The sequence below is a fragment of the Diabrotica virgifera genome, chromosome 3 (assembly GCF_917563875.1).
Source record: "Diabrotica virgifera virgifera chromosome 3, PGI_DIABVI_V3a".
Taxonomy (NCBI): domain Eukaryota; kingdom Metazoa; phylum Arthropoda; class Insecta; order Coleoptera; family Chrysomelidae; genus Diabrotica; species Diabrotica virgifera.
Genome location: NC_065445.1, coordinates 241,940,557 through 242,012,645, shown reverse-complemented (window position 1 = coordinate 242,012,645; position 72,089 = coordinate 241,940,557). Strand labels below are relative to the sequence as shown.

At 33.6% G+C, this 72,089-nt stretch overlaps 1 protein-coding gene across 1 annotated transcript; it reads left to right on the top strand.

Moving 5' to 3' along the window:
• Positions 1 to 15,809: 15,809 nt before the first annotated feature.
• LOC114325858 (dynein regulatory complex subunit 3-like) lies at positions 15,810 to 44,384 on the top strand. The gene is made up of 6 exons (XM_028273990.1): positions 15,810 to 16,062; positions 22,845 to 23,179; positions 26,620 to 26,873; positions 29,845 to 30,146; positions 32,017 to 32,277; positions 44,031 to 44,384. Exons 1-6 carry the CDS (start codon positions 15,871 to 15,873, stop codon positions 44,325 to 44,327), a joined length of 1,641 nt encoding a protein of 546 aa, XP_028129791.1. The 5' UTR covers positions 15,810 to 15,870; the 3' UTR covers positions 44,328 to 44,384.
• The last annotated feature ends 27,705 nt before the right edge of the window (positions 44,385 to 72,089 follow it).

Here is a 72,089-nt window from a genome sequence, read left to right as displayed (position 1 = left end):
TCAAGAAGGATTTATACATGGAAAGCACCCGATGTAAATGAATACATACCCCAGGTAAAATCATAAGAAACCAATTTGATTTTATTGACATCAACAAAAGGTTTAGAAATTCTGTCACCTCAACAAAAACATATCCAGGCGCAGACGTCTTCTTAGATCATAGTCTATTATTAGTTGCAAATATCAACATACGACTCAAAATAATTCATAAGAAAATGAGGCCCAAGATAGATATACAAAACTATTGAAAAAAAAATAACATCCAGGAAAAAGTAAAAACAGAGATTAATAAGAATTTTGCGAAAATAGTTAAAGACGCTCCTAGTGACACAGAAGAACAATGGAACGAAATGAAGACATCTATTACCACACTTTCGGATGAATATCTGTAACAGGGTGTTACATACTATTGCTGTTATAATTATATTATTTGCCAGTTTTATACTAAATTCACAATCAAGATGCACTAAAAGTAAACAAACCAAGACACATTAACCGTTACAAGAAGCATTCATGAATCATGATTTATAATGTATATGCTCTGCAAATCCCTAATGATGATTTACAAAGTTTATTCATTGTAAATCATGATTTAGGAGTGTTTCTTGTAACATTTAACGTGTCTTGGTTTGTTTACTTCTAATGCATCTTGATTGTGAATTTAGTATAAGACTGGCAAATAATATAATTATAACAGCATTAGCATGTAATACCCTGTATATATTCATTGTTGTTATTGTACCATATTTTTTAATCTGGCTACACCTTTCCCTGGTTTATTATGAAGTTCTGTATTGTCTCCGTGAAGGGTGCACCATTTTCTTTAATCTCTAGTAAAATATTCGTTTCTAATATAGCTTGCCTTGATAAACTATATGTATATTCTATGCAAAATCCAAATTTATTTTCAAAGAGTGGTCCCAGAATTCTAAATATTTAAACTGAGCCGAAAAACGACCAAACCCGCATCTATGCAGAAAACAATAAAGAACATTTCAGGCATTTCCTTTGGCCTCGACGGAAAAATTTGTAATATTTTTTACAATAACTACCTGTATGAAGTTAAGCGAAAAGGATAATAAAAAATGCTACCCTTAGCAACATCGAAAAGAGACCTCAGCCCTTTGTGAATTTAAATTCTTGAAATTCGCTGCAACCCTTTTTGTCGTGTCAAAGAACATACGGGTGGATCAACTCTTCAAGAACTCTACAATTACATGGGCGTAACAGGAAATCTTTTTGAATGTAACTAATTAAAAATAAATAGGTAGAATGAATGCTTATGCCACAAAAAAAAGATAATGGTTCAATAACGAGTGCAAAGAGACCATACAAAAAAGAAATCAAGAACACAAGAAATATATGGAAAGAATTATCAAAAAAGAAGCGCCATCTACAAAAATGCAACACCCAACCAACAAGCTTATAAAATATGCCATATAACAGACAAAAGAAAATACTTTCTTTCTTTCTTTCTTTCTTTTTTCCCTTCGATTTACCTACCCTATCAGGGTGTCGGATTTGGGCTAGCTATTTTAATGTCCATTCTACCATATCTTTCATTTTTTTTTATTTCCCGTCATTATTTTTATATTCCTTGAGTGATTTTTGTTTAACTTTTACTGTCTCTACTACCTATGTATCCATTTTTTCTTCGTCTGCCTGTTTTTCTTTTTACGATGCTCTTTGCTTCGTAGACTTTTCTTCTTGTAATTCTGTTGGGTTATAGATTCCCATATTTTATTCGTTATTGGTTCTTGTTTGACCATTCTCCTAATAGTCTCGTTGCTTAATCCATCCCATTTTGTCTTTTCGGCTATCCTTCTTAGGTGTCTCATTCCCATTGAATTTATCCTGCTCTTATGTTTTTCCAGAATTGTCCAGTTTTCACTTGCATAGAGCACAGTCGGTGTCGTTATTGAGTTATATAGCTTTATCCTTGTCTCACGTGTAAGTGTCCCTTTTTCCTGTATTTGGGCTAACACATAGTATAACTTGTTGGATTTCTTTGCTATATTTGTTATATTCCAGTTTACTTTTCCGTCGTTACTAACTACACTTGCCAGCAGGTATTCGTAAATTGTAACTATGTATTTGCACGTTCAATACTCCTGGTATTGAACGTTCGACTTCGTTTTAAATTCCCCAAAAGGAGACTCCACAGAAAAGTCATGTCTCTAAATCCATCAAAAATCAATGACTTCCAACAAAACCTAGAAGATGCTCTTTCTTTAGACCAAGTAGATAATGACCCTGAGAGCACTTGGATCTATCTCAAAGATAAGGTAATCGAGGCTGCAAAAGACTGTGAGGCAGCGGTTTCCACTGGCCGTAAGCCATAGATATTCGATAATACGTGGACTGTGATTCAACGCAGAAAAGAACATAAAACTAGATACGGAACAAACGATGAATACAGAGCGTTATCGAGAGAAATCAGAAAACAGTGCCGCAAAGATAAAGCTGATTACATCTCCCAAATATGTAATCAAGGGACTTATTCCAGAAGATCAAACTCCTTACCAGAGAATTTAAACCTCAAACGTGGTCTGTAATAGATAAGGAAGGTAATTTAAAGACCGATACTGATGAAACATTGGAAACATGGCGAAACTACTGTGGCGAGCTATATAAAAATAACGAGGTATCAGCAGAAAATCAGTGGCCATCTGACTACCCTAAAGAACCTACTGTCTTACTCGCTGAAGTCAAAGATGCAATTAAATCACTAAAGCGAAATAAATCCCCAGGCATTGATTCAATACCATGTGAAATACTACAGTTACTAGGTGACAAAGGATTACATATCATCCATTCTATCTGTGTCGCTGTTTGAAATTCAGGAAAATGGCCATCTGATTGATGTACCTCAATTTATATCCCACTACACAAAAAAGAAACTACTACCAGATGTGAAAACTAACGCACACTGTCACTAATAACACATGCTAGTAAAATTTTGTTGCATATCATCAAAAACAGATTAAAAACCTATCTACATTACCAAATACCTCAGGAACAAGCGGGGTTTGTAAATGGTAAAAGTACAAGGGAACAAATCCTGAACATGAGACAACTCATTGAAAAGTCTAGAGAATTTCAAGTACCTATGATTATATGCTTCGTTGACTACCAAAAGGCATTTGATTGGGTAAGCTGGATAAATCTGTGGTCAATTTCAATAGAAATGGGCGCACCAATGTACCTGGTGACACTTATTAAAAATCTGTACCAGTCTAATATAGCGACAGTACGACTAGATCAGAAGTTCTCAAACCAATTCAAGACCGAGGGGGGTGTTAGACAAGGATGCGTGTTGTCACCTGACTTATTTAACATTTATGGTGAACATGTCATGAGGATGGCTTTAGAAGGATAGGCCGGTGGAGTAACAGTAGCTGGTAGGAAAATCTCCAATTTACGATTTGCTGATGACACTACACTTATAGCAGCAAATGAGCAAGAAATGTTTAATCTTCTGCGAAGAATTGAGTACGAAAGCAAGTAAGTTGGTCTGAAAATCAATAAAGCTAAGACAAAAATAAGGGTGGTCGACAGATTTGACACTATTCAACTGACTAACATATTACAGGAATACCAGATAGTAAACACCTTTGTCTATCTCGGGTCTAGTATAACTAACGATGGTAACTATGAAGCAGAAGTTCGGAGACGTATTGGTATGGCAAAAAATGCGATGAGTCGCCTAACTAAAGTTTGGAAAGACATATCTATCTCTCAAAATATCAAGATGAGACTGGTGAATGCCCTTGTATTCTCAATATTTCTATACGGAGCAGAGACTTACACTCTTCGCGCATGCGAGCCCCAAAAAATTGATGCCTTTGAGATATGGTGCTGGAGAAGAATGCTGCGCATACTTTGGACAGCTCATAGGACAAACGTTTCCATTCTAAACCAACCCAATATTAAAAAGGCTGTCCACAATATGTCTGCAACGAATTCTGCAATTCTTTGGGCACGTGGTTCGCAGAGGTGACGACAGTTTGGAGAGATCAATTGTTCCTGGAAACGTGCCGTAGAGAAGATCAAGAGGACGATCACCAACTAGATGGTCTGACCAAATAAAACATTCAGCTGGAAACTCATTCTGCGAAGCTCTTAGAGTAGCTGAAGATAGAGACCAATGGAGAAACATTGTTAGGAATATTGAAAAAATCACGATCCTCAGTAATGGGGAAACGACAGGAGAGAGAGAGAGAGAGAGAGAGAGAGAGAGAGAGATTTCCAATTCTGAGTTTTTACATTTTATCTTTATTTCATTATTTTTCTTTTCTTCTTTGCCACTGATTATCATTATCTTACCTTTTCTACATTTATTTCAATTTTTAGTTCTTTTATTTCTTCTACCCATATATCCATTAGTTTCTGCATTTTATTCTCGGTACATACTATGTCGTCCTCATACATTAAGGACTCTATTGTTACCGGTTGTAATCTATGGTATCCTATTATTGTCTGTAGTTGGTTGGTAATTACTCTAGAGAGTAGGTATTTCTTATCAATTCGTGCATTACTATTGTGAGTAGCAAAGTATTACGACTATCTCCTTGTTTAATAATTCTTTTCAAATCAAATTCTTCCGATCTTTCCCCTATTATTTGTACTCTTCTTATACTTCTTTGTAAGTATTTTTTATAATTTTTATCAATGTATTTGGTACATTTACTTTCCTCAAGAAAAGAAAATACGAAAGTGGTAATATACAGCAAATAGAAGTTTTTTTCTTGAGACGACCATATTATAAGAGTATCGTATAAATATCTAAGTAATATAAGAGACGGATACAACAAATCTAAAGAGCTAAAGGATCAACAAAGCGACTATAAAGAAAAAATAAGAAAGCTGGAAGAAATAACGGAAAAAGCTATAAAACAAATAGGTCAATAATTAGAAAGTGAAATTACCACAGCAAACAAAAGAATAGAGAAATTGGAGAGAAAGGAAGAGCAAAAGTTTAGTAGTAGGTATAGTGATTAAAAATTAATACAAATTATCAAATAATATTGTGAAAGATTACGAAGAATTTTATGGAAAAAAACAAGTGTCAGTAAATGGAGCAAGAAAAATGGAAGAAAAACTGCTATAATGGAACTTAACTGACTTAAAGGGTGAAAAAAAAACGAAGTAAATACAACGAAAAATAATAGTAAATTGCAAAACAAAAAGGACGAACCAATCTACATAACTGATGACATGTCAAAGGAAGAATTATCCTCAAAGAAATTAGAAGTAAAGTTATGGGAGAGAGATATAATGGAAAAAGTGTTCCAATAAGGATACCAGAAACTAATCATAATTGGAGAAATATTATCATCATCAATCAGCCCACTGCTGGATATAGGCCTCCCCTATTTCCGTCCACTGTCTTGGGCGCTTAGAATCCAATTTGTGGTCATTCTTTTTATATCATCCGTCCATCGCGTGGGTGGTCTTCCTGTACTTCTTTTATCGGCTGTTGGTCCTCACTCGAGCAAATTCTTTGTCCATCTCCCATCTGCCACACGGAGCCAAAAAACTAGCGGCACAACTAAAACAGGATAAAACAAGCTGTTGGACTTTATTCCAACAGTCCTATGTTTTTACCCAACTTGACCGGAAGTAGAACTGGAAGTCGATATTTGAATTCTTCGTGTAACTTTGCGTTGATTTATATACGATTTCACTAATTTGAATCATTTATGCCAAACTTCCGGTCGTGAATATTTAATGGGAAATGACATATGACATATTCAATACGCGATAATTCATTATCACAATATATAAAAAGATATAAAAAAATATTAAAAAAATAATAGAAAAAAAATAATAATTAAAAAAATATATAAAAAAAATATGTACAGTGGAACCTCGATAAGTCGGATTAATCGGGACCGCGGCCTATCCGGGTTGTCGAAGATCCGGGTTAGCCAGACAATATGGTAAAAATTGATAAAGTATCTCTACAAATCTTACAGATAAACTCTATTATAATTGTAAAAACATGAAATGGATATGCACAGTACATCTAAATTACGTAGAGTTATACAGTATTGTTTACTTCTTGGTAAAAAACTCAGTCAAAGTGAAAAAATGTTTGTTTTGTCTGATGAAAATCGGCCCAGGTTACCCGGACTTCCGGGTTATCGGAGGCCGACTTATCGGGGTTACACTGTATGTAAAAATGAATGAGGAACTTACAGTCCATAGTAAAAAGCTTTCAAATTAAGTAGAGGGCTAAAGAAGAATGTTGCTCTTTTTGCTGTGAAAATCTGAGAACATCATTAAAAATAAATACAAAAATAATTATTTATAAGTAGAATTGTTTATTAGAGATTAATATTAGTATTAGTTTTAGTTTTAAGATAAGATACGAAAAAATGACTAACAAAGTAAAAAATCGTAAAGTTGGCGAATGGATTTAATGTCCGCAGTCATATAAACCCAAACAAACAACATCATCACATGTACTATTTCGGAGATTATTATCTGGCACTTCCGATTATCTCTTTTTACGCAGAAGTGATATAAAAACTGGAAGTATATATTTATTCTCGTCTTGCTAAGACACGTCAAGTAATATATCGCTTGTACTATTTCGACGACTTTACTTCCAGCTGTAACTCTGGAACCGGAAATCCGAGGTTAAATTTCTCACCTTGTAATGATATGACGCCACAACGGGCGATAGGTCGGTCGACCAGAGAAGACCGTAGGAGTATCCGAGTTGACGCATCCCCTCTTCATACTACCGCTGGGCGAAACCGAAGGAGAGGGCATCGAGAGCATATTTAAGACGAGCCAGGAGAATGAGAAAATCAGTTGTTGTTAACGTGTTGAATTAGCAATAGCTGGATGGCTAAGATGCGGCGTTCTTTGAGCCGGTACTTTGCCTAGGTGGGCGCCTCAGTAGTGACGTGGCGTCTTACCGGGACCATTACCGCAGTGGGCGGTAGTAACGATGAACGAGTGACTGCGTGTCGCTGTTCAACCTTGCCGCATTGAATTGAAATGCGGTGTCTCCGGGTATGAATGTATGGTTATGTTGATTTAACATAGCGAGAATGTTGTTGTATATTGCCATTTTTTGTTTTTTATGAATCTGTAATGGTAATGGGTAGTCTAACATAATGAAAGAGTATTATAACTCAAAATTTAATATAAGACATTATTAAACAATATTAATGTTAAGTTATAATACTCTTGCATTATGTTAGACTACCCATTACCATTACAGATTCATAAAAAACAAAAAATGGCAATTTTTGGGTTGTGATAGTCTTGCATTGATGGTACGAATATTGTGTTGTTTATCATATCATTTTAATATCACTTTTTTTATCACATTTTTTAATATCACAATTTAATATGTTCGGATGACAGTAATAAGTATAATATCGTTTTTACTTTGCAGAAGATATTTATTTATATTTATTTTATTTTATTTAAACTGTATATAATTATCTTAAATATATTTACTTTATTTTTAACCTGTGTTTTACTAAGACTATGGTCCTGAAAGAACTACCCGTTACAAATGGCGCCCGAGCATAAATACCATATTTGAGTTATATAAGGCCTACGTATATTTTCACTTTTAATACCATCCTTGGGTTAAAAGCTTTCATTCGGTACCTCACTTGTCATTCTATCTGGTCTATTGACAGAGGATTTATGTTTACAAAGTCTCTGGGACGCACAGACGTAGATGATTCAAAGTTTTCACATCTTTTCGAAATGGGTGAAAACATCAACAGATTTGCTTTATTTTTTTAATTTCGGAGATATGTTAGACTCAAAAATTTTGTTGAAATATTCTCATTAATACTTCCTGAATTTTCATAAGCCAATTATTACGTATGTATAATAGTGAGCGGTTTTATCTTCTACGTCATTGGGAAGCTTTTCGTTAATGAAATAGACATTTGGAGAAGTCGAAAAGAGATGGAGAATCCACAGTGTGCGGCTGTCGTTGTATCGGAGGGTCATATTTGTACATAAGCGATACCTATTCATCGACAATACGGGTTTGACTCTCTTTGTCTTTGCTAATTAAAGACGAAGACCAATCGTTCCAACCAGAGGTAACAAAAATCTTTTACATTTATACATTGCAATCATAGCAACCATTGCAGTTTGGGAACTCATAAAATTATCTCATAATTTGGGAACTCATAATATCAGTCTTTCAACAACTCATAAAAAGTTCTTGTTCTTAACTATACAAATGAAGAAAACTTACCAGTAAATTGGAAAAAAGGGTGGACATCCCCAATACAAAAAGGGTAACAAGGAAGATTGCAAGAACTATCGCTGTATTACTATAACCAGCACATTTAACAGATTTTATGGAAAACGTTGGAAACTCTAATAGAAAATGAAGAAGCATCTCTAGACATCGAGCAGCAAGCAGGATTCTGAGCAGGAAAATCCTGCATCGATCCTCACATCTTCACGCTCAACCAGAGCAGTTTGGGTTTATGCGAAGGAGAAAGACAACAGATGCCTTGTGTGCTTTAAGCCAGTGATAGATAAATACATAGAGAAAAAAGGAAGCTACATTTGGAATATATAGATCTTAAGTAGGCGTACGATATACTTCCTAGACAAGAGCTATTGAGATGTATGATAGAGACATGGGTTCCTGAGAAGTACGAAAGGCTCGTGAATGTTATATATTATGAGAGAGCGTACACGGTTGGTTTGCATAAAGGGCCTTCACTGAGTCCATACCTGGTTAATCTCGTTATGTATGTATGCTCTTTGTGCTCTTTGCTGATGACATTGTATTAGTAAAGGGGGACATAAAATTACTTAGAGAAAACTAGAACAAGTAGGAGAATTTAAATATTTTGTCTTATACATAAAAGAAAATAGGATACAAGCTGGTTGAAGATGTGGATGTGGACTAAAACTGCTAGAGTGACTAGGTGACTACAGTCTCAAAAAAGATTCAAGAATAACTACTTCAATGGTTTGGTTACGTTAGACTTGGAGATAAAAACTTTGTGGAATGAAAGATAGAGCTGTTAGAAGTTGATGGAAGAAGAGGTAGAGGAAAACTAAGGAGAAGATTCGATGGAGAGAAATAAATGGAGAATAAGAGTAAATACCCTTCAGCTTAACGATCCCTAAAAAGGGAAAAGCTGAGTAAGACTAGAAGATGGAGCTTACTGTCTGGGCACAGGCTGCTTGGGCTAGTGATATATCCACACTAGTTATTTCAAACAGGGTTAAAGATGCAACTGCCGTCGGAACAATTCAAAAGGATCTTCCCGCAAAAAATGCCATACAATATTATGATTATTATCTGCATGCTCCCTCTAATAATGCTTAGTGGTTGATGTGGATATACAGGGTGTCCAGAAACTCTACTGAGAAACGAAGACAGTAGATTCCTTAGATAATTTTAATTTAAGATAATTTAACCAAATTTACCTAGTCCGAAAATGCTTCCTAAGGGAGCTAGAGCTCTTTGAAGATGGCGTCTTTTAACTAGTTTTTCTCAAATTCCTCTAGAACGCTTCTAGTTAGAAAAACAAAAATTGGTACACATATTTATCTTCTAGAGTTAAATCGATTCCATCTATTGTGAATTTCTAGTACCAGTCATAGGCGTCCGTTTTGGGTAGGGCAACGGTTATTTTATCGCATAACTTTTTTGTCTTTAACTTCTAAGCATTTTTGATACTGGATTATTAAATTATGAAGCATTCTAATATTAAAAGGTACTCTTGCTTCAAGTCGATAGGACACACCGTTTTCTAGAAAAATCGATTTGAAAATTTTTCGTTTCCTGAATTTGAAAAAAAAATTGAAAATTTTTTCAAAAAAAACGGTGTATTTTATTAACTTAAAGCAAGAGTAACTTTTAGTGCTAGAATGCCTCATAATTTAATAATCTAGTGTCAAAATTTCTGAAAAATTAAAGACAAAAATAACCGTTGACCTACCCAAAACGGACGCATATGACCGGTACTAGAAATTCGCAATTAATGAAATCGATTCATCTGCGGAATATAAATAAACGTACCAGTTTTCGTTTTTCTAAATAGTTTTTTTGAAGTTTTTTCGATATTCAAAAAACTAAAAATTTTCAAATTGATTTTTCTAGAAAACGGTGTATCCTATCGACTTAAAGAAAGAGTAACTTTTAGTACTATAATACCTCTATCGAAAATGAAACAAAACATACGGCAATTTTTAAAATTATACAGTTAAATACAGCGTCCATTAGAAACAAACTTGAAAGGTTGGAAATTCTGCTTGACCAAGAATATCCCATTGTCGTCAGTATTGCGGAGCACTGGTGTAAGCAGGATGATCGGTTCTGTATGTGAAATGTGGGTATGAATATCAGATTATCAATGTGTGCCAGTTCGCTGTGGAAATGCATTATGAGTGCAGTGCGGTAAAAATAATGTTTTGTGAAAGAAAAGTGGCAGTCATCAGTATCTACAGGCCTCCCAGTGGAGACTTTTATTTGTTTTTGAAGCAGTTTTCCTATACAATTGAACTCTGTAATAGGTATGTTGACGATATTTTTATTTGTGGTGACTTAAACCTTGATTATTTAGAAAATAGTTTATTTGAAATTCTTTTTAACGATATTCTAATGAGCTACAATCTTAGCATAACCTTTATGGTTCCCACAAGGGTAGTGACAAATTGTTTGAACGAAACTTCTATCAGTAAAATTGATTATATTATATCCAATACAGCTAATATACTTCAATGCAATTCTAATGTTTTTGAAGCGCATTTAAGTGACCATAGAGCAATTAGTTTGGAATTTGTAGTAGACGTTAATAGTAGCTGTACTAAATCCAATGACCAGCCTAATTATAAATATTTTAGAGACTTGTCTGACACCAACCTTAAACAAATTTCTTCTGTGCTATCTGTAACTGATTTTGACGATATTTATTTAACCGATAATGTTGATAAATCATTTGAAAATTTTATAAGTAGTTTAATATATGTGTTAGATTATTGCTGTCCAGTAAAACGGTATAACATCAGTAAGCAGACTTGCAATAAAAAATGGATTACTCCGGAAGTTAAGCAGTCTAGTGTTCATTTAAAAAATGCTTACTGGCTTAATAAAGAACTAAAAGATGTCAATTCTCTTGCAAATTATAACAAAATTAAGAAAAACCACGCGGAACTAATACAAAAATCTAAATTAAAATTCCATGATCAATTGATAAATAATTCAAGTAATAAAAATAAAACTGTATGGAATCTTGTTAACAAGAAAACTGGCAGGAAGTCTATCCAAAAAAACATAGCATTAAATATAGATGGTGAAAGTTGTACTGATTCTAAGCAGTTGTCTGAAGTTTTTGTGATTATTTTGCTACAGTAACCGAAGAGAAACTGTCAAATCATTTTGGGAATTATCGATCTAATAGTTGCACATCTTCTACTATTCTTAAAACAGTTTTTTCTTTAGACCTGTTGTTGGTAATGAGGTAATGAATGTGATCAATAATTTAAAAAATAAATAAAGCGCTGGACTTGACTCTATCTCGATAAGAGTATTAAAGGCTATGTCATCTTATATAATAAACCACATTGCATATTTGATAAATTTATCAATAGGTAAAGGAGTCTTTCCAAGTATTCTAAAAAAAGCAATCGTTATTTCTATTTACAAAAAAGACGATCCGGAAGACATTTCAAATTATAGACCTATTTCCTTATTGTGTGTACTTTCCAAAGTATTTGAGAGAATTGTGTATAACCGTATGTCTGAGATTTTGGGTAGATTTAAAATTGTAAGTGATTGTCAACATGGTTTCCGTACCGGTAGATCAACTCAGTCTGCTGCCTGCAGATTTTGTGAAAGGGTCTACAGATCTTTGGATGCAGGTGAATATGTGGCAGGCCTCTTTTTTGATCTAACCCGTGCCTTTGATTGTCTTGATAGCCGTTTTGTTAGCAATAAACTATATAATATTGGTTTTAGAGGCATATTTTTAGATTGGCTAATCAATTATTTATCAGATATTTGTTGTTTATTAACGATGCATCTAACCAGTTTGATGTTTTTGACCTGACGTTGCTTGCAGATGATACTTCACTTGTGGTCTCAGCACATACCTATGATAAATTGGCATCTATTTGCAATAGTTTTTTAGCTCGATTTAATGACTGGTGTCGATCTAATAACCTAATTTTAAATGTAGACAAAACAAAAGTAATATATTTTAATAACTTAAATTCTGTAAATCCTGTACTACACCTAAGTTTTAACAATGTACTACTGGATTCCTCAAATCATACAAAATTTTTAGGTATCCATCTCGACTCAAAACTAAAATGGTCAGTTCATATATACATGCTCAGTAAGTCCCTTAATAAGTCGTACTATGCATTCTCCCGTATTAAAAATATTATGCCCATCTCTGCGCTGTTAAATGTATACTATAGCCTTGTTTATAGTAGACTTTGTTACAACATAGTTTTATGGGGGAATGCAGTCAACAGTGACAGAATATATTTATAACACAAAAACGTATAATACGAAAAATGTTTGTAATTAGATCTCTTGAGAGCTGTAAGCCCATATTTATTAAGAATAATATTTTAAGTTTTCCATGTATTTATATCTTCAGAATGTTACTATATGCTGTTAATAATATTCATATGTATGACAGAAATTCTAGTTTCCACAATTATTCGACGCGAGGTGGCGACTTGCTGAGTGTACCTGGTCATAGATCGAGTAAATTTGAAATGTCAGTAAAGTATATGAGCATTAGATTGTTTAACGTTTTACCAAAAACATATAGAACAATGAATAAAATATTTCTTTAAAAAATCCATTAAAAGCTTATTGCTTACCAAATGTTATTGTACTGTGGAAGAGTTTGTTTCGGACAGAAATATTACTTAAATATTTATAATATTTATAAATGTATTAATTTTATTGTTTGTTTGTTTGTAAAACTAATGACATGTCCTATACATTGTATGTCTTAAAGGATGAATAAATATTATTATTATTATTATTATTACCTTACCTAATAATCCAGACTCAAAAATTAAAAACAAAAAAGTTATGCAATAATATAACTGTTGCCCTACCCAAAACGGACGCCTATGACCGGTACTAGAAATTTGCAACAGACGGAATCGATTTATCTTTGGAAGATAAATAAGTGTACCAATTTTCGTTTTTCTAAATAGAAGCGTTCTAGAGATATTTAAGAAAATCTATTTACCAGACGCCATCTTCAAATAGCTCTAGCTCCCTTAGGAAGCATTTTCGGACTAGGTGAATTGGGTTAAATTGTCTTAAAATTATCTGAGGAATCTCCTGTCTTCGTTTGTCGGTAGAGTTTCTAGACTTTGGGGGACTGTATTTTTTATTATGCACTGTATTATTTATTCTTGCTGATCAAATTTTTTTTAGCTAAAATAATTAGTATTTGTCAAAAGTGTAACATTTTGAGGTGTGCTGATATCGTATCAGAGATTAGAGATCAGGACGACACAAAAGAAGTTCTTTGAAGCATTAAACACGGCGAGTTGTCGACATCGGATGGACGGAGTCCATCGTGCGGGTTTCGGATATATCGGTGAACCACACTCGCATTACTAATTCCCATCCTTGTCCTTTTGCCGCTCGCCCTCCATGAGCTCCACTTTGTCTTCTATTTCCATTTTCCAATTTGGAATTAATTTTCAATCTACAGAAATCCGGAGATAATAAGTAATACTTATTCATTCAGTAAAAGGGTAGTTTGCTGGCATAAAATTAATTAAGCGTAGTATAGGTTTTACTTTTGAATGTCCCAACCATGGATAATAGAAACAATATAGAAAGGTATTTTATATAAAGGGTGTTTTTAGAGGTATAGAAACATAAGTTGGCAACACTTTTTAAACTGGCGGTCATTTTGACAGCTCTCAAGTGATGGTGGCATTTCAGCATGGCTATACTGACACCTGAACAACACATTCAAATTGCTCAAATTTATTTTTGAAAATAATGGTTCTGTTCGAAATATATATGGCTCAGTACATCCATTTTATGATCACCAAAATCGTCTATCAGATTAATTAATTCTATTAACCATGAAACGTTGTCGCACCACGTTGATCTAAAGGACCCGAATCAGTTTATACGTCATCGTGCGCAATATTGGATATGTGTCCATCCTCTTTATGGAAGATTTTGCGGAAAGATCTTACTTTGTGTGCTTACAATATCTAATTCCTGCAAGAATATAAGCTAACACGATCACCCAGCCAGGCGTAGATTCGGTGAATGGATCCAAAACGAGATTGCTATTGATCCCGATTTTCATAAGTGAATTTTGTTTGGCAACGGAGCTCAACGGGCAACGAAGGAAAAATCTGGGCAAAGAGAAATGTGGGACGTAGGAGAATTTCCTGGTTGCGAAATTTAAGGGAGTGGTATGGGTGCAGTTCAATACAGTTGTTCAGAGCTGCAGCCAACAAAGTTAAGATTGCTGTGATGGTAGCCAACCTCCGATAGGAGACGGTGCTGCAAGAAGAAGAAGAACGGAGATCATTTTTGGTTAAATGGCTATGTTAACCAACAAAACTGCCATATTTGGAGTGAAGAAAATCCTCAAGTGTATGTTGAGACAGCATTACATCTAGAAAAACTAACTATTGCTTGGTACTTCCTCAGAAATGATGGTGGCCAGAACGTTACAGTCAATGTTGACCTATTGACTTTTTCATTTCTCAATTCAACAACCATGATCTGCGAGGCTGTGGTTTCAACAAGATGGCGCAATATGTCACACAATTTGTACCATAATTGATTCTTGAAGGAAATGTTTGGTAACGTTTCGGTACCGTGAATTGAGCTTCAAAATCGTGAAATTTAAAAACGCTAGTGTATTTTCTACGAGGATATGTGAAGTTGCTAGTCTACGCCTATATAAGCTTTAATAAGCTGCTATAATAAGCTTTAAAGGATTATGTAAAGCGAACAGAACCACAGGTTTTCTAAATGAAATAATATGGAGAAATAAAAATACTGGGCAAGAAAAAAAGGGAATGTTTACAAAATAATCATCAGATCAATATTGAAAATTGTAGTAGTAAGACGACCTGACACAGAGAGAATAAAAAGAATGCTAGAGATAGCAGAGATGAAAACTTAGAACAATCGATGGTTAGATAGGATGGGGCATACCTAGAAGTACAAATATGATGGAGATGCAAAATGGAGAATATCAAGAACTGGAATAGAGATGGAAGAACATAATGAAACGATCATAATAAGCTTAATAACAACAATAATAAAATAGTAAAGATGGCCAAAGAGGGTTTCCCAATAGGAAGAGGTTCCCCAGTATTGGAGGCACATTGAGAAACAGACAGAGTCATGTCGACACAAAACGAGGAAGAAGAAGAGAAAGTAGTGAAATATTGTTTGCATTTTCCATGGTAAATTATCGTCTATTCTTTTTCGTTTATTGTATTCAGGACAGAGACAGAGACAGAGCAAGATGGAAAGAGCTGAGGGAGACCTATGTCCAGCAGTGGACGCGTACGGTTGATGATGATGATGTATTCAGGAAAGTGTAAAACAACTCTGATTCGTGAGATCATACCTGGAATACATCATCTACATAATATCTTCTCCATACTATGAGTTTTGAATTTTGTTATAAGTAGTACTTGTTTCAAAATCTTTTATAGTCGAAATTAGCTTAAAAAAATGAAATCTTTATTTTTTTGTTCACTTTCTTAGGTCCGTCTCAAGTTACCGTTACCAGGTATCGTTACCGTAGAAACTAAAATATCGACAAATCGTCCTTATGTCAGTTTCTACTTTCAGTAAACTTAACCCAAAGAGCTTTTATTTTTTTACTCTATCCGATGGCAGTAACCGATCCTTGTAAAACTCGTGAACCTAAAGTGATAGACAACGCATTAATAGAAAAATGCATCGATTTACAGTTCCCCAAAGGAGAAGTTGGTCGATTAATGAGAGCAGACGGAATGCCTATGGACCAAATAGAAGAAATGAGATTTGAGTATATGAATATACTTAAATTAGACCATTTATGGGTAAGGAATTTCTTTTTTGAAAGTAATATTAAGAAACACAAGATGTAGATAATCAAGACATACTAAGTGGGCTGTAGGGTTGTTGAAAAATAATAATTTTATAAAGGTTCTTATGGCATGTTTAGTTTAAGCATTATATTTTTCTATTCTCATACTAGAAAAGGGCGGATCTAGTTTGAGGTGTATGTGAGAGGTGGCATTCGGATTTTTGCAGATAAAGTTAGGTGACAACTTCAATAATTATAATTGACTTATGCTCCTTCTCAAATATGCCCGGAACATTAATAAAAAAATTTAAACATTTAACAATTTCGAAAAATATCGATTTTGTTCTACTTTTATTGCTTATAACTTTAAAACGATTCATTTTGGAACAAAGTCGTAGGAAAAGAAAATAAAATTAATTGAATTTTGTAGAATACACGACTGGTTTAAAATGTCTTAAATTATTACTCTTTCTCCAAAATAGCAATAAATAGAAAATAAGGGGGAAAAAAGACTGTTTATATTCAATGTTTTTCAACCACTTTGGTTGAACTTACAACATTCATAATTCGCTTAGAAAATTTTTATAACATACTTAAGTTGTCCACCAAATTTCATTAAAATTGACGTAATAGATTTTGCATAATAATTTTGCAATCTAATTTTTTTTACTGAACAAAAAGTAGACTATTTAGAAGTTTGCTAATTTTTTTTTTACATATAAAGAGGTTCTCTACCTATCTAATAAACTTTACAGAATTAAAGTCGTATTATTTAAGCGGCCTCAGAACTGTTTTACAGTTATAAATAATGTTTGGCCTATAAACAAATACAGTGAGGACCTTTGAGTTGGAATAAATTCATTTTCTTGAGAATGGGCGAGTCTGGAGATAAATCCCGAAACAGATCGATTTTTATTTTTAAATTATAATTTTTTGGCATAAATGTCATGCTAGTGACGTCATCCATCTGGGTGTGATGACGTAATCTAAATATTAGAATTAATTTAATTCAAATTTTTTTTTAATTCAAACCCTGTATAAATAATTATGGAAATGTTTATATTAGTGAATACAAAATTGAATAGCCTTTCGATTGAGCTATCACACGGCACCCATTCTCATTTAAAAAAATTATCGATTACGTCATCCCAGATGGATGACGTCACTAGTATGATATATATATACCAAAAAATTAGAAATTAAAAATAAAAATCGATCTGTTTCGGGATTTATCTCCAGAGACCCCTATTCTCGAGAAAATAAATTTATGCCAACTCTAACGTCCTCACTGTATTTGTTTATAAGCCAAAAAATTGTTTATAATTTTAAAACAGTCCTGAGGCCGCTTAAATAATCCGATTTTAATTCTGTAAAGTGTATTGGATAGGTAGAGAACCTCTTTATATGTAAAAAAATAGCAAACTTCTAAATGTTCTACTTTTTCTTCAGAAAGTTTTTAAAAATTTGAACTTTTTAAAAAAAATTTAAATTGCAAAATTATTCTGCAAAATCTATCAGGTCAATTTTAGTGAAATTTGGTGAACGATTTAAGTATGTTGTAAGAATTTTCTAAGCGAATTATGAAAGTTCTACGTGCAACCAAAGTGGTTAAAAAACATTGAATAAAAACAGGCTTATTATTTTGCCCCCTTATTTTGCATTTATTGCTATTTTGCAGAAAGGGTAATAATTTAGGACATTTTTAACCAGTCGTTTATAATCCAAAATTTAATTATTTCTATTTTATTTCTCTACGACTTTGTTCCAAAATGAATCGTTTTAAAGTTATAAGCAAAGAAAGTAGAAAAAAAATTGATGTTTTTCGAAATGTTTAAATATTTTAATTTTTTTATAAATGTTCCGAGCATATTATTTGAGAAGGAGCATAAGTCAATTATTATTGTTGAAGTTTTCACCTAACTTTACCTGCAAAAATCCGAATGCCACCTCGCACATCCAAAAATAGACGTTTTTTCACAGATCCGCCCTGGTCATCACTTTAATATATCAATTATTATTTCAATCATCATCATCGATCAGCCAATCGCGTCCACTGCTGGACATAATATACTTCCCTCAGTTTTTTTCATTGTTCTCTATACGGGGCCGCTTGTAGCCAGTTTTACGCTACTCGTTTTATGTCGTCGTTCCATCTAGTCGTTTTTCATCCTCGGCTGCTTTTATAGTTTCTGTACCTCCATTCAATGAGTGGTCTTGTCCGCCGTCTATCTTGTTTTCTGGCTAAGTGCCGTTTCGTATCTGGACCTCGATTTTTGACCCTTTGCTTCGTTATCGAACGTATAGTCCGTTCTCTAACGGTAAAATATTGCAAAACCTCTAAATTTTAAAGAACCGCTTGGATTGACATGAAATTTGGCATACACATAGCTAACAAGTCAAAGAAAAAAAGTGATATTGTGCCGATATGTGCTTTTGCCCTGGGGGTGGTTTTCACCCCCTCTTGGGGGTGAAAAAATATTCGTCCAAAGAAAGTCAGGAAATGGATAAACTGGCTAATTTTAAGTAATTTTTCTTCTATACAGTTTTTTCACTAAGTCAATACTTTTCGAGTTATTTGACAGTGAATATGTTCATTTTTTCAACAAAATAACCACGCTTCTAGACGGTTTTTCGTAAATAAATCAAATAGTTAGTATTTTGTCGAAAAAACTTTTTTAGCAAAAATATAGCCTGTAAAAAATTTAAAAAAATGGTGTATATAATAATATCACGTCTCTACACCTAGTAGAAGCAGAGTTATATCTAATGAAAAATAGGTTTATATTCGTCAAATTCCAAATGGAATACTTTAACGTGAAATAACCAAAAATTAAGCACATTTCGAGGAAAATTTATTACAGCTTATTTAATGTGTTTAAAAAAAGCTTCATTTTTGTTTTATATAAAAAATTTCTAACATCAAAATTAAACAAGTTACGCTCAAAATAAAGTTAGTCCCTTTTGGTTTTGGTAAAAAAATCGAGAAAATCACCCCCTAATTAGTATCTTAAATGAACTTAATAGTTACGACTTTACAAGTTTCTTGACTCGTGTATATATTGTTTATATGATCTGTAAGTTTCATCGGTTCAAAGTCCTTATTATTGAAAGGGCTGTTTTTTTAAAAGGGGTTGAACGAGTCACTGATCACGAATGTATGCAAATTTAGAAACACCAAATCTTAATCAATTTTTGTCTAACAGAAAAACAAAAAAATACATGACATTCAAAAAATCAAATCTGACTTTTTTTGTTTTTCGAGATTTTTGGTATCTCTAACAATTTTTAAGTTATTTTGAAAAAAAGCATATTTTTAAAAATTTTACTTTGAAACCAAATTGTTTCAAAAATAAGCACTTTGACTCGATCAAACTTACAGATCATATAGACACAACATAAGTAAAATAATTTGTGGAGCAGCAACGATTAATTTCATTTAAGTTGCTAATTAGGGGGTAGTCTTCCTGATTTTTTTTTTGCAAAAACAAAAGGGACCAACTTTATTTTGAGCCTAACTTGCTTAAATTTAATGCTAGAAACTTTTCATAAAAACAGAAATAAAGCTTTTTTTTAAACACTTTAAAAAATTTAAAATAGGTTTTCCCCAAAAATTGCTTAATTTTTTGGATATTTCACGTCGAAATATTCTATTTGAAATTTGGTGAATATGAATCTATTTTTCATTGGCCATAACTCTGGTTCTACGAGAGCCAGAGACCTAACGCGTACACCATTTTTTTTATTTTTTTATGTGCTATATTTTTGCTAAGAACATTTTTTTCGACAAAATACCTACTTTTTGAGTTATTTGCGAAAAACCTTCCAAAAATGTGGTTATTTTGTTGAAAAATGAACATATTCACTCACAAATAACTCGAAAAGTGTTGACTTGGCGAAAAAGCTCTATAGAGCAAAAGTTACTTAAAATTAGTCAGTTTACCCATTTCTGGACTTATTTTGGACATATATTTTTTCACCCCCAAGAGGGGGTGAAAGTCACCCCCAGGGCAGAAGCACACATCGGCACAATATCACTTTTTTTCTTTGACATGTAAGCTATACGTATGCCAAATTTCATGTCAAACCAAGCGGTTCTTTAAAATTTAGAGCAAAAACCGTGAAAGAATGGACTAGTACTCGCTTTGTATACTAAACAGATACGAAGCGAATACGTTCGATAACGAAGCGATGGGTCAAAAATCGAGGTCCTGTTTAGTATACGAAGCGAATACGTTCGATAACGAAGCGAAGGGTCAAAAATCGAGGCCCTGTCGAGTTCCACTTAAAAGTCGTGATTCTTTCGATGACGTCTTGAACTCCTGACATTTGCCTGATTTGTTGGTTTGTTATTGTCTCGAAGGCTCACGTTCAGCATGACACGTTCCATGGCTCGCTGTGTAACTCTGAGTTTGTTCGCTGATTTTTGTGTCAATGTTAAAGTCTCTGTTCCGTAAGTTTGTACAGGCAAAACACATTGGTTATAAACCTTTCGCTTGAGACACATGGGAATTGAACTTTTTAAGAATATGGCTTAGTTTGCTAAATTCTGCCCATGTCAGGCCTATTCGCCTCAGTATTTACACAATCATATCAGATAATTGTGTAAATTAAGCTATACAGGTTCTTCTTTAATTAAGCTATACAGAGGGACCGCAGACGTTTGGATACAATTAGCGTCTCTTTGCAAAGACAATGACGTCGACTTTGCAAAGTAACAAGACACTTACTCAACACACACACTACACATTACACCTGAGTTAGTGATAAGTTATACAATTACGTGGCTAAAGGTTCTAGTTCTAACCAAGGACAGAATCAGAGAAAAAAAAAAGATTCTTCTTTTTCTGGTATTATAGTTGAAGCAATAAAGCACGGATCCTCTCCGAAAAAGAAAACGACAAGATGAATCTTAATAATTCCTTTCGCATTCGATTCATTAATGCGCTAGGAAACTTTGTGACCCCGAGCCATAATATAATATTGAAAAACTGCATAAAAAAATGCATTCTTAAAGTGCATCTCAAACGGACAATAAAAAAAATTCAGAACTCGTCAATTATCAGCGGAACTGAGTTCAATTTTGGTACTCTGAGGTTTTTAGGATCGCTGAAAACGAATATGACATCGTAAGTGATCTCCGGAGTACTTGGTGCCAAGGGTACCTACTGTTTACCTCGTCAATAAAATTCATTAAAAAATTAGTCAAAATCGTTACTCGGGGGGTTTTTAGGGTCACTAACGACGAATATGACATAGGAAGTAATCTACGGAGTACCTCGTGCCCAGTGTACCTACTGTTTACTTCGTCTTGTGGAGTTTTCGGCAAAAAATTTATTAAAAAACTAGTCAAACATCATTACTCGGGGGGTTTTTGGGGTCGCTAACGACGAATATGACACCGGAAGTGATCTCAAAAATACCTGGTGCCCAGGGTACCTACTGTTTACCTCGTCTTCGGGAGTTTTCGACCAATTCAATAAAAAATTAGCCAAAAATCTTTATTCAGGCGGTTTTTGAGGTCGCTGATGACGAATATGACATCGGAAGTGATCTCCGGAGTACCTGGTGCCCAGGGTACCTACTGTTTATCTCGTGACTAATGATCTTTGACTAATATATTAATGAATTTTCCGAAAACTTCGGAAGACGAGGTAAACAGTAGGTACCCTGTGCATCAAGTACTCCGGAAATCACTTCCGATGTCATGTTCGTCGTCAGAGACCCCAAAAACGCCCCGAGTAATGAATTTTGACTAATTTTTTAATGAATTTGCCAAAAACTCAAAAAAACGAAGTAAACAGTAGGTACCCTGGGTACCAGGTATTCCGTAGATAATTTCCGATGTCATATTCTTTGTCAGCGACCCAGAAACCCCCGAGACCTATGTTCACTGCTGGACATAGGTCTCCCATCTTTCCATCTGTCTCTGTTTTATGCGGCTTGCATCCAGTTACCGATAACATGCTTTAGATCGTCGGCCCATCTGGTTGGTGGGCGTCCTATGCTTCATAGTGCTTCTTCTCGTGGCCTCCATAGTGCTTCTTCCCGTGGTCGACAATACGTTTTGTCCATCAATTGTCTGACAATTTGGCGACGCGACTTGGCTTGCCCAATTCCAATTGAATTTTTCACAGCGTCTGTTGTTTTTGTTCTACGACGTATTTCTCAGGGAGATACCCAACATCTGGCGCTTCATATCTTGTTCACTATCTTTTTTGTGAGTATTAATGTTTCCGCTGTATAAGTGAGTACAGGTAACACACAATGGTCAAAGATTTTCGTTTTTAGGCACATGGGTAAGTCCGATTTAAATACATAGTTCAGTGTTCAGTTTATCAAACGCTGTTGAGGCTAATCCTATGCGACGTGAGAGCTCGCACGTCTGGTCATCTGATCTCTTCCTCTTCCCAACCGAATTTCATGTCGCAAGTACTTATAAGATGCTTAAAAGCATAATATAGTGGAACCTCGATAAGTCGGATTATTCGGGACCGCGGCCGATCCGGGCTATCGAAAATCCGGGTTATCCGGAGAATATGGTAAAAATTAATAAAATGCATATAAATAATAAACAAATACACATTATAATTGCAAAAACATGAAATACATATGCACAGTACATCTAAATTACGTACAGTTGTATACAGTACTGTTTATTTATTGGTAAAAAAATTCAAAGTGAAAAAATGTTTATTTTGTTTAATGAAAATCGATCCGGGTTAGCCGGACTTCCGCTTTATCGGAGGCAACTTATTGGGGTTCCACTGTACTTACGTAATAATTTTATGTTATTAGGTACTTAAATCATTAGTGAAATTAAAATTAAATAATAACTACATAGAGAAAATCGAAGGCATGGAATCATTAATTCATTTAGAAGAGTTAGATCTGTCTTTTAACAAAATTTCTAAAATAGAAAATCTTGATAATTTGACAAAACTGAAGAAACTAAACCTATTTGATAATTTGATCGAAAAGCTAGAAGGGCTCGATAATTTAAAAAACTTGTCTGTATTCAGTATAGGAAGAAATTTAATTTCAGATAAAAAGGAGATATTTTATTTAAGAAGGTTCAATTTAATGTCTTTGAATATGGCTTATAATCCATGCACGGAGGACAAGAATTTTAGGTAAGATTTATTATTATAAAAAAAAAGATTTCGTGACCTATGTACTTGTAATTTTTTTGAATAATAGTTATTTAATCTTAATCTATTATTCAAAAATATATTCAAGATGATTGTAAGACAATAAATTGTTTCATTTGGAATATTTTTTCTCTCTTTTAGATTGGTACTTCTTACTTTTTTAAATGTTTTTTTCTCACTTTCACTATGTTGAACAGTTCTCGTTCCTTGCCTATTCAATGCAGCACTTCTTCGTTTGAGATATGCGATGTCCATGTAATTTTGATAAATGTAGTTGAATTTAGAGTTATATTCGAAAATCGTATAGCAGTCTTTTGATTTTTTCGCAACATTTTTGGCCTATTCTATTCTCGATCTTATTTCTAGATCAGGATTTAGGCTGCTATCGATCCAACAGACGTATATAGTTTATTCTCATGTCGAATTTCTCACAGAAAGGGTTGGTTTTGTGGATCAGTCGTTGTAGACCTAAGTCGGAATAAGCAATTAACACCGTATCATCGGGGTCTCTGATGCTGTTGATATTTACGCCATTCACATTGACTCCGTCCTTGGAATCCTCTAGTGCCTCTTTAAATAAAAACTCGGAGTAAATAGCAGTGGTGACAAAACACGTCCTTGTCTAACTCCTCTCCTAATATCTACATCTGCGGACGTGGTACCTTCGATCCTAATTCTGTTGTTTTGGTTCCAGTATAAGTTTTTTAGTAGTTTGATGTCTTTCCCACCTAAATCAACTTATTTTAATCGTTCTAATAGTAGATCGTGTCCTACTCTCGCAAATGATTTTTAGAAGTCTACACACACACACACACACACACACACACACACACACACACACACACACACACACACACACACACATGCTCGTATCAACCCCAGCCCCGGGGAACATGTGTGTTCCAATGGAAAAGTGGAACCCACATGTCCGAAGATCAAACCGATCACACCCCGTAATGGAGTGGTACCTATCTGACCCCCAAGCTATACCTCCACCCCTCCCCATCGAAGGACATACCGAATGGGGAGGCGTTGATCTTAATGTTACTTTGGATGCTCTGGGTAATGGGACATCCTTTGTATTACTTCATGTGGTTAAGCCACCTGGTTTTAGGGGTAGCTAGAAGAGCTTTTCTCCCTATTAATGACTAAGTTAATTTTTTACTTTACTTTGGACTTGTGTCCTAAAAAAAAATGTGTTCCGGACATCAAGGCACCAATCTAAATCGGTGTCTTGTTGTCCAGACCGTGTATGCTCGGTCACTCAGCCGGCGAATTGGCAAAATAAATTTTGTTCTCCTCGACGGCTGAGCGCCAGAAAGGTGTGGCCATCAAGCCCACGTCTGTCGGTACGTGACCTTGATGCTCACATTCCGCGGCTATGGTCCATTTGACCTACCTGAAGGCTACTTAGTGCCTGAAGGGCGACATTTGTGTTTCGATATTCTGTGGTTATCTCAATTTTTCACTCTTAAGGGTTTCCTCTATATCCAGCTAACTGCTGTCTAGGCCGTCTATGTACCGTTCTTTGGTTTTCGTCGTAGTTAGTCAATTCTCTTAATAATCTGCTAGGATGGTTTCTGATATTGTTAAATATTTCATGTGCTCTTTCGTCTATCATTCTCAGGACTTTCTTTTGTTGCGTATGTCCAAATACGTATCTTAATGGGACATATGTAGGTATATTCAGAGCTTCCCTGATCATGTGGTTTTGGATGGTTTGTATTTTTTTTCTTGTTGGTTTTACACGTGTGCCCCCATGCGGCTGAGGCGTATGTTAGTGTTGGCAAAATTATACAATTTGCCATCCTAATCTTTGTCTTAAATCTCAGTTTACTCTTTCGACCTATTAGCGATGACAGTTGACTCCTAAGGGCTTTAGCTTTGTTGACAGTTTGTTTTACGTGTTCTGTTGAAGTTTTTGTTTAGAAGTCTATGAAGCATACAAATACATCTTCCTGTTGATCGTAGCATTTTTGGTCCAGAACTAGTAAACTGTCAACAATCAGTTGGAAAAAATTAATTTGCAGAAATCCCCTTCGTCATTGTTAAATATCTAGGTTTGAGCGTGCCTGACAAGTATACAGGTCACTGTCTGCATTGAACATCGGCAACTCTGCAGACGTTGAAGCCAGTATGACCCCGTTGAAGCAGCATGGTGGATGAACGAGTACGTCGTTGCTGAAGGATATAATATAAAGGATATTATATCTTAAAAAAATGAGGTTTCAGGAATGCTGACAGGCATACCTCCTGGATCGGACTTTTAATTACATAAACTTGATACGACAGTGAAACATGAATCAACATTTTCTGCTGGCAATGTATCTATTACCGGATCTTTTTAGAATTACCGGTTTTATATGAATTCTACTAAATAATGTTATGCAGTTATAATAATTTAATTCCATATTTTGCAACTTGTATTATAATAAATGTTATTAAGAAGTTACCAAATTTTTTTGTCTATATGCGTGTGGGTGTCTGAATGGGCATAAAGTATATTATTATGTAGTTGGTAACTAAGGGCCGGTATTTCCAACCTCACTTAAGCCAAAGCTTACTTTAAGCCTTTGCTTAAGCTTAGATGCCTGTATTTCCACTTCAGTTTGAGGCTTAAGCCTAGGCTTAAACCAAATCATTTTAAGCTCGCGCGGGAGTTGGTTTAAGCCTTTGCTTAAAATTTGTTTTCTGTTTTTTGAGGTTATTTCTATAGATTATTAATTATAGAGTTGTTTTGAAACCCAACTTTTAAGTAATAACGTTATTATTGGATTATTAAATAATAATCTATTAATTTATTAATCGTTATAACGATTATTAAAATTCTTACTATTTTTGGAAGGTGTAGGCACATGAAAATTGTTTATTTCTACAATGTTTGGTAGGTATATTTATTTTACAAAAATAAACTTACATTCCAATTTGACATTTTAAGGAATATATCCAATAAACAAAATTACAAAGACGGATCTATTGCTTATGCAAAATAACAATAAAAATATAACCACAGAAAATATAGACAATAAACTAAAAACACATGTACCATGTACACAAAATTAAGTGAAGTAAAATAACATTGATACAGATGACAAGATAAAATTAAATGTCAACAGTAGTGGTTTTTACCTCAGAACAGTTAGCTCTGGCACTTTGACGTATTCAGAGGTACCAAACCAATTAACTTTACAGCTGAGCATCAGTTTAGTTAAGAGAATGATGGAAATACGGCACCCAGCTTAAGCTTCTCCTTAACTTTTGACACAGGCTTAGCTAAGCAAAAGCTTAAGTAGCTATTGAAATACCGGACCTTAGTAACAAAAACACAACCATAAACTAGTATCACATAAAACACATAAAATAAATAATAAATATATGAATAAATATTTTGTTTTACGGATTTTTTTGTATTTATATTTTAGACTATTCATAGCTGCTTTCTTGCCGAATTTAGACTATTACGAGTATAAAAGAATTTCTGATGACGAGAGGGAACAAGCTGAAATAGTATATAAATTTGATGTTCGCGACCTTGAAAAAATAGAAGACGTAGAATTTGCAGCAATTCGCGCAAAAGAGAAAGAGATTGCTGACGCTGAACTTCACTCAAAAGCCTTCGTTGAATATATGAATAGTAGACATTTGTTTGATGACATGTATAAAAATGATGATGAAGGTAAATTTGTATAAAAAAATTTGTATACACCCACTCTTTCTGTTTTTATGCATGTACACTATTACTAATAAAACACTCGTATTCTAAGGTTATTCCGTATTTATATCTAGAATAGTTATCCTAAGTATAAGGTAGATATAGATATAGAAGGTTACTAATAAACTCGGTATAAGTTTTTTTTTTATGGCATAGACTTGGGTGTCAATTAGCCAGTCACAACTTTTTGTTTTCTGTTCATACATAAAGAAGGCAATGAGGTCCTTAGATCTATAGCAAACTCTTCTACAGCTCTCTACTCAGTTCATCGGTATAAGTTAGATATAAGTATTCCCACTTTATTCCGAAATAATAGTTTGGCAACGTCGCAATCTTCTGCACAAATACATAGAACAACGATATACGTATAAGGTTTGTTCTAGCATCAGTTTCAAACGGTTTGAAACCATCAGTGAATGGTGGACCAGCGCGAGTAGAGGGGATAGCACTGGTGACTGTAGTATGTTCTCTCACTGATCAACTGTTTGCTGACGGTTTCTGACTAGTTTGACTGTTTACTAGAACAAACCTATTGTGTCAAATATGTCAATTTTGATTTTTCTCTGTAACTGACAAACCAAATTAACCTAGGCGAAAAGTTTTTTTTAATTTGTTTATATAAAAATACCAGCTTTTTAAATCCCAACGTAGATTTAAGTCTACAGTCAATATTAACAGAGTTATTCAAATTGTTTATAAGCCAAAATTGAACCCAACTTTTGTAAAATGTTTTCGGAATAATAAAAATGAGTTTTTATTGCAGAATTATTTTTTCATATGGTTTCCACAGAATTGCTGTATCATTATTATTTTCTGAAATCTTGGGATAAACAAATTGAATAAAATTTAAACTAAATGACGAATCATCTTGAAATTTTCTGGGCATTATATGGACTATTTGACTTAACTTTTCATGCAATATTAAAGTCTTAAATTCATTTTTGCAAAAATTATAACAAATTTTTAATTTTCGAACTTTTAGTCTTACTTTTCAATTTTCGAAGCAACAAATAATCGGTCCACAATTAAAAAACTGCCATTTTAAACCTTTGCTCATCTGCTAAAAGATGGATACCCCAAATAAGATATTTAAGTACCCCATTTGTGCCTGTAGCGATTTAAACGAAAAAACTGCCATTTTTGACCCTTATTTGTTAATAACTAAAATTCTTGTCCCAAGTGTGACTGGCATTTTTGTACATATTTATATTGTATTAGGTATATAGTACCCAAAAATCCCATCTGCAACCTGACTGCTCAAGTTTCCCGACAAAAACCTTATTTCTCTGGACTTAAAAACCTTACACCCTCTTTAGAAAAACGATATTTAATTCTGAATTCCTTATCGGTGAATTGTGAAAAGGGATTTATTCTATCTTTGAATAGTTTCCTTTTTCGTGTATTTTCTATCATGTTAATTAAATTGTCAACTTCTTCGACAGCCGCAATATCTTTTAACACATTTTTTTATTATATAATTACTCACAAAACAAATCAAAAGATAATATATTTTTGCCTTTGATGACATTGACAGTCATAAAATAATAGTTGAAAGACTGATAAGTTTGTACACACTTGAATGAATAAGGGAAAATGAAAATGTAGTATGTCAAAGTGTGTAAATAATTTATTTCCTTAGCTGAGCGCTTTCGACATAAACGTCATCATCGGAGCTAATGGTCAAATACTAAAAAAGTACCGCTACATAGAGGTGTAAACAAGTGCATCTTAGGAATGTAAATTTGATTTTTCAGGTCAGTCAGCTGTTGTTACTAGGCCAAGGATGGACGGGTGATATCGACACCCGTACCATGAAAAAAGTTTATATGTTTTTGTGCAACGTGTATGTGGCCGTTTCTTTCTGTTTTTTTGCTGTTTGCTGTTGTACGGAGGACTAAGTTAGCATTCACAATTTAAAAATCAAATTTACATTCCTAAGATGCACTTGTTTACACCTCTATGTAGCGGTACTTTTTTAGTATTTGACCATTAGCTCCGATGATGACGTTTATGTCGAAAGCGCTCAGCTAAGGAAATAAATTATTTACATACTTTGACATACTACATTTTCATTTTCCCTTAGTCATAAAATAGGTTATACCAGACTAAAACAAGGGTCGGTATAAATTTGAACTAAATTCTTATACCAAGTATAACCTTTATCTAAGTTATTTCATGTTTATTGGTAGTGATTTTGCCTGTACCTGATTTATTCTCAGTATAACTTTTATACTTGGTTTATTAGTAACAGTGTTAATATTTAACAAGCTTAGCATTAATCTACTTCTTTATGTGCTCTCATCTCATCGAAGGTTTATCTTCTTCTTCATGTACTTCGTCCTTTGAGGCCGTTCGTTACCATCATAGAGATATTATTTTTTTCACTGCCACCCTAAATAGCTGGCTTTGCTTGTATCAATATCATATATCAACCTCGTAAGTTCTTCAACCATAAAGTCTTTCTTTGTCCTGGACTGTGTTTGGCTGCCATTTTCCCCAGCATAATAGTTTGTAGCAACACATGTTTGGGACCTCTCATTGCATGTTCGGTACTCCAGCTTTCTCTTCTTGATACTTTATAATCTCAGTATTCTTGCTGATATGTTCTAGTATTTTGGAGTTTCGAATATTCCTCGCCCAAGAAACTTTTAAAATTCTTCTATAGCACATTTCGAAAGCCTCAAGGCCATTCAGATAACTATTATTTACAGTCCAAGACTCGACACTATGTATAGAGTAAGACCGAGAACACGTAGCAGCAAAGTAGCAGATCCATACCTGCTTCCTTACAGCTCTTAATGATACTGTCAAGTAATGTTTGCAGATATTCTTGAGTAAAAGCTGCGAGTACTGTGTCATCCGCATATCATAAATGATTGATGTCTTCACCCAAAGTCGTTTATTATTAACATACTAGCAAACATTTCACTTTTAGGCAAAGCTCTTCTAGCAATTGGTACAGAAGAACTCGACCAAATTTATAAAGATTTCGAAACAAACTTCATCGCCTTTTGTGTTCAAATATTCGAAATCGGACAAAGACAGTACAACCTGCGATGCGAGGAAATAGAAATGTTCACCAGAAGTACAGACAACGCTAAAAAGGAGAACCAGGAGGAGAGTATCACTTTTATGGAATCCTTCATCGAAGAAAAGCAAGAACATTTTTCTAAAGTTAAAGTACTACAGCTGCAGCTGGATGATGCTATAATAGATGACATGACCTATGTCGACAAGGTATGATCTATTCTTAACAACTTAACAAATTTTTAAGACTATTATGTATATTTTTTCTGTTCATTGTGAAATGGCCTCATTCAGTTAGACAAAATTTGCTGAAAGAATGAGGCTAATACTTAAAAGTATTAATAACGAGAGACGGTATACTGTCTACCGAGGCATTGAACAAAGAAATATTACAGTGAAATGTATGCAAGACAAAAGCACATTTATAGCAGTTTTCTCTGTAGTTAAATTAAATTGATAAGGATTTAAATTATCAGTCTTTTAACTATTTTTAAATTAAATTGGTCATTTGTTTTATCAATCGGCTGTTCTTTTGTTACTCTTTGTGTTTGGTGATATACACTACTCCAAGAAATTAACGCACCACCTTAAAAACGGGTCATTTTTATGTCTTGAATTTCCTAAACCTGTTGTCCGATTGAAGTGATTTTTTTAATATGTTATAGCCCTATTCTTTAACAATATCGCTGTAATAATACTATTGCTAGGCAGGTAAATTGTCATTGTATACCGGGTGTACCAATCAAACTGTGCTTTTTTTCTCAAAGTTCGCAACACCCTATGGAATATTCTAGCATTCTAGCTTATAAAATATTAAAATTAAAACCCAACTATGGCCTCATATTTTCTTAACATTTTGTTTTTTGATTCATTCCCTTATGTTGCAGAATAAAAAGTTACGTACATTTTTAGCTAGCCATGTTTTTCATCAATACAGGGTGTTTTTAAATAAGTATGGCAAACTTTAAGGGGTAATTACTCTGCACGAAAAAGTAATGACAGTTTGATTTTAAACTTATGTTCGCAAATGCTTCGTTTCCGAAATAGGGAATGTTATAATTGTTCTTACAAACTGACGATTTATTTACTGCTCTAAAACCGGTTGAGATATGCGAATGAAATTTCACCATGCGAATGAAATTGATTTTAATATTCACCAATGGCGCGTATACCTACGTGTAACCGGTTTGTTTAGAATTACCCCTTCAAATTTACCATAATTATTTCAAAACAGCCTGTATTGATGAAAAACATGGCTAGTTATTAAAATACCTAACTTTGTTGTTATCCAAGCGAATGAATAAAAAAAAACAGAATGTTAAGAAAATATCAGAGTGTAGTAGGGTTTTAATTTCAGTATTTTATAAAGACTAGAATACAGGATGATGCGAACTTTGAGAAAAAAACACAGTTTAATTGGTACACTCAATGGGACCGGTACGGTATCCGGTACCCATAGGTACAACGACAATTCACCTTCTAGCAACAATATTATTACAGCGATATTGTTAACCAATAAATAATTCAAGCTTAAAATTTACCTACTCTGTTACGTTATTCTAAGATATGTAATAGGCTAATGGGCAACTGCGAGACTTGCAAGACTCTTGCTGCAAGACCAAGAACTGGAGCGCAATACCAAGACCAAGACTGTCTAAGTCTCATCTTGGTATTGCATTTGGGCAACACTAGATATAGCTATTAAATACAACACATTTACTGAAGAATCAATTCCTTTTATCCGCAATTATTCAGCAGAAATAAGATAACGTCGATGTCTAATATTTCCATGGTTATACCATTCATAATATCTTCTTTGTCTCCGTTAATGCTTTCTTAAATATTTTTTTTTAATAGAAGTTAAAGAGTAAATGCGTGAGAATTCAGACTTGTCTCACTTCTCTTTTTATATTTATTTCATCCAACAGTCCTTGTTCAACTTTCAATTTTACCACATGCTGCTAGCCCTTAGTAGTATTTGATATTTGGCATCCAGTTAACTTATTTGTTTTTAGTTAACTTAAGATATTTTCCATTTTATATCTATTAACAAATAGTCATGTTAATTTTTCTAACTTAGGTTGAAGTTTACTCTGAAAATTTCGACAAACTTATCCACGAGTCCTGGAAGAATCTGATGAAATTAGAACTCCAACTATTTGAGCAGCTTGAAGAAGTCAATCAAACCTTCGAGCACAATCTAACAGAAATGGTCAATACATTCATAGAAGAATGTCAGGCTGTTTTTACAAATATTAGAGAAATTGAAACTGTTTATACTGAAAATTTGCAGGAAGCATGTAACAGTTTTCTGACAGCTGCTAACATTGGTGAAGTTGAGGTAAGTATATTGTTGTATTATTAATCCAGGAAATATTGACATATGTGTAGAAATGATCAAGTTTGGTGGAGATCAACTACTGTAGAAAAGGATATATAAACTAATAGTGCAAGTATAGGAAAATTAAATAATGCCAAGGAATTGGTATGAGGTCCGCACATGCCTGCTGCATAAAAAAGGAGACAAACTGAATTATGACAACTATAGAGGTATAGCCTTACTAGATACTGTAAGAATCTCTCTATACGGAAAGAATCCTATATACGTGTCAGGGCGGATTTAGAAAGGATAGATCTACTAGACCAAATATTTTTCTTAAGGCCATCGGTACATAATTCGCAAATATTTTACGGATATCCCTACTTTTTCTGTCTTTACACGGCAAATTACGTGTAGTAAAATTCACACTGGTATGGATATGTAAACATTACTAGATTGTCATTCTACTTGAAAATGTCATCATTAACTTAAAGAGATGGCCTTTGAATGTTCTTGGATAACTGTTATCTGTATAATTGTAAATTATTAATTCAGTTTATAAATGTGATAATTTTTTCACTAACTATGTATTCAGTGATTGTAATAATTTATATGTACAACAAAAACTAATACTCAATCGAGAAAAGAGGAAACGTGTTAAAGTGATTTTTTAATAATATATTGTTACTATGGAACGCTTATGGTAGGGGAGCAAAGTATGCTAAATGTGCAGTCACTCGAGCGCTTTGAGGACCTATTGGGTTGTGACGAGTAGGTCCTAAAACCAAAAAAAGTTAAGTAAAGTTTTCCATTTTAGTGGGCGCTTGTCATTTCTTAATTTAATTTTCCATTTTCAACAATCGTTTTTACCGATTATAACGCCATCTATCCATAATTCGAAAAAATGTTTCTAATAAAAGTTACTTATTTTTACGTAAGGAATCCAAATCTGCAATAAAAAATGAGGGCTCCTATTTAAGAATTTAAAGTAACATCCCACCCCACCTCCGTGGTGGGTCGTGTTTGGTGCCATTGGATAGATTTTAAAAAAATATTGAGTAAGTGTATTTCACAGTTTTTCGATCTGATGTTCATTTCGCGAAATATCGCGGGATTCGTATTTAAAATATTAAATTTACCCCCCACCCCTCTCCGTGGGAAGTCGTGTTTGGTATCATTCGATAGATTTTTAAAAAATATTGAGCAGGTATTTTTTAGTTTTTCGATCTGTCATTCATTTCGCGAAATATTCGCTTTTTCCTTGTGAAAGTTTGGGACTCACCCATATCCTTACGCCCGGCTCAAATCGTCAGATTTTTGAAATATACACTCTTTTGTTAGTACTTAACTTACCTTATCTTAATCTGACAATTTCGAGTTTTTTAAGGATATATTTTTTTTTCGGACCCCCTTAACGAACTCCCCTGTGTTAAGAGCCAATATATGGTAGAGGTACATCTGCAGGTTTAATAGGTTTCTGCCCATATGATAAACTGACTTGCTCGAGTAACTGCAAAAATCCCCTACCATTACAATTTTGAACATCTTTAATAATAAAATACTTGGATCACAGAATATATTATCCTGATGTATTGAATTGGTGCTGCATACGTTGTAAATCATCTTCACTTTGAGAGAGTAGTATTGCATCGTCTGCATAGCAGATTATTTTAAGTTGTTTTTCTCCCATGTGGTATTCTTTTTTAGTTCTTAGTTTTTTTATTATTTAGTCTATGATCAGGTTGAACAATAAAGGACCCAAGGAATCCCCCTGTCTTATCCCATTGCCGGCTTCAATTGAGTCAGTTAAATCATCCACTTTTACGTCCACTTTTACTTTTATTGTGTTGTTCTGGTAGATGTTTTCGATCGTTTTAATTTGTAATTCTCTGGGTCCGATTTGTTTCCTTTTTTGAAGAGAGGTATTAGGATGCTTGATCTCCATTCTTGTGGTATTCTGTTTTGGTCTATTATTTTTGTATTAGTTTTAATAGTTGTTTAGTTAGATCTTGTCCTCCGTACTTTAGAAGTTCGTTCGATATTCTGTCATCTCCTGGAGATTTTCAATTTTTTTATTTTCTTAATGCTTCTTTTACCTCTTCCTCCTCGATGTTTATTTCTTCGTTTGTTGTAACTTCAGGTGTTGGTGGTTCATTATCGTCGCCTTTAGCAAATAGAGATCGGAAGTAGTCTGTTCATGTTTCCTTCTGAATGTGTTTCGCTTTTAATAATTCGTTCATCTCTTTTCTTTGCCCTCTGATCATTCTCCATACTTGCCAAAAAAGCAAATGGGAATAAAAAAATTAGGTAGTTTAAGAGCCCTAATGAACTCAAAATACTTTTATGGGCAATGAAAATTCCGAATATACAAAACAGTAATTAGACCCACAATAACATATACCTGCCAGGCATGAACATTAAATAAGAAGGAAGAGGATACTCTGGAAAGCTGGAAAGGAACATATTCAGATGCGTATTCGGAGAACGGAAGACCGAAGTTGGGTGGGAGAGAAGATCCAACAACCAATTATTGATTGTGTTCAAAGAATCTCACAAAGAATTAGATGGTTGGACATGTAGAAAGAATGGAAGTGAACAGATTGCATAAACTAGTTATGATCAGAAAACTAATCGGTCCCAAAAGAAGAGTTAGATGCGGAACGAGGTGAATTAATAAAGTGGAGGAAGAACGTAAGCAGGTGAAGGTGAAGGACTGGAAAAGAAAAGCAGAAAATATAAGTGAATGGAGAAATATTGCTCGTCAGGTCCTTCAGAGTAGTTAATATAATTTTGTATACAGGGTGTTTCATTAATAATTGTTCATATAGTAACTGGAGAAACCTTAGCACAAAATACGAAGATTTAACCTAAAACACTTAAATAAAATGTGGTTCTTTACTGAGTTACAGCGTGTTTTATCTAAAAATTTAAAAACTAGTTTTGCTCAGCATTTTTAAATTATTCGACGTATCCTTTTCATACTTGGCAGGAAGTATAGGTACTAGACAACCTACTAAATTATGTTAAACAAACGTTTATGGCTATTACCAGAGGCGTACGACGGGGGAAAGTAAATGGTTGACCCTTTCCAAATTCTACGCCACTGGCGAAATTGCTATTTTAGTTCAATTTTTGGATTCTCCAATACTTTCTATGAAAATAATATACTCTTCATTCGTAACGATAAAGTTATTAGTTTTCGAGATATTTGAAGTTAAAAATGAAACGACACGGTTATTTTGATCAGTGTATTGTGTCGCTTCATATTTAATTTCAAATATCTCGAAAACTAATCGTTTTATCGTTACGAATGAAGAGTATATTATTTCCATAAAAAGTATTGAAAAATCAAAAAATTACACTAAAATAGCAATTTCGTCAGTGGCGTAGAATTTGGGAAGGATCAACCAGTCACTATCCCCTGTCGTACGCCTCTGGTAGTAGCTAGAAACGTTTATTTATTTTAATTTAGTATGGTGTAAAGTACCTACACTGTCTGCAAAGTATTATAAGGATACGCCAAATAGCTTTAAAGTACTGGGTACAAATAATTTTTAAATTATAATCATATGAATCGTATCATAAATTAATCAAAATAACTGTGCCGTTTCATATTTAACTTCAAATATCTCGAAAACTAATGACTTTATCGTTACCAATGAAGAGTATATTATTTACGTAGAAAGTACTGTAGAATCTAATAATGGCACTAAAATAGTAATTCTTCCAGTGGCGTAGAGTTTGAGAAGGGCCAACCATTCACCATCCCCTGTCGTACGCCTCTGGTAGTAGCTATAAACGTTTTTTATCACAATTTAGTAGGAAGTCTACTAGTTGCACTTTCTGCCAAGTATAAAAACGATATGTCGAATAGTTTTAAAATTTTGAGCAAAAATATGTTTTAAATTTTTAGATAAAACACCCTGTAACTCAGTAAGGAACAACATTTTATTTAAGTGTTTTAGGTTAAATCTTCGTATTTTGTGCTAAGGTTTCTCCAGTTACTATATGGACAATTATTAATGAAACACCCTGAATATTAATAGCCTAAGAGCTAGTGAACCCTAACTAACGGTCTTCTTGTACGGCTAGAAATTTGTATAGTGATAATTCATAGCACACCAAGACTAAAAACCATGACCTGGCAGGCATCAGCCCTGCACGTGTACCTACCAGGTGAATCGAAAAGTGCATAGATTAGGGGAAAAATAAACTTTCTCCTGTAAAGTTTAAATTTAAGTATGTGTTTGAGTAAGTCATTTAGAAGGAATGTGTATGAGGGCGTGCATGATTTGGACGCTAAATTTAAAATTCGACGCTGAAAAATAAAATTACCTGTTTCTGCATACATGATTTGGACGCTGGGTCTAACTGAAATGTAAATGGAAAGCCAGGCAATAAAATTCTAGAGATTAAGCTTGATTAAGCTTGATAAGGTTTATTTGTCACTTTGAAATAAATACGACATACATTTTACGAAATGGTATCGATCGATACAGTTAGTTTGATACTCATGTATCCTATCTCTAACGAACATAATTTTTTTTCTACTCTTTGGATCTTTAAGTCTATTACTTTCATGGACACTATTAATTTTAATGTAAGTTTCAGTTTGAAAATTTTTTAAAACATCAATAAAATGGAAAATATTTGGATGAGCATGGTAAAAATTATCATTAAAACGCGAGTGGAACGATTCACAAGCATTAGTTGTTAATTCTAAACTCTCACTCATCGTAGCCCATATCTCCGGCTGAAATGTTGCGTGGTCGCCAATGTAGTTGTCCAATAAGTAGTCGGAAAACTTTTCAATTTTTGCATCCTTTGGTTGAATAGCCATAAAATCATATATGAAAGATTCTTCGACTTCTGAGGGAGGTAAAAATGGCAGCCCAAAAATATATTTCAGCCATTTAGATATTTCACTGTCTGCCAATTTATATTCCCGAATTAAGCCACAACTTCCTCACTAACTTTTCTGGCCCTTTCGTGAATATCTTCGCTTTACACGACCGTTTTACGCACCTCCAATACGTTTCTCCCCATTTTAGTACTTTATCTTTAGAAAAAGTAAAACTGTTCACTTTGAGCAAAATTTTACCACGATTACTTACTAACGTTGAAATTTCCATATTCACTATTAGTTTATATTCCTGTCTAGTACATGAGTTATTGTAAATAGACACAGGTCTATAGATTACAAACAAATTACCAGTTTGTTTTTTGCGGGAAACGAAAGTAATTAGTTTCGGTAGTACCGTAAATAAATTATCAATATGTCATCAGATGTTACTATACAGAATGTCTCACCGAATAAATCCTATTCTACCTCTTACTCTACATCAGTGGAATTTATACAACCCGTTGGATGTGCATGATTTGGACGCTAAATTTAAAAGACCCAAAGGAGGAAGACCCAACCATTCGGTCCTAAATTTACTTTCTGGCAGCGTCCAAAACACGGGTACTTTTTAGTGATGTTGAAAAAGTAACTATTCGTTACAAAGTACTCGTTACTTGCGAATACCGAAAGTAACGATTACTATTCAGAGAAACAAATCGTTACTTTGATTACTCTGATTACTTCGTTACTTCGTACCAATCGTTGATTACTTTGATTACTCTGATTACTTTTAATACTCTGATTACTTTGATTACTCTGATTACTTTGATTACTCTGATTACTTTGATTACTCTGATTACTTCGTTACTTGATCGTATCAGAGCGAGTAACGACTATTGTATCTACTTTGATTACTTCGTTTTCGTACCAATCGTATCAGAGCGAGTAACGACTATTGTATCTACTTTGATTACTCTGATTACTTCGTACCAATCGTATCAGAGAGAGTAACGAATATTGTATCTACAACCATTACACTTGATTACTTTCTAAACTGGCCGTAAAAATGTGGAAATGATAATGTTTCTACAGTATGATCAACAACTTCAATTATGTATGTGTTGCATTGGTTTTATTAGAATTAGACCACGGCATTTAGCACTAAAATCACCGGAATAAATAGATTTTTAAATAGAGCACCTAGATACTTGCAACTTTTTGCACTGTGTTCAGGATGAACTCAAAAATAAAGGTTACAATAGAAAAATGGATAGAAATGCATAAGTGCATTTTAAAATGTATAAAATGCATCCAAAAGTGCATAAACATGTCAAAATCACTATACGGTCAGATTTTGTTATTCAGGGGGTTTTTGGGGTTACTGAACACGAATGTGCAATCAGAACCGACCTCCGAAGCACCTCTGTTACCCAGGGTTATTCAAAGATACGTAATCTAGAGTTTAGAGGGTTTTTGCCACTTAATTGATGCGAACAGATTACTCGAGGGTTTTTAGGATCTTCTTCTTCTTTAAGTGCCATCTCCGCTGCGGAGGTCGGCAATCATCATAGCTGTTCGTATTTTAGAGACGGTTGCTCTGAAAAGTTCATTTGATGTACGTCCGTACCACTCTCTCAGGTTGCGCAGCCATGATATTCTGCGTCTCCCTATGCTTCTCTTTCCTTGAATCTTTCCCTGCATAATCAATTTAAGCAAGCTGTATCTCTCTCCACGTGAAATATGTCCGAGATATTCAAATTTTCTTATTTTGATGGTATTTAGGATTTCCATGTCTTTATTCATCTTTCTCAGAACCTCTTTGTTTGTGACGTGTTCTGTCCACGATATTTTCCGAATTCGTCTGTACACTCACAGCTCGAATGGTTCTAGCTTTTTCATTGATGCAGTATTCAAGGTCCAAGCTTCCATTCCATAAAGCAAAGTCGAGAAAACGTAGCACCTAGCCAACCTAACTTTTAGCTTCAATTTCAAATCTCTTGTGCAGAGCACTTTTCGCATTTTGTTAAAATTTGCTCTAACCTTTTCTATTCTGATTTTGATTTCCTGTAAGTAATCTCCTGTGGAGTTGATCATTGTTTCAAGGTATTCATATTGGTCGACTCGTTCGATATTGGATCCGTTTATGAAGAAATTTTCGTTATTTCTTTGAGTTTTCGATATTCTCATAAACTTTGTCTTCTTAACATTCATTGTTAGCCCGTATTGCATACTCTTCCGAGTATGCATTAAAAAGAATTGGCGACAACACGCATCCCTGTCTCACTCCACGTCTGATTTAAATTTTCTCTGGCAGCTGATCGTTAACACTTACTTTTGCTCGTTGCTTATAGTATAAATTTGATCTAATCCTGAGCTCATTGTAGTCTATGTTCTTTGATTCCAGGACATGCATTAATTGTTAATGTCATACTTTGTCGAATGCTTTATTATAGTCAATAAAACACGCATATATATCTTGATTGACGTCCAGGCACCTTTGTATAAGTATGTTAAGTGAAAAAATAGCTTCATGAGTTCCCAGGCCTTCGCGAAACCCAAATTGCGTATCATTAATGTCTATGTCAAGTTTATGATATATTCATAAACATATTCATATAGGTACAAGTGTACATGTACAACTATACGCTTTTAGTCGAAGGTACTACGGACCATAACAAATGCACCTTGGTTTATACCAAACAGGGAAATCCGATACGATACCAAGTAGGCACATTTAAGGAAATATGTAGTAAGTGAATACAGCAGCCGCTATTTTTGGTGAAATTGAAAAACCACCAAAACAATCTTGCACTAATCTTGATAGATAATAGTGAGCACTGAGCAGACTCGGAGACTGAAGAGCCACAAACCATTGGAGCTACCATATAGGTTCTTAGGTTCTAAGCAGCAGTGAAGTGAAGTGCAGTGAAGTACTTAGCGTTAAAGGCACATTTCAATAATCTAAGAGACTATTGGAGTTTTTGTTATCACTGGATAACAAATCCAATCCAAATATTTATACATAGGTACACCCTTTTGTACAAACAAAAAAACCTGTTTATAATTTTTATGTATGGATTCACTCACCATAGATAAAACCCTTATTCACCACCAACCCTTCTTCTATACCTCTATGTACGTTTAGTTTAAAAATATTTACCTTATTCTAACTTCTCCAAAAATTAATAAATTCTGTCATATTATATGACAGAATTTATTGGATGACATAATATATGATTCATATATTATGTCCTCCATGTCAGTCTATGAATCAAAAAAAGTAAGAAGGCAGCTCTTGGTGAAAGTCTGTCAGAATATATCGGCAGTTAACGTGTTAAAATACTTTGGTACCGCGAAATTGCGAGACATTAAGTTCCCCGAACCGCTTTATTTCACTTCCTTGACAGGTTCTTGTGTTAGTTATATCTACTTTTAATGGCAATTCTTACGCATTAACAAAAGACATGGATTTTGAAAATTCAAAAGCCACTCATAAATTTCTCTTACAACATATGGACTTACAACTGAGCGACAGATCTAGTTGTGCCCTTTCTTTTTACAAAGGAAGTGAAGTATTTTTTGGAATAGTGTAGTGTGAGTGTGATAGATAAAGTAATTTGTCTTGTCTTGTCAATTGTGTATTATTTCGAAGTTCGAGATAAGTTGCTACGAATGAATATGTGTGCTTTTTGACCATCGAAATTCAATGGACAAAAGGATAAAGGGTTTAACGTTCTCTCTAGATAGAAGGAAGGGGGTTAGGTATTTCGTAATTTCAAAAATGTTATTTTAACTATGTTTTTTAGCCTTAAAAATTGTCATTTTTCTTTTTTTTGGTTTTAATTTGTTTATAACTTGAAAATGATAAACTTGAGAAAAGTGTGAAAAATTACAAAACACCTTTTTTGTTTCGAATGATCCAAAAATCTAAAATAGGTACTAATAGATACCTGCACGAACCGAAAAAAGTTAATTAGAATTTATAAACAAAGTCATTTTTTAATTAATAGATAACTAATTAAGTCTGGTCAAAATTATATCAGGCGCCCGTTGTTATTTGTAATTTTTAAAATTATAAATTACATATCAAATTTATGGAAATAAAAGGCAAATATCTAGGTGCTAGGAAAGCAACTAGGTGATATCTGATATCTGCCTTTTATTTCCATAAATTTCAAATATTCCATCTCCTATTTTATATATCAAATCATTTTTATCCATTAAACAGATCGGTGAAGGTCATTGTTATATAGGAATACCTATACAAAATACCTACCTACCGAGAAATACGATTCTCGATATGATTACCGGTACTCAAATAAAAAAGTAGTAACAAAAGTAATCATAGTAATCAAAGTAACGAATACTCTAAATGATTACTTTTGTTATATCGGAATATCTATACAAAATACCTACCTACTGAGAAATACGATTCTCGATATGATTACCGGTACTCAAATACAAAAGTAATCATAGTAATCAAAATAACGAATACTGTAAAGTGTAAATGATTACTCGTTATATCCGAATACCTATACAAAATACCTATCTACCGAGAAATACGATTTTCGATATGATTACCGGTACTCAAATACAAAAGTAATCAAAGTAATCAAAGTAACGAATACTTTGAATGATTACTTTATACAAAAGTAACGATTTGTAACGATTACTCGAAAGTAACTATAATCAACATCACTAGTACTTTTAAGACCCTCAGGTACTTTAGCGTCGAAAACATGCCCGCCCGTGTATAATGACAGGCGATTCTGAAGTGCATAAGACTTTGCCAGGCGAGGGGAAAGATTAGGGGTTTTTCCTAAAATTATTTTTTTTGCATCAAACAACTTTTTTTAGGTTTTTTGAATCGTTCCAAACAGAAAAGGTCTTTAGTGATTTTTCTCTTAGGTTAATAGTTTTTGTTATATAAGCAATTAAAAATTTTGAAAATTGCGAAATCGGCCATTTTTAACCCTAAATCGGATATTTAACTCAAAAATTTCAATGTTGCCAAGGTAGGAAGATATTTTTTAAACATTAATTGATGAAATCCCAAAGAGTTTTTTGCAATACAATATCGGTAAGTGAGGACGTTTGAGTTGGCATAAATTCGTTATCTCGAGAATGGGCAAATTTGAAGAGAAATCCTCAGACAGGTTGATTTTTATTTTTAAATTAGGACTTTTTGGCATATATATGGACATATATTTTGCCGTCATACATCTGGGCGTGATGACGTAATGGACGATTTTTTTGAATGAGAGTAGGGTTTGTGTGATAGCTCATTTGAAAGGTTATTTTATTCTCTATTGAGTAATATAAACATTAACATAATTATTTATACAGGGTATACAAAAACATTTTTTATATTAAATTAACTTTGATTAAATTTGACAAATAGAAGAAAATTTTTTTTGTACACCCTGTATAAATAATTATGTCAATGTTTATATTACTGAATAGAGAATTAAATAACCTTTCAAATGAGCTATCACACAACCCCTACTCTTATTTAAAAAAATCATCGATAACGTCATCACGCCCAGATGGATGACGTGACTAGTATTATATATATTGTAGCGGTTATTTACTGTAATTACTTCTAATTACAATAAAACTAGCGGTTCGTAATTTATATACGACTTTATTTTTTTATTTATACAAGTTTACTTTACAAACTTTAGCTTAAGACTAACTCTATTTACAAATATGTCCTATTTATATATGCGATACAGATATTCCAGAAATATCTATATATCTCCAGCTATGTCCATGTGACCGCTTGCACGTCATCGGCGCTGCATCGGCGTATCTCGAAACATCGATAGTGTTCTGTCTGTCCGGAGACGGGAGCTGGTATACGAGGGTAGGTCAATAATTATTTTGTTACAATATGTTAAGAAGTCCTAATTCAAAAATAAAAATCGACCTGGCTGAGGATTTCTCTTGAAATTTTCCCATTCTCGAGATAATGAATTTATGCAAACTCAAACGTCCTTACTTATACTACAGTGTCGCGCTCTCTTGATTAGCAATTAAAAAAACAAAGGGGTTTTCGATATTTTATTGCAAAAAACTCTTCGGGATTTCATCAATCAATGTTTAGAGGATATCTACCTACCTTGGCAACATTTAAATTTTTAGATAAATGTCCGATTTAGGGTTAAAATTGCCGATTTCGCAATTTTCAAAATTTCTAATCGCTTATAACAAAACTATTAACCTAAAAGAAAAATCACTAAAGACCTTTTCTGTTTGGAATGATTCAAAAAACCCTAAAAGAAATGTTCGATGCAAAAAAAATAATTTTAGGAAAAACCCCTAATCTTTTCCCTCGCCTGGCGAGGTCTTATGCTCTTCAGAATCGCCTGTCATTGTACACATTTCTTCTAAATGACTTACTCAAACACATACTTAAATTTAAACTTTACAGGAGAAAGTTTGTTTTTCCTCTAAACTATGCATTTTTCGATTCACCTGCTAGATACACGTGCAGGGCTCATGCCTGCCAGGTTATGGTTTTTAGCCTTGGTGTGCCATGAATTATCACTATACAAATTTCTAGCCTCACAAGAAGACCGTTCACTAGCTCTTAGGATATAAGTTTTAGTTTCGTTTAAAATAATTATTGTAATTATGATTATATTATTTTATAAAAATGTCCTATACTTTGTTTCACGTTAAGAAAAGAACGTGATGCTTATGGAGATCAGTGTTGCCAAACCTCTCGGACACGGGTCGCTACTCGACTGCCGATATACGATTCAGTATAATCAGTAAGGCGCGGCATCGGGGCTTTTCTATCGTCCATATGAAATACATTGGCCTATCCAAGCAAGATTCTATTCTTAACGTGAAACGCTGTATAGATCTTAACGACCTGTTGTGCCTATCAATAAGTAATACAACTTTGCAATATTTTATATTTCAGGTACCAGATGTCTTAAAGAACATCATGAATGACAAAGAAAATTTAGTTAACGCGCTAGGTGCAACTCACGATATACACATGCAAGTGATCGATGACAGAGAAGACACACTAATGAGTAGAGCAAGAACGTGGCTAGATACTTTTATCAAAGACCTTAATGATGAAGAAATTAAGAGAAATAGATACAAAATATTGGAGGTAAACCACTTTCTCGACATTCAAAGAGAAGAATATGATGATCTTATTACATTACCGCCATCAATTATACAGAAAGAAGAGATTGACGATGATGTTTAACACTTTTCTTTCTCATATATTTGAAATTTTAATAAATAATATATTATTTTGAAAGAAGTATTATTTTTTTATATTTTTTCTAATAGTATCTTTTTTTATCAATCTTCATACTTTTCAATGTTGTTGTTAAGTTAATAGGGAATAATTACAACATAACAATAACATTTAAAACAACCAACACTCTCAGATCCATCCTGTCCAATAACAAACGGAACAACACACGTGAAAGGTCAAAGTACTGCATCTACAAAACACCCTATGAATGCAACAATTTATACGTGGGAGAAACTGTAAGCGTTGACCCCTCAAATACCTCAATCAACGCTGTAAGACGAATAAATATCAGAATCAACGAGCATGAACCACTCATCAAAAACAGGGATTTCGGCAAATCACAGATATACAAACATGACTGGGACAATAAACACAGACCACGATGGACAGATGCATCAATAGTCTTGAAAGAAACGGGCATGAAAAAGAGGAAAATTAAAGAAGCAACACTCATCCTACTGACTGAAAATACATGTGTAGCGAATACATCAGCAGAATGCAGCAAACTTTGGTTGCCAATACTTACAGACAAAGTGAGCAACGACAACATACCAATAATAGAGCACAGGGAAACGTGAAATACATATTACCATCACACGTTACACATATGCAACACACAATAATATAAAGCTAATTTACCACAAAAACTTACTATTACATGTACTTACAAATACATAATCACATAGCATACAGAATTATTGCACAACTATGTACATAAAATAATAATTAGCATTTGATGTATCACAGAGCATAAAAAATCTACCCTCATACCCTTCCAGCTATAGCTGGCTGTTGCCTACAACCACCATAGGTCAAGTACAATCTTTTGTGGACAAGAGTGTGACACAACCTCAATAATAACAACAATATTGGCGGTTGTGGTTGCACAAACCTGATTAACGAATTATTTTTCTTAATATCTTTATCTACTCTATCTCATATTATGCATAAGTTTTTAGTTTGAGAAAACTGTCATTATAGATAGCAGGGCGTGAAGGATTTAAAGTGTGCGTGAAGTAACAATGTATTTTAAATGGGGTTTACTTTTTCGCACTGTTTTTTGGCACACTGTCATAACGAGAGATCCACAATTATTGGGATCAAAGCTAGCAGTGCAAAAAATTACGTATGTCTTGTTTTAATCTGAATTTATATCATTGGTTTATCAATTAATTTTGATTAACATTATAAAATATAAAAAATCAGTTAAAACGTTTAACACAGAACTTTAATCAAAAATAAAAGATTTAACAAAATTATAAGTAACAATAATAAATAAAATCAAACAATATTGTGTATATATGTCCACCGCCAACATCTCTACATATCCTAACTTTTCTTGTTAAGTTGACTTCACTTCAAAGGTGAGGTAAGCTGGAAAGTATATCTGAATTAAGAATAGACATGCACTGTATAGCTATCTCTGTCGTTATAATCAAATATCCTTAACTCGCGTTGTTATGGTGATGCCATTTGAGCAATAAACAAAAGTTTTGACAGTTTTGTGGTTTGAAAGAAGTTAAAATTTTTAAATGTCAAAGGTCTAAAAATTGTAGAATAGAAATGAATTCCAGTGACGAAGAGTTACAGTTTTTTTTATTTGTTTATCGTAAATCAAATATTGTATGAAACTGTGCGTGAAGTACTTTTTGCGAACTTACGCGATGTATAGCACTTGCCCCGCTCTTGCTCGTGCTCTAAACACGCGTGCGTTCGCAAAAAGCACACTTTACGAACTGTTTCATAAATAACTATTTCACAACGATTTCCAAGTCGAAACGTTAAGTATAAGTTAAGTATAATTGTCATTACAACTTGCTTCTTCTTGTTCTTCTTTTTGTGTAGATATGACTGTTGTCATACAACCTAATTTTTACTAATCCCATATAAACATAACGTGTGATCCAAAATTATTGTCACCATGGGTGGCTCTGAACGACAGAGATAGCTATGCAGTGCATGTCTATTCTTAATTCAAATATACTTTCCAGTTTGCGTCAACTTTGCAGTGTACGTCAACTTAACAAGAAAAGTTAGGTTATGTAGAGATGTTGGGGGTGGACATATAAAAGACATAATAACCTGTAGATTAGGCTAGCTATGGGCTGCTCTGTGCATTGAGGTGTAACGCCGATATTAAAGACGCCAGGTCAATATTCATTTTGAGTGGTCTAGCCAACTGTGTCCGTCATATGATACAAAAATACTACTTTGCAGTAGTATTTGTTGAACTAAAATGATAAGATGAAATGAATGAAGGAAGGGTGATGAACTGATAATGGAAGTATGGAGAGACAGAGGCAAACTGAATAGAGTTGACTAGCTATAGATGCAAGAGAGCAACTTGACACTCAAGGATGGATACGGCTCGTTTGCATGCCTGTCGAAGAACAGTAGCTCAACCTAAAGAGAGATGATGACTAGAAAAAGGGAAATCTTTTAAGATAAAAATATATGTTCAGAAAATAAATTAGATAAATATAATAATATAATAAAAATAGAAGAATATAGGAGATAAATAAAATAGACTGAATTATGGGCGCCAGAAGTTGGAATGGACCAAACTTCCAGGTATCTTACACTGCTGTTAAATAGTAAATATATTAAATTCAAAAATGGGAAAAAAAATAATGGATATACAAAACAAATAAATATTTATTAAATATAACTACTTAGATTTTTGACAACCTCTGAGTTAGAAAAATACAAACTATGTAACTCTAAAATGACAATGGGAAATAATTACCTATAGTAATATAAATATAATCTATAGTTACATTAGTAATGGAGTAGCTCTTATATGGAGCATACCCCCAACTTACATATACTAGGTTAAATAACAACCTTCACCAAATAATTGTACGATTGCAATACGTACAGCAACGTTAAACCCTATAGAACTAATGAACCAGAATATAATTAAGGGAGGATTATTCACAATGAATAATTTCCGTAACTCTCAAAGAGTTAAATAGGCACTAGCCTCATTAAAGTGAACCTACGGTCTACTTGATATATAAAAATCAGTTGCTTCGACACGTAGTCACTAAAAAATATAACAAGTAAAATGGATAGCTATTCAAAGGGAATAGCGTCCAAAGATATAATTAGAAATTGATTAAATGAATTTAAGTAAAGTTAAGCAAATAAGTTAAATAATTATGATTGACTAAAGAAAGATTAAAGTTATATGAATAAGTTAATAAATTAAGCAAATTAAGAGGACAAAGTATATAAATTTAAATTGATAAGTGGAGACAAGCAAGGTTAGTACTAAAAATATAAAGTTAATTAAGTAAATAAATGGTACAAGTAAATTTCAGGTAATATATAAAGGTAAAGAGAATCTCATATGGGGAAAAGATGATCTGAGCTCAAACCTCTTTGACCAGAGAGTTTACTGGTTTGGGGAACACTATCAACTATTATAGATATATAAAAACAATATGCAACTTAAATATTGAAACAAAATATGTGCGATAAACTATAAAACTTAATCATCAAAATAAATGTCCCGAGTCTTATACAAAAAATGAATGTGGTGTAATAGTGGAAGTGACAATCACTAGCAGATACTAAGTGTCCCAAAACAAACCCTAAATGGTCCCCGAGAGTGTCCTTGCTACGGATTCCAAAATCCCTGGTAGGCGAATTAGCACAGGGATGGTGCTAGCTTGTACCAATTAATATACCGATGCCCTTCTGGGGTGCAGAGGGCAGGATACAAAGTAGGTATGTGGGAGGTTCTCCAGGCTGGTCTCCAAATGACCTGGCTTGGCGTAGAACGGTTGCTCCCAGTTGTGAGGGGAGCTGACGGACTGGTTACAGTTTAAGATTTCCCCCAAGTGGCTAAAAACAAACATGTCCCGTTTTAGTTTCAATGTCAGAATCTAAGGAAAGGTCAAAGAGCCAAAGGAAAAGAAATGAGATATCTTTTTTCCAGAATGAACAACAAAAAGATCATTAGCAAAAACAATGATGGATTTGACCTTGATTCACATTACACACATTAATTTGGGATTTAACTTTAAATTCAATATTTAATACAGAATATGATTTTTATCTGAAAAATATGTCTATAAAGGGTATTTTTTTTATTATTAAAAATGGTATGGGATAATGTAATGTGTGGTAAATTTTAAGAAAAATACTGGCTTTTGGAACGAATTTAAGGTGGCTAGAATACACACAATCTAATAGAATAGAGAATAATGAATGTAATCTGTAAAATTTGAATTCAATATTATGAGGTTGACATAACCACACAAATCAAATGATATAATTTACAGGATATGTGACAAGATAATCTTCATCTGAGTGTATATTTTCGAACTATGGATATAATTAAAGATACTAAATTCAAAGAACAACTTCGATTCATACATTTACAGAAATAAATTCAATAGGAATTTAATATGACATGAGAGCGGCCATATTCGTTCCTTTTTCTCAAACTTTTTTTAAGAGTAAAAAAATTTACCGGATGACATGACTTCCAATTCCTCCGGGATCTCCCAAAACTTAGTCTCCTAGCTTCTCCAAAGCACCACCAATAATTTGCCACTAAATATCACTTATAAAAGCTTGAAACTATTGTATTAAAATTTCCGTCCTTTTCAATCAGTCATCCGCCACTTTTCCGTTCTAGCGTACCAAGCGAAGTGTCAATTATTTCCCGTCGTTAGACGAGGAGCCTCACAGAACGAAACTCACATGACAGCGAATGGTGTCTAATACCAACTGAAGTACTTGTGCCAACTAATAGTTAAGTATGACGTCAGTCAAAGATTTATTTTAGTTAGATCTTATTATTTTTAAGTATAATTTAATGACAAACCGTTATTAAAATTTAAATAAAATAACTATAAAGATAATTAAAGTTAACGGACTGTTATATTCCCCTTCTACTCGGAGAAAAAAATTTTAAGCAAAAAATTTTTTTTTTAATTCAAAATATTAATAACCAAGTGGTAATAATCTATCATTCTACGTTGACCCGCAAGATTACAAGTAACCACAAATTAAGGATCAGGGAAAGAAGGATGATCACTACACCAAAACTATGAATCGGAAAAGATGACTCGAAGTCATATTAAAATGTCATCGACATTTTGTCTGCAAACCAAAACATAAGCTAAATAATGTACTAAAGTTCATAATGACAAATAAATGTCGAATTGGCACTAAATGCAAAATTGAACAATCCATGGACATCAAATTTATAAAGAGTATATCCAAGGACGAACAACCAGGCAAAGGTATGAGCCAATTCGCACCATAACACAAGTAAATATACTAAAGTAAGACAAAAGAAATCAACAACTGAAATAAGTGAAGAATCGAACACTTCATCCAAAATTGAACTACCAATGGACACCAGATTCGTAATAGCATATCCAGAGAAGAACAATCAGGAATATTTATGGAACAATTCTCACCAGTGCCAAATAATACAAATAGTAAGCATATCAAAGTTATCCAAAAACTCATTAATCAAAATAAATGTGGAATCGGACACTTAATCCAAAGTCGGACTATCAATGGACACCAGATTCATAAAGCATATCCACAGAAGGACGACCAGGAAGATTTATGGACCAATTCACACCAATACTAAATCACATAAATTAATTAGGCCTATGTACAACCACAACCGGTAATACGAGCCTATACAACCAAATAAACAAAATAAGTGAGGACTCGGACGCTTTATCCAAAATCGGACTATCAATGGACACCAGATTTATAGGAGCATATCCAAAGAAGAACGATCAGGAAGATTTGTGTACCAATTCTCACTAATACTAAATAAACTAAATTAGGTCCATCGACTCAAGTAAGTCGTTGACTAACTAAAATTGGTCCGTGCTGTTGTTCACTAGCTATAGCTATAGCTGATAACGTACCAATTGTAATAAAAAAAATCTAAAAGGTGAACTGACAAGGTCTATGACACCATGATAAATGATAGAAAAAAAATATGACAAGAACGAGCAACCAATTTGGAATAAAACTGTAGATTCATACGTTCTCGCATACATAGAATTATCCAGGAAATATTCCTGAATCTCAACAACAAACTAATGCCTCAGGAAAGAAGAGGAAATCTACTAAAATAAGCAATTCATTTGTCCAAACACCTCAAATACTAAAAGGAACCTACTACCTATGAAGTACGGGACATAATGTAAACTAAATATTCCCTATCAAATGCTAAAAAATGTAACTGGAATGATTGGAATAATTACACAAGGATGGTCAGGACATGTGGCCAACATTTCCTGACCAGAAATATTTTGATGAATAAACATCTGCGTACTCTGCTATGAAAACATAGGTTACGAAATCGGATAGCAGTGATCAGTTGCTGAATTTCGAACCCACGCATTCACTAGGTTACCTAGGAACCCAAATTACAGAGCATTGGCAGACTAGTTCTTAAGAAGAAATCCATACATACATCAGAATTCCAAACTAATTCCAGAATCATACTGTGTAGGGCATAAGGATATAAATTATTATAAAGTATTTAGGATATCTGTGACAAATGTTGATAAAGTAAACCAATATAAAATTAAGAACCACCCCATCTTTCCAATATGGCAAATCTAATAACAAGATAATAAAAGATACATATAAAAAAAATAGTATGTAGTCAAATATCAAAAATACAACACACAACCTGAGATAAGTAGTGTATAATATTCTTAGTTCCATAGTTCCATACCAAATATCAATATTAAACCAACGTACTTGCATGAGCTTACATATTCAAATATATAAATATACAATAATCAACAACCCTTCTATGCTAAGGGGTAGGTGCACAATCTAAAAATTACAAGTAGGATTTTATTAACTGGGTAATCCTACTAACAGTATTAATAATTAATAATGTTGATGCATAATAATTAAAATGCAACATTAATAATGAAAAAAAATGATAAGCTCATACATAAGCGTACTAAAAAAAATAATTAACCTAATGATTCATAAATTGGAAGTCATCTAACAACCATGCCAAAAGATAAAAATGGAGATATGTACCTGCTCTATCTGGTGAATAAAATATTAAACTAAAATACTGAATCTTAATAAGGATCGAGCTAAAGACAAATAGAGGAAGAAGTTAGCTCAAACAACCCTATAAAGTTAATCTTCTTCCGAAGATGATGAATCAACCTCATCCATGGTGTTATCAGGCAGTAAATCCTTTATGTGAAATTGTCCAATTCGTTTGTTAGTCGAATTGTCCTTCAATTCATACACTAAAGGAGATATTACCTTCACAACCGTACAGGGAATATATTTCTGGCAAAATTTTGCCGAAATAGCATCACCCTTATTAGACTTTACAAAGTTTCGCTTCAACACTCTATCTCCAACGAAGAATCGCAGATCTCTTTTCCTCAAGTTATACTGCTGCTGGTTCCTTAGATAGGAAGTTTTTAACTTCTTCCGAATGTCAGAAAAAATTTGAGGTAGAGTCTGGAGATCTTCTAAGCGATGAAGGTTATCGGATATCTGAGGGAGATTTGTGGAAGTGTCGGAAATTGTACCAAAATAGTCACCAGATAAAGCAACATTTCTACCAAAATTGAGATATGCAGGAGAACATTGGGTAACCTCATGGACAGAGGTCCTTATGGCTTGAGCTATGGAATGGATATATTGATCCCAAGCTCTGTGATCTGGGAATGTATAGGACCTTAGGGCGGTGACGATACTGCGATTCACTCTCTCGGTATGATTGGCTTGAGGATGGTAGGCAGCATTATAAAAGGTCTTCTGGACCTTATATTTAGCTAAAAGATCTTTAAAAGCCTTCGACACAAACTGAGGACCATTGTCACATGACACAATTTGGGGAACACCAAACAACAAAAAGACTTGTTCCTCTAAATATTTCAGAATGGCTGGAGTTGTGGCCTGACGAAGAGGAAAAACTACAGGAAATTTGGTGAAATAATCCACAACTACCAAGCAGTAAGTATTACCCTTATAACTACGAGGATAGGGTCCAATGAGATCCAACGAGATCATCTGCCAAGGAAAATTAATGTTCCTAAAGGAACCCATGAGTCCAGCTTGTGGTAAATTACTGGGTTTACAAGTCGCACAAACTAAACACTTAGAAATATACTTTTTGATAGACTTGCGCATGCCAGGCCAATAATATAATTCGGCAATACGATGAAAAGTTTTATAAAAACCAAAATGTCCAGCAGTAACTTCATCATGAAACATACGTAATATGTTCTCCCTATTTGGCGTAGGTACAACTATTTTCCAATCTGACATATTGGATAAGGCCTCTATAGGACTTAAGATATGTTTGTACAGTATATTGTTCTCTACCTTAAAATCAGGATAATTTTGTGGGTCTTGAGTAACCCTATCAATCATATTCTGATACCACTCGTCAGGAGTTAAGGTGGACAAATCTAAGACATTAAGATCATGGACACGGGAAAGAGCATCAGCAACCACTACACCGTTGGCCTTTCGATGAACAATCTTATATGAATAGGCAGCCAGTTTGCATATCCATCGGGAAAGTCTCTGAGATGGGTTTTTCATACTATGAAGCCATACCAAGGAACTGTGGTCCGTAATTATGGTGAAATTACGGCCCTCTAAATAATAACGAAATGCTTCCAACCCATGTATGATAGCTAAGAGTTCTTTCTCAGTGGTGGAATAGTTTTTCTGGGCCTTATTCAATTTCTTACTCGTGTAAGCTATGGGATGTTCCGAGCCATCTTTCAACTGGAACAATACGCCACCAGAAGCAGTATTAGAGCAATCAGTCATCAAATAAAAATGCTCATTAAAATTAGGTGACATCATGACTGGTGCGCTAGTTAAAGCCTCTTTAACGCGCCTAAAAGCTTCATCAGCCTCAGGAGTCCAGGTAATGGTCTGCCCCTTTTTCCTGTTCTTCAAAAGATCCGTAAGAGGTGACAACAAGGTAGAGTATGAAGGTACAAACCGGCGATAATATCCACACATTCCCAATATCCTACGGACTTGGGTGGTGGTCTTAGGTATAGGAAAATTCTTAATAGCAACTATTTTCTCAGGATCAGTCCTTAGACCCTGATTATCAACAACATAACCCAAAAACTTAAGACTAGGACGACAAAACTGACACTTATCCAGATTAATTGTTAGATTAGCTTCCTTAAGACGTAAAAACAATTTATCTAAAATTTCCATATGAAGGGAAAAATCAGGGGTGACTACTAAAATATCGTCCAAATAATAGAAAACATAGGGCTCTAACTGTGGACCAATGACTAAATCCATCAGACGACACATTGTCTGAGGAGCAGAAACAAGACCGAAAGGCATGGTGACAAACTGGAATAATCCTTTACCACTGACAGCAAAAGCAGTATATTTCTTGCTCTCTTCACTCAGTGGGATCTGTAAAAAGGCCTTAGACAAATCAATCGAAGAGATGTATTTGGCATTCTGAAGTTTGCTCAAAATCACGTCGATTCGGGGAATTGGATAAGCATCCCTGTTAGTGGTGATACTGTTTAGTTTTCGACCATCAAAGCAGATCCTGAAGGATCCATCCTTCTTCTTTGTTAACCAGAGTGGGGAACAATAGGACGACGTTGAATGTTCTATGATATTTAAAGCAAGCATCGAATCGACTTCTTTTTCTAAATCTGCCTGCCAGGCTTGAGGTATGGGATACTGATATAATCTGAAAGGAGTAGGATTTCCCACCTCAATAGTGTGAGATATTAATGAAGTACGACCTAGTTTGTCATTTGAAGAAATAGTAGTAAACTGAGAGATCATATTCTCCAATTGCCTTTGTTCAGAACTAGATAAACTGGAAAAATCATGAATAGCACTAAGGGTAGACAGATTAAATTCAGATATGGAAAAAGAAAAATCAGAACAACTTAAGGTGCTATTAAAAGCATTGAAGAAGTCCATACCTAAAATTATAGAATTCTGTACAGAAGGAATAACATAAAATGTAATTTTCCTACATAAATTTGCCACCGTGATTTCAATTTGGAGTTTGCCTGTAATAGATTGGACTGTACCATCTGCAGTAGATACTTGCAAAGATGAAATGGGCATAATGGGAATATTAGCATTTTTCAATAAATTTAATGAATGTGCTCCTATCAATGAAATATTAGAGCCACTATCTAATAAAGCTAAACACGATTGTCCTAAAATTTGAATAGGTAGATATGGCCTATTATCATTTTGTTTCCTAACTAATAAAGAGTTAATATCTAAATCTAAAATATTTGGTTGGATACAACCATTATATGGAACTACTTCACCATCAAAATTATTATTATACTTAACACTACCAATTAAAGAATTTGTGGCTTTGCAACCCTGTGAATCATGTGCGTTCAACGTATCATGACTAAAACTTAATTTCTGGACTGATTTTGATTTGTGGTGTGTGCTTGTTTCCTGAACGATGCCTTCTTCCCTTTCCGATTGGAAGATGGGTTTGAGTTGCTTGGTGTGCTTGGGCCAGCTGTCTCGTTTTCTGATGGGGTTTGATTCCCTGATTGGGAGGTGGACGGAGAAACGCTCAGGGGACGGACCTCCGACATTTCGTTTCCCGAACACTTGAAACAATTTCTTTTGAGGGTATTTTCCCTACCACAACCGTGGCAGAAAATACGAGTTTGAGGGATACCACAATCATTGAACTTATGATTAGACTGGTGACAATTCCAGCAAACAACGGAACTAAAAACAGAAACATTACGTTCAGGGCCCTTATTTTGCCAAGAACGTTGTCTAAAGGAAGTTGGCTGAGAAGAAGAATTAGAAGAGGGTCGAGATGTGGATGGAGGCTGAGAAGACCAGGATAACGTTTCCTCCAAACGTTTGCACTTTACAGTGAGGTCATCAATACTCTGGATGTCCATAAGAGCTAACTGCTGATGATAAAAGGGCAGTAAACATTTTAAGATGATTTTTATTTTGGACAAATCAGATAACGGAGTATCTAAACGGCTACACATGCCTAATATAGTATTAATGAACATAGTGACAGACTCTCCTGGTTTCTGCTTACGGTTTTTGATTTCATCCAAGAGATCATCCTGGTATGAGTAAGGAAGAAAATCTGACTTCAACTTGCGAACCAGATCAGACCAACAAGATAAATTACCTCTATTATTCATGAACCAGGTAAAAGCAGGACCAGTAAACAATTCAGCTGAAGCAGCAAACAAATTTTCTTCAGAGACACCTCTAGATACACGAAGACATTCGACCTTTTCTAAAAATGTAATCACATCATTGTGCTGTTTTTCACCGGAAAATGAAACACCCCATTTGTGTACTTGCACGGGTTTGGAGTATGTGAAACTAGGAACGACACTGACTGGAGCATTAGGAGTAGATGTGGCTATGGGGTTAACCTTAGAATCAAGCTCACCCTCCAAGGTAAGGATTTTAAGAGAAACAGACTTTTTAAAAGGTTCCTGCTCTTCTGTAGTACACTGTAACAAGTGTACTCGGCCAGAAATATGAGTTAGACGAGATATTAATCTAACATATTCATTGTCCTGTACAGTTCCCCTAAACTTCTCTATTTTCTTCGACAAGCTATCCAACGTTTCGGATATTCCTTTCCGTTGGTCCTCAAAAGGGATATGTACAGCCGAAAGTTGGGTGAAACTCCTATTGCCTTCTTCTTGCTTCAAAGCACCCCGCAGAAGATTGCGTTTCCTATCGACAGTTGCCGACTCCTCTGGTACTACGTCCCTAATTTTCAACTCATAGTCCAATTCGTCCACCAGAAGATGTTCAACTTTAAAAGCACACATGATGAAAGCAAAAATTATTGACAAGCAATCCAAAGGTCAGAAATATGAAATATACTTAAGTTTGTACGCAAAATATATAAGTACGGAGAAAATATTAGCAACACACCAACAAAATCAAAAATGGCCAGCAAAATATATGTATCAAATAAATAAAGTAAATAAGGTATAATCAAGTAAATATAGTACCTAAATATTGGAAAAAAATTAATTATTATACTTGTACTAGAAAAAAAAATATGTAAGTATTAACGATTACTGTACGTACAAATACAACACTGGCTGAAAGAGTAAAATAATATAATCTAATAGATGCTAGTTACTTATACTTCGTTTCAAATTCAACCCAGAATGTAAGCTGTATGACAAAACTATAAACGAGGTTTCAAAATCTCAACTAATTAATAGATACAGCAGTGACAGTATACCTGTTAAGTATTAATAAGTAATTAAAAACAAAATAAATCAGAACAGAATGTATAAAAAGATATCAGAAGGAAATAATATAAATAAAAGAAAAAAAAATGAACTAAAAGAACTACTGTCTTAGAACCTATAAAAGGTTGGCCCCACGTTGGGCGCCAATGTAACAAAAATACTACTTTGCAGTAGTATTTGTTGAACTAAAATGATAAGATGAAATGAATGAAGGAAGGGTGATGAACTGATAATGGAAGTATGGAGAGACAGAGGCAAACTGAATAGAGTTGGCTAGCTATAGATGCAAGAGAGCAACTTGACACTCAAGGATGGATACGGCTCGTTTGCATGCCTGTCGAAGAACAGTAGCTCAACCTAAAGAGAGATGATGACTAGAAAAAGGGAAATCTTTTAAGATAAAAATATATGTTCAGAAAATAAATTAGATAAATATAATAATATAATAAAAATAGAAGAATATAGGAGATAAATAAAATAGACTGAATTATGGGCGCCAGAAGTTGGAATGGACCAAACTTCCAGGTATCTTACACTGCTGTTAAATAGTAAATATATTAAATTCAAAAATGGGAAAAAAAATAATGGATATACAAAACAAATAAATATTTATTAAATATAACTACTTAGATTTTTGACAACCTCTGAGTTAGAAAAATACAAACTATGTAACTCTAAAATGACAATGGGAAATAATTACCTATAGTAATATAAATATAATCTATAGTTACATTAGTAATGGAGTAGCTCTTATATGGAGCATACCCCCAACTTACATATACTAGGTTAAATAACAACCTTCACCAAATAATTGTACGATTGCAATACGTACAGCAACGTTAAACCCTATAGAACTAATGAACCAGAATATAATTAAGGGAGGATTATTCACAATGAATAATTTCCGTAACTCTCAAAGAGTTAAATAGGCACTAGCCTCATTAAGGTGAACCTACGGTCTACTTGATATATAAAAATCAGTTGCTTCGACACGTAGTCACTAAAAAATATAACAAGTAAAATGGATAGCTATTCAAAGGGAATAGCGTCCAAAGATATAATTAGAAATTGATTAAATGAATTTAAGTAAAGTTAAGCAAATAAGTTAAATAATTATGATTGACTAAAGAAAGATTAAAGTTATATGAATAAGTTAATAAATTAAGCAAATTAAGAGGACAAAGTATATAAATTTAAATTGATAAGTGGAGACAAGCAAGGTTAGTACTAAAAATATAAAGTTAATTAAGTAAATAAATGGTACAAGTAAATTTCAGGTAATATATAAAGGTAAAGAGAATCTCATATGGGGAAAAGATGATCTGAGCTCAAACCTCTTTGACCAGAGAGTTTACTGGTTTGGGGAACACTATCAACTATTATAGATATATAAAAACAATATGCAACTTAAATATTGAAACAAAATATGTGCGATAAACTATAAAACTTAATCATCAAAATAAATGTCCCGAGTCTTATACAAAAAATGAATGTGGTGTAATAGTGGAAGTGACAATCACTAGCAGATACTAAGTGTCCCAAAACAAACCCTAAATGGTCCCCGAGAGTGTCCTTGCTACGGATTCCAAAATCCCTGGTAGGCGAATTAGCACAGGGATGGTGCTAGCTTGTACCAATTAATATACCGATGCCCTTCTGGGGTGCAGAGGGCAGGATACAAAGTAGGTATGTGGGAGGTTCTCCAGGCTGGTCTCCAAATGACCTGGCTTGGCGTAGAACGGTTGCTCCCAGTTGTGAGGGGAGCTGACGGACTGGTTACAGTTTAAGATTTCCCCCAAGTGGCTAAAAACAAACATGTCCCGTTTTAGTTTCAATGTCAGAATCTAAGGAAAGGTCAAAGAGCCAAAGGAAAAGAAATGAGATATCTTTTTTCCAGAATGAACAACAAAAAGATCATTAGCAAAAACAATGATGGATTTGACCTTGATTCACATTACACACATTAATTTGGGATTTAACTTTAAATTCAATATTTAATACAGAATATGATTTTTATCTGAAAAATATGTCTATAAAGGGTATTTTTTTTATTATTAAAAATGGTATGGGATAATGTAATGTGTGGTAAATTTTAAGAAAAATACTGGCTTTTGGAACGAATTTAAGGTGGCTAGAATACACACAATCTAATAGAATAGAGAATAATGAATGTAATCTGTAAAATTTGAATTCAATATTATGAGGTTGACATAACCACACAAATCAAATGATATAATTTACAGGATATGTGACAAGATAATCTTCATCTGAGTGTATATTTTCGAACTATGGATATAATTAAAGATACTAAATTCAAAGAACAACTTCGATTCATACATTTACAGAAATAAATTCAATAGGAATTTAATATGACATGAGAGCGGCCATATTCGTTCCTTTTTCTCAAACTTTTTTTAAGAGTAAAAAAATTTACCGGATGACATGACTTCCAATTCCTCCGGGATCTCCCAAAACTTAGTCTCCTAGCTTCTCCAAAGCACCACCAATAATTTGCCACTAAATATCACTTATAAAAGCTTGAAACTATTGTATTAAAATTTCCGTCCTTTTCAATCAGTCATCCGCCACTTTTCCGTTCTAGCGTACCAAGCGAAGTGTCAATTATTTCCCGTCGTTAGACGAGGAGCCTCACAGAACGAAACTCACATGACAGCGAATGGTGTCTAATACCAACTGAAGTACTTGTGCCAACTAATAGTTAAGTATGACGTCAGTCAAAGATTTATTTTAGTTAGATCTTATTATTATTTTTATTATCTTATTATTATTATTTTTAAGTATAATTTAATGACAAACCGTTATTAAAATTTAAATAAAATAACTATAAAGATAATTAAAGTTAACGGACTGTTATAGTATCGCTTAGTAAAAAGAGATAGATACACCACCGATCGACTGCTGCGCTTTACGCTTTTTTGCTAAGTATGCCTTGTCTACGGTTAACATGTCTCTGGGACATATACAGCATCTTGTTTGATTTTATTTATTATTGTTACTTATAATTTTGTTAATTCTTTTTATTTTTGTTTAAAGTTCTGTGTTAAAGGTTTGGACTGATTTTTTGTGTTTTATAAGATTAATCAAAATTAATTGATAAACCAATGATATAAATTCAGATTAAAACAAGACATACGTATTTTTTGCACGGCTAGCTTTAATCCCAATGATTGTGGATCGCTCGTTAGAATTTAACACGTTAATTCAGTAAAATAAAAAATGAGCGTAGCATTATATATTCGATTACATTCGACTAGATTTGATTCGAAAGAGGATGGAAGAGTCCATTTTCCTCCCGTTAAAGAGAGAATCCGTTATACAAAAATGTAAAAATAACCTTTTTAACGTTAGTTGTGAATTAACTCCTTTCAAACAGAAACCTAAACAACGTATGCTCTCTTGAGAAATACAACCATCACAATTTATTATTATTTGAATGTAACATAATTTATTTAAATAATATAATAATTCCATTTTAAGAAAATTATTGTAATATAAAGTTCCTATATAATTGATGAAAATACAAATAATAAATAAATAAATAATAAATGTGTAGATATGTATACTATGGTTGTGTCACGATTTTTCAATTACGCCAAATACCATTTGAGTCCTGTCATAATTCCATACCGAGCGATAAGAAATATTCACTTCAAAAAATCGTGTGAACAGTTCTTAAAATAAAATAATGTAATTTAAATAATACTTCAATTCTCTCTTTTGTTTTTGATGATATATTCAAGTAATAAATGTGCCAAAGCGTTCCCTTTGGATACTATCATACACCCAAAGTTAAGTTCACATAATACCAACATAATTTCTTGAATAAACTTAATCTATACCGCAACATAAGAAGACTATCTTATTGTTGGCCAATAAATTTTCTGGCCTTGTCGGTTTTATAATAAAGGACGAACAGAAATCCTAAGGGAGAATATCAGGATACCAGCAGCGTCGTAGTCAAAGAGTATTTCTTACGACAGGAATAAATGAGGGAAGCCTCTCTTTAAGGTTTGATAAAGAGAAGTAAAAAGAAATAATTATTAAATATTAAGATAAATCGTGATAACTATAATCAGTCCATAAATTTTCTAGATCTAAAAATTACCAGACTACAAAATAAATATGAGTTCACCGTATTTCATAAACCGTACTGACACAACCATACACAATTCATCATCCCATCCTACACAACATAAATTGTGACATTCTTATGTCAAAAAATAACTTCGAGATAGAACTGAACATCATTAAAACACCTTGGCTACCGTGTGAGATGCCGGCATCCCACACAAAATATGACTGTAGTACCGTGTGAGACACCGGCTTCCATGGCCTCTGTAGTACCAAATGGTATTAAATTTATTTGGTGTAAAATTACAAGTTATTAGTTTAAATGGTCGGTAGACAAAGTGTTACAAATATCAGTAAACAATGGGTACAACGAACAAACAATTAACAAAATTTTAAACCAAATACTGCATAAGAAAGCCCCTAAAATTAGTCTCACTAGAGGAAAGGATGCAAATATGGGCTACCCATTTTGTTTTTCTTTGTAAAAAAAAATAAAAATTCCATTTTTTTCCAAAGGTACGTAAGAATACCTACATTTAGTTACTTATAACCTGCCCAAAGTCCAAATTGATTAAAAAATATACAACTCTTTTAAATGTACACATAATGAAAAATTGTACTTTTGCGCCGTTTGAATAATGATCCTAAATATGGGCTACCCCGAAAAATGTGTCTTAAATTTGTGTGAAATGAGATAAATGCGTGACAAATATATTTTAATATCTAAAACACAAAAAAAAACATCAAATAACTCATAGGCTAAAACTATTTGCAAAAGTCACACACATATTCTTCTTTTTCGGCCTCAGCGCACTCGTTCTGTGCCCACAAATGACACATGAATCACTTGACCCATATTTCACCAAGATTATCCTATGAAAAAAGTGGTTCGCAAAACATACACGTTACGTCAGCTGCGTCTTGTGGAGGCTGTGTAGAAGGAAACTTATTGTAATCTCTCTCATCATCTGCATGCGTATATTCCTCCTCATCCTTGCTACTAGAACCTCATTTCTTTTTTTTGGTTCTTTGTGACTTTGGTAACCAGCTTACGTTTTCCTTTTTTTATTTCTTTTCCTTTTTTTTCTTTGCCTTTTCCTACTTCGTTTTGCCTACATTGCTACATTGTTCTAAATATGGGCCACTAGCCCATAATGAAAACAGATGCATAGCCCATATTGTAAACACGTTTGCTTTGCACAATAAAAGAAGTTATGTCTAAAAGCAGACAATTTGAAGAAAACTCATTAGCATATATCAAAAACTAATAATAGAGCTTCAATGTGACACAGACGTTTTTTCGAAATTCGTGTTTATTTTTAAATACTGGAATTTATCAACTTACCCGAAAAAGTTTTGACACTCACACCAACCGACAAACAACTCTTATAAACTGGGAAATATCTACCACAGTGGCGCCATCGCTACGGTGATAGTTTAACTTCGTCAAATAACGTCTGCAATAGTCAAAATGTAGAGATCTGCAACGAATAGCTGTGAAACCCACCTAGCCCATATTACAAGACCAGCCCATATTTGCAGCCTTTCCTCTACTATAGAAAAAACCCAGTACCTTCTACCCTATCACATATACAGGCAGGATATCTACAAAAATTGCCAGAGACATACATTAAGAAGAATAAGAGCCAAAAGAAAAAAACAGATGCAGAGTGGCGTATACAAACTGATATGTAGTGACTGTCTAAAAACTTACATCGGTCAAACTGGCAGAATCTTTGACAAAGGTATAGCAGAACACAAAATGATTTTCAATAATTGAAAAACAAATTCTATGTACGCTCTTCACCTTCTAGATCATAATCATTCTTTTACTGAATTGTACCAAATTTTTCATATTTAAAATAAAGGTCTGTCTTAAGCTATCTTAATTAGAATCGATGGAGTTTAAAAAATTAAAAATACAGATACAATTCTGAATGACCAATTTGTGTCAAACAGCTCCCCACTGCTTAACCCATTCATAGACGTAGACACATAGTATAAACATATCACTTGAGAAAGGCACTCTGCTGAAACAGCTGTAGTGATTATTGTGTAGTCTTCCTGAAGATCGATACATACTTTGTTGCATTAGTTTTACCAATTTTTCACGTCATAAGTTGTATACATAATAACCTGATAATACATAATATAATACATGATTTATAATATAATATAACCTGATAATACATGATTTTATACATAATTCTGAGACAAGAATTTATTTAATTTATTGTTGGGTAACGGATACTCACTTTTTACATTTTTGAGTCCGGTCTCACATATAATGGTCCAAGAGCTGTGAGACATTTTTGAGTAGGTATTTTAGGCAACCTGAAAATTTTTCAGGTGACTCTTCCATGATAGCCTAATACAAAAATGCCGGTCTGGCTGGAGGGTAGCGGTTATTTTCCCCAAAAATCCCCCCAAAGTTAAACAAAAGGGTAAAAATTGTTATTACAAAAAATATCATTGACGTGACTTTAAAGAAAATTTAAATATTTAAATATAAAGAAAATAAACAGGCCATGCGATTTGATGGCGATTTTAACTCTGCAACATACTTGCATGGGCGCCCCAGGATTATTTTCAGGGGATGCATCTGAACTTCAGAAGATTTCATCTGAATCTATACATACTATTAACGAGTATAAAATATACAACTACATATACATGCATAGCTATGTACATTTGTACATTCCTTCCGGACAGGGAGGTGCAATTGTTATTTTGACAGGGTATTTTTTAATTTAAAAAATAAATATTCTGAAAAAGACAGGCTCTTTTGGTGAAATTTTCCAACTGCCAGGTGGTCAAACAAATTACGCGTGCATATAAATGAAAAGCGCTATAGGTAAGCAGCAGTATGAGAAAGATCGTATACCGATAGCTGTTTGCGTCCTCTGTTGTAGCTGAACGAGTCCGTTCGCTCGAGAAAATCACATGACCTATGACCTGGCGATATCCGTTGTTGTTCCTCGAAACGTTAGAGTAATTATTATATATATTATAGTTTTTTAAGTAATTTTTCTTAATTAAAAGAAAATAATACGTACTATACAATAGATTTTGCAAATATTATAGAAAAAGACAAATTTATTATTATAAATATATAGGTAGAAAAGTATAAAACTATAAACTAAATTAATTCTGTGTCCGAATCTTGTGCTTCTTCTTCAAACTCCTCATCTAAGCTTAAATGTTCATTCTCTTCTTCTTCGTCAGACTCCCCTCGAGACTCAGATTCCTCTTCTACATAATCCGTAAATAGTTGTAATATGTATTTAGAATTAATGAAAAATTAATAAGTGATTAATTAGTTGAGTTGCTACGTATTATCCGTCCTTTTATACGGAGTCGAAGCCTGGACAATCACGGGCGAATCTGAAGAAAGACGTTGTTGAGATGTGGAGTTATCGAATAATGTTAAATATATCATGGACACACGTAACAAACACGGAAACATTAAGAAAGATGAAAAAGGCAAAAGAAATACTTAACACTATGAAGGAAGGAAACATGAGCTACTTTGGTCATTTACTAAGAAATAAAAAACGTGATGTGATTGGTTATATAAGGAAAAGTATTAAGCATTGGTTTTATAAGAAAAATACGTAGCAACTCAATCAATTAATCACTAATTAATTTTTCATTAATTCTAAATACATATTACAACTATTTACAGATCAGGTAGAAGAATCTGAGTCTCGAGGGGAGTCTGACGAAGAAGAAGTGAATGTATATTTATTTTAGCTCATTTTTCTTTCCTTCATAGTGTTGAGTATTTTTTTTTGCCTTTTTCATCTGTCTTAATGTTTCCCTGTTTGTTAAGTGTTGTGTCCATGATATTTTTTACATTTTTCGATAACACCACATCTCAACAATGCAAGTCTTTCTTCAGATGCGCCCGTGATTGTCCCGGCTTCGACTCCGTATAAAAGGACAGAGAATACGTAGCAACTCAATTAATTAATCACTGATTAATATTTAATTAATTCTAAATACATATTACAACTATTTACAGATCATGTAGAAGAGGAATCTGAGTCTCGAGGGGAGTCTGACGAAGAAGAAGAGAATAAACATTTAAGCTCAGATGAGGAGTTTGAAGAAGAAGTACAAGATTCATACACAGAATTAATTTAGTTTATAGTTTTATACTTTTCTATCTATATATTTATAATAATAAATTTGTCTTTTTCTATCATATTTGCAAAATCTATTGTATAGTACGTATTATTTTCCTTTAATTAAGAAAAATTACTTAAAAAACTATAATATATATATATATATATATATATATATATATATATATATATATATAACGTTTCGAGGCACAACAACATGGATATCGCCAGGTCACGTGATTTTCTCGAGCGAACGGATTCGCTCAGCTACAACAGAGGTCGCAAACAACTATCGGTATACGCTCTTTCTCACACTGCTGCTTACCTATAAGGGTTTCATTTATATGCACGCGTAATTTATTTGATCACATATGGCAATTGGATAATTTCACCAAAAAAAAACCTGTCTTTTTTAGAATATTTATTTTTAAAATTAAAAAATACCCTGTCAAAATAACAATTGCACCTCCCTGTCCGGAAGGAATGTACATATTAATGCATGTATAGTTGTATATTTTATACTCGCTAATAGTATGTACAGATTCAGATGAAATCTTCTGAAGTTCAGATGCACCCCCTGAAAATAATCCTGGGGCGCCCATGAAAGTATCTTGCAGGGTTAAAATCGCCCTCAAATCGCCTGGTCTGTCTATTTTCTTTATATTTGAATATTTAAATTTACTTTCAAGTCATATCAATGATATTTTTTGTAATAACAATTTTTACCCTTTTTTTAAATTTGGGGGGATTTTTGGAGAAAATAACCGCTAACCTCCAGCCAGACCGGCATTTTTCTATTAGGCTATCATAGAAGAGCTACCTGAAAAATTTTCAGGTTGCCTAAAATACCTACTCAAAAATGTCTCACAGCTCTTATACTATAATTATTCCAGTTGAGGCTCGTGGTCTAGTAATGGGCCACATCGATTGCTGCATCCATTGGGCGAATAAATACAAGGTAGTTGAGGGTACATGTTGAGGGACATTTTGGGCATAACAGAAGATATTCCATATTTTGTTTTTCTTCATATCCACACAGATCGCCTTTAGTAGTTTGCAACTTCCACTTTATTTTGTTGGTCTTTACTAGATCTACTCTCAAGTAAAGAATGGTATGTAGTTTTCTGGTGAATCGACTGACACTCAATCCAAGAAGCTTTTTATGGATTTTAACCTCGTACGGTTGGGTTCCATGTTGTAAAGTAAGGTTTGTTTGATTCGATAAGAACATGCGATACTGCTTTTAATCCCGATCCAATGCCGTATAAAATTTGGTCTAAATACTGACGAACAACTAAAGCACAATGAGGAGGAGCAGGGTCCTTTTGAAAAGTCAACATATTACGTATTCACGTTAAATTACGTATTCCAGTAATTGTAAATATATTTCGGCAGTCAAATTGCTATGTAAAAAATGGTCACACCAGTAGATCACCAAAAATACCCCTCATACATTTAATTTTTGCGGTTGCTATGTATGCATAATCATCAGCCTCTCTCGATCGACCGCTGGACATAGGCCTCCCCTGTTTATCTCCAAAGTGTTCTATTTTGTGCTTTCTGTATTCAGCTTTTTGTTATCTTTCGTAAGTCGTCTTGGCATCGTGTTGGTGGTCTTCCTCTGCTACGTTTATCGGTTCTTGGTCTCCATTCAACTAGTTTGCGAGTCTATCTTCCGTCCTTCATTCTGGTACGTGTCCAGGACTGGACTGTACTGGACACGCTATGTATGCACCACGTCGAAAATCCTGGGCTGTTGAACAGACCAATAAGGGCAGTTGTGACGATTTACAGTTTTATTTATAAAAAAATAAACCTTTTATTTCTTTTAAAATTATTTAAATATAAGTTAAAGCAAGTGCCTTTCTTAGGGGTACATTTTGTAAAATAATTCGCCGTCACTGGAAGTTTCCCTCAGTCTCGTTCACTTGTTTTGAACCCTTTAGGGCGAAAACTACTAAGATTTAGGCGCGAACGTATGTTTTAATGAAGGACGTAAGTAGGCGCTGATCTAAGACTCTGGGGACTGACAGCGAGAAGGGCAGCAGGAGTAGCAGGAATAACTTGGACAAAGTGAATAAATAACACGGCAAAGACACGCCACGGTGTGAAAATTCCTACTGATATCCCTACTGGAATGGAAGGGTGGTAATTGTTATAAATATTAATTTATTAATAAAATCCAGATATACGTGATGAGGAATAAATATACATTTTGATTATTGCGTAATAACAAGTTTTTAAATATAATCGGAAATCATGATAAATTTGTGATGATAATTTAAAGATTATACAGGGTGTGTCAAAAGTAGCGGGACGGTCAAATATTTCGCGAAGCGAACGTCGGATCGAAAAACTGAAAAACACGTGTTCAATGTTTTTCAAAAATCTCTGGTGACACAAAACATAACTCCCCACTCTCACTCCTGGAGGTGGAGGACCTAAAATCTTAAATAGTAAGGTCCAATTTTCAAAACGTTTTTATATACTTGGCTTGGTCGGTGTCACGGATTCCGCAAATTTTGTAATCCATTTTAAAAATAGTTCTAGGCTACGTAGGTACCTGAAATTTTTAGAATAGTTTTGAACTAGCTAACAATGCAATATTTAACTGCTATTATACAGGGTGATTGATTATTAGGGTAAAGCTCCGTAGATCCGATATAGTAATGGATAGCGATAAAAGTTAATAACAAAAATTGTAGCAAACTTTGAGATTCACATTACAAAATTAGTTAGAAGTTTACAGGGTGTTCCATAACATAGTGGCAGATCAAAGTTATGTTTTTTTTAAATGGAACACCCTATATTTTATTTTATATTCGAAATATTCTTAACTTCTCCATTACAACAATATAAAGGTTTAGTATGTTACAGTATACAGGGTATACAGGGTTATAGTATACAGGGTATTTACAAAGTTATAACAAATTTTATATGACAATCGTAACAAGTTCAACTCCCTGTATAAATAAAAATAAGCACAACGGCAATGGTTTATTGATGCCATATTTTTTTACATATTGTCAAAATTTTCATAAATGATCGATATTCCTGATTTTCTTTATATTGAATACAGGGTGAGTCAAAACGCAAGTACATTATTTTCTCAGTAATTTTAAATGAAACACCCTGTATTTTATATCACTATCGAAAAGTACTTTATATTATCTTACTTTTATTTATATATAACATTCCCTATGTCTAAATTTATTAGTTTTTGAGATATTTTCTTTTTCAGAGCAAATTATTAATTACGGGTCCAAATCTTTCCAAATTTTAGGTAAGCCATGACTGAATTGTCTAAAACTGACAATTTACGATTACTGATTATCAATCTGTAATAAAAGTTGGCTACAATTTTTGTTATTAACTTTTATTGCTATATATTACTATAACGGGTCTACGGAGCTTTTCCCCATTAATCAATCACCCTGAATGGATAAATCGGTTACGTATCTTTCTTTAATTTTCTTAAAAAATAGTTAAAAGTTGATATATTTAAAATTCATATTTTATAAGTTAATTATTATATTATAATGTTATATGGTATAATATGTATAATAAATATAATATATACCATTTTGAACAACCGTGGTAATATCAAAAGTATGTAGTTTTTATACTAACGTAATTTTTGGAATTATAATTTTAACCTACTGAACCTACTAAAAATTCATATTTTATTCTTTCAAAACATGTTGTGTCCTGTAGGTATACATATAACAAAACCGTGCTATTATAAAAAGTACTTTATTATTATAGTGTAATTTTTGGAATTTGAGGCATTTTATATCGTCAATTTATTGTATATTCTCTCCTATAAATAATAAAAAACGTTTTATTATAAAAAGTTCTTTTTTATAAAAGTGTATTTATTTATTCTAGATTTGGATTCCTCATACAAACATAAGTAACTGTTATTTAAAACAGTTTTCGGGTGATTGATATATGGCGCTATAATTGGAAAAAACGATTTATGCGTATAGCCTAGGCAAATTATGGAAACTGTCTAATATCTCGAGAAAAAACACTTCTAAATGAAAAAATGAAACGCAACTGTTTATTATCTGTCACATATATTTATGATATTATTTATGTTGTATTTTTCTCTTTGTGAAGAGCCTTTCTCTTTGTGAAGACAGAGAAATCAACTCAACCACCCACATACACGTGGTAGAGTCATATAATGCTGTGAGGTATATCTTTTTCATTTTCACCCATCGCCAGGGTTTAACATAATACACGCCAATGTAAGACTTTTGGTCGGCGTTTTAAGGGTTTTAACCTATGTATTTTTGGTGGCTTAGCATGTAGAGCTTGCTTAGAACACTGATGATGCTCTCTTTAGAGCGAAAACGTTCTGTCTTTTAATGTAGCCCTTTATTGGGGTTATAATAAATATACCTTTTACACAGAAGTCTTTCTTCAATTTTTATGTTGTATTTATACAGAGTGGTCCAAAGAAAACAGCCCACCTCGATATTTGGCAGTATTTATTAGATTTTAAGGAAATAACAAAACAGGTCGATTTTTGATCTAAGGGGAACACATTTTTGCGGTACTTACATCTGTCATTTGTTAACCCCCTCCCTTTTACTTCCCCCACCCCTTATTTTTAAATAGGGAATGGGGGTTGTGTGCTAGCTCATTTGAAAAGTTATTCAATTCTCTATTCAGTAATATAAACATTATCATAATTATTTATACAGGGTGTTCAAGAACATTTTTTTTATTAAATTAATTGACACAAAAAAAGAATGTATGTAATTTATTTAATTCAAAATACATTCTACTGCTGTCACAAAACAGAAAAAAATATTTTTTGATAAATAAACATTGCTTTTTGCTTAATTTAAATGTTCAAGCTGCCACCCATCTGCGTCTTGGTAGAAATAAAAATAAGCAATGTTTATTTATCAAATAAACATTTTTTTCTGCTTTCTGTCAGCAGTAGAATGTATTTTGAGTTAAATAAATTACATACATTCTTCTTTTTATGTCAATTAATTTAATTCAAAATAATTTTTCTTGGACACCCTGTATAAATAATTATGTCAATGTTAATATTACTGAATAGAGAATTGAATAACCTTTCAAATGAGCTAGCACACGACCCATATTCCCTACTTAATAATAAGGGATGGGGGATGTAGAAGGGAGGGGGTTGACAAATGACAGATGTATGTACCGTAAAAATGTGTCCCCCTGAGATCAAAAATCGACCTGTTTCGTCATTTCCTTAAAATCTAATAAATAGTGCCAAATATCGAGGTGTACTGTTTTCTTTGGCCCACTCTGTATATTATTTGACTTTTTGACTTGTCTTCTAAATGCCTTATACATACCTCCTAAAGTAGACGAAATTACAGATGAAGAGGACATTGACGGAGATATCAATCTTGAAGAGACTATAAAGAGATTCGTAGGATATTGCAAACACTTTTGAGGTCTATAAAAGAATAACTCCTTCAACTGATTATAACTGATCAGACCATAAGTTTTTAGACACGAAAACACATCGTCTACTAACTAAATCTAGCAACAATTCACCTAAGACGACAGGTACAGTGGACAAAAGGAGTAACTAAATATGCTCATGTACCGATTTACAATGATTCCGAAAATAAGAGCCCATTACATGATCTTTCGAAAGAGACCACTCGACCTTTTCTTTTTATTTTTTGATAACTAGGAAAATAACCGTCAATATTTGCAAACTGTCGAAGAAGTTTTGAACTTTCTTAGAACTATTTTATTTCTCGGATACCATATTTTACCACAAACACAACAGTATTCGAGTATTCTTCTTCTTAGAATTCTATCGTCCATTGTTGGACGTATGCTCTTCCCAACTCCTTCCATCGATATTTATCCTGAGCAACATACTTCCTATTTGTTGTGGCTATTTTTTAAATGTCAACTATCCATCTCATCTATGGTCTTCCTCTTGGTCATCTAACTTTATAATTTTATAGGGTCTCCAATATTGTATTGTTTTGCACAGTTAAAAATCGAAAACTTGAATATTTTGGCCATGTTATGCGACACCCAGAGATATATAATATACTCGATTTAATAATACAAGGCAAGGTAGACGGAGGAAGACGACCAGGTCGAAGAAAACATCATGGCTTAAAAACCTGAGAGAATGGTATAACAGACCCTCTGCATCCCTTTTCCGAGCTGCCGTTAACAAAATTTGCTATAGCCTATTTGATAGCCAACGTTCGATAATCAAGCACGGCACATAAAGAGGAGTATTGTATTCTGGCATTCCAATGTTGGTCTATTTATCTATTAGTGTGGCAAAAGGAGGTCCATTTGAGTTTGGCAATTTTTGTTGTAATATCCTTGACTTTTCTTTTTGATCCTGGCTAGTTGTATTTTTACTTTTTATTTTCTTTTTACCTCACAGTAGTTGTATTTCTAACACTGCCCTTTTCATTGCCCTTTCTGTTGTGCCTAGTTTATTCATATTTTCCTTGGTTACGGGCCAGGTATTACATCCAAACTTTTCCAAAACCTGTTCAGGTCACATTTTTTTGACTCTTCTAGTAATTTCTGCACTTTCGGGCAGCCTGCGGGGTCTTTATGAATTAGTCGTCTAAGTATGAGTTTGTACTTTCTTAATGATATATCCTCCTAGATTATTTAAGACATTTTTACACCTCAGTCACCACTATTTTGACCTCTTTTTAAACTTACACAAATTCCAATAACTACCAATATGTTAAATAAATTCGATAACTTTAAATCAACACAAAATTGCTATTCTGTATCTTAGGTCTTTTGACAATAAGATTTGATTACTACTTTAGTTTTTGGATAAAAGACTTTTGTGTAATGTGGCTTACTTAACCACCTTCACTGACAAAATACGTGAATACATTTTTAACTAGAACATCTAGTTTATTTTATTTTAAACGGTTATTTTTCACAATGGAGTGAGTGTTGTTACATCATTTCTTATTTCAACTAGCTGCACACCATAGTCTTTAAATATGACAGGCTAATTTTTCAACTCCCTGTAGAACTATTACTTCTGCCATGTCATCGTTCAGGAGTCCCCATCCATTTCATTGTCACTTGCTGTCATATTGTCATCATGTGAACAAGTTAAACCATAGCTCAGATATTACCTGGAGCGTAGTAATGGAATATTTTAATCATCCATACTTAAGTTCACATTTTTAACCGATGTTTCCTTGGCGGATTACTTG

What these genes read in the sequence shown, in the direction of transcription:
- LOC114325858 (XM_028273990.1), top strand. Translation starts at nt 15,871, where the DNA reads ATGGCAGTAACCGATCCTTGTAAAACTCGTGAACCTAAAGTGATAGAC. An exon ending in ACGGAGGACAAGAATTTTAG is followed by an intron (nt 23,180 to 26,619) that starts GTAAGATTTATT and finishes TTTATATTTTAG; the next exon opens with ACTATTCATAGCTGCTTTCT. An exon ending in CTAACATTGGTGAAGTTGAG is followed by an intron (nt 32,278 to 44,030) that starts GTAAGTATATTG and finishes TTTATATTTCAG; the next exon opens with GTACCAGATGTCTTAAAGAA.